The sequence below is a fragment of the Tachyglossus aculeatus genome, chromosome 22 (genome assembly GCF_015852505.1).
Source record: "Tachyglossus aculeatus isolate mTacAcu1 chromosome 22, mTacAcu1.pri, whole genome shotgun sequence".
NCBI classification, from domain to species: Eukaryota; Metazoa; Chordata; class Mammalia; order Monotremata; family Tachyglossidae; genus Tachyglossus; species Tachyglossus aculeatus.
In genome coordinates, this window is record NC_052087.1 from 51,734,457 (window position 1) to 51,804,565 (window position 70,109).

At 52.1% G+C, this 70,109-nt stretch overlaps 3 protein-coding genes and 1 pseudogene across 6 annotated transcripts; 1 reads left to right on the forward strand and 3 right to left on the reverse strand.

Annotated features, from left to right (window-relative positions):
- Positions 1–6,299: 6,299 nt before the first annotated feature.
- On the reverse strand, positions 6,300–33,621 carry FRMD8 (FERM domain containing 8). 2 transcript variants are annotated; one of them, XM_038765080.1, is made up of 10 exons: positions 33,537–33,621; positions 24,707–24,874; positions 19,147–19,248; positions 18,016–18,074; positions 17,706–17,872; positions 15,434–15,652; positions 15,217–15,343; positions 11,132–11,275; positions 7,213–7,423; positions 6,300–6,727 (listed from the first exon to the last, which is right to left on the reverse strand). In XM_038765080.1, the coding sequence occupies exons 1-10, from the start codon at positions 33,619–33,621 to the stop codon at positions 6,609–6,611; spliced, it is 1,401 nt and encodes a 466-aa protein (XP_038621008.1). In that variant the 3' UTR covers positions 6,300–6,608. The 2 variants fall into 2 exon arrangements, with proteins under 2 accessions (XP_038621008.1, XP_038621009.1); XM_038765081.1 differs by lacking the exon at positions 15,434–15,652.
- Positions 33,622–38,707: 5,086 nt separating this feature from the next.
- Positions 38,708–40,218, reverse strand: TIGD3 (tigger transposable element derived 3). Its single transcript, XM_038765368.1, is given in 5 exon segments — positions 38,708–38,719; positions 38,830–38,853; positions 39,502–39,660; positions 39,923–40,110; positions 40,113–40,218. Coding segments are annotated over 5 exon segments (489 nt in total).
- Positions 40,219–48,219: 8,001 nt separating this feature from the next.
- On the forward strand, positions 48,220–48,367 carry LOC119944195 (annotated as a pseudogene).
- Positions 48,368–50,359: 1,992 nt separating this feature from the next.
- Positions 50,360–70,080, reverse strand: DPF2 (double PHD fingers 2). Of its 3 annotated transcripts, none has more exons than XM_038765010.1 (12): positions 70,012–70,080; positions 58,162–58,322; positions 57,962–58,069; positions 57,446–57,612; positions 57,086–57,178; positions 55,794–55,872; positions 55,265–55,306; positions 54,162–54,299; positions 53,404–53,532; positions 53,166–53,278; positions 52,068–52,143; positions 50,360–51,449 (listed from the first exon to the last, which is right to left on the reverse strand). In XM_038765010.1, the coding sequence occupies exons 1-12, from the start codon at positions 70,041–70,043 to the stop codon at positions 51,373–51,375; spliced, it is 1,215 nt and encodes a 404-aa protein (XP_038620938.1). In that variant the 5' UTR covers positions 70,044–70,080; the 3' UTR covers positions 50,360–51,372. The 3 variants fall into 3 exon arrangements, with proteins under 3 accessions (XP_038620938.1, XP_038620937.1, XP_038620939.1); XM_038765009.1 differs by having other exon boundaries at positions 52,068–52,149; XM_038765011.1 differs by lacking the exon at positions 55,265–55,306 and having other exon boundaries at positions 52,068–52,149.
- Between the last annotated feature and the right edge of the window lie 29 nt (positions 70,081–70,109).

The following is a 70,109-nucleotide window of genomic DNA, read 5'->3' on the forward strand; positions in this document are numbered from 1 at the left end:
TGGAAAGATGCATCGCTTTTACTGAACAGGTGATGTTGCCTTGTTGGGAGGGAAAACCCAACCTCACAGTGCAGCGTGGCTCGGTGGAAAGAGCACGGGCTTTGGAGTCCGAGGTCATGGGTTCAAATTCCAGCTCCCCCAAGTGTCAGCTGGGTGACTTTGGGCCAGCCACTTAACTTCTCTGTGCCTCAGTTACCTCATTTGTAAAATGGGGATTAAGACTATGAGCCCCCCGTGGGACAACCTGATCACCTTGTAACCTCCCCAGTGCTTAGAACAGTGCTTTGCACATAGTAAGCGCTTAGTAAATGCCAAAATCATCAATGTGAAGTTTCTGAGAATTGGAAAAAAAACACATTTTAGTCCCAGCTCTGCCTGCTGGGACTGGGCCAAACAGTGTGAAGGTTTCAATCTGATTGTCATTGGTACTCTCCCAAACGCTTAGTGCAGTGCCCTGCACACTGTAAGCACTCAATAAATAAAACTGACAGATTGAAAAAACACAAAACACCTTGAGTGGACAAGTACAGCAGGAATCCTGAAAAAAAAGCAGACTATCACCATCGGTAAAAACCACAGCGGCTACCAAGGAACCGCTTGTTGGGTCAGGGTCCTGTGGCAGGGTGTTGTCCCAAAATGGGTCTTGCATGCCAAAAAACCTTCCATGCACCCTTTTGCTGCACCCCTGCTGACCTACTCACATGCTGCACTCCCCGGTCCCAGCAGGACTATGCCTGGCAGGAAAAACATCGCAAATGGCCCTGCAAAGACCACCAGAATTATAACACACGTATTTCAGGACCGAGGCTCTCTGGGAGGCCTAAACACTGGATAAATTGGGAGTGTGTGTCATGTTTCGTGTCTGACGCCGTTTTATTTCTATACCCTATCTAAGGCTGATATCATACCCTAAAAAAACCCTCAAAAAACAAGAATAAAATTGTCTCCAGAGCCCGCTTCCTGTTTGAACATTTAAGACAGATTGAACTGATTTAGAGTCTGGAGCTTGGCACTGAAAATTAGGTTTAAGATAAAAGTTTTGCTCACCAGAGGCAAGGCGAGGTTTTTTGTAGGCTATTGTATAAGGCCAAACCTCTTTCACATGGGTCACCTGTAGTTTGTGGTCTCCCAAAGGCAGTTTCTGTCCTACCTCTTCATTTCAAGAGGGAAGGTAAAAGAACAATAGGGTATTAATTGGAGAATTTTAACATTCATCATCAGGCATCACTGTATGTTTTTGGAGTGGGGTGACTGTATCACCTGGTAGGAGCAGGCCTAGAGGGCTTCTGGATCTGTAAAGGACTTGATTTGTCCAATTTAGGCAAAAAAAAAAAATAATGGCATTTGTTAAGCATTTACTATGTGTCAAGCACTGTCCTAAGCCTTGGGGTAGATAACAGTTAATTACGGATGGACACAGTCCCTGTCCCATATGAAGCTCACAGTCTAAGTAGGAGGAAGGACAGATATTGAATCCTCATTTTACACACATAGAGAAATTAAATGACTTGTCCAAGGTCACATAGCAGGAAGGAGGCAGAGCTGGGATTAGAACCAAGGCCTGGGCTCTTCCCACTAGGCCATGCTGCTTCTCTGCCAGTGATGTGACTTTAAAAAACACAGAAGGGAAGCAAAATAGTAGAGGAAAAGAGTGGTAGTAGTAGTAGTGTTTATGGGGCACCCACAAGGTCCGATACATTGTATTAAGTGATTGGGAAATCAAACCTCTACTTGTCCTCTGAGACAGGGATCTAGATTGCCCCAGTTTGACAGTTTCTGTTCTTCCCTTTTGCTTCCCCCACGTTTTGCTGAAATCTTCTGATTTGTCCCGTCTTCTTCCATTTTGGGCCCCTGCTTGGAGACAGGTTGTCTCCCTCTTTGATCCCCCTGAAAAGCCAGCAGCTAAATCAGTCCATCAGTGGCATTCACTGAGACTTTACTTGTGGGCTGAGCACTCTGTCAGGCTTGGGAGGGACAGTAGAGTTGAGAGATACGGTCCCTGCCCATAAAGATATTACTGTCTAGAGGGGCAGACATTAATATGAATTATTGATAGGGAAAAGGAGAGAGTATAAGGATATGGGCAAAAGTGCTTGGGGGCTGAGGGTGGGGTGAGTATCACGGCCTTAAGGAATAAGATGAGGTGAAAAGGTGATGCAGAAGGGAAGGTGACAGCAAAGTAGGCAACAGGAATGGCAGTGCTCATGGAGGCTGGGCTGGCCTGGCGGCCTTCCCGGTGGCTAGGAGGGATGGCATCAGGCCTGGCAGTGCTCACGGCAGCAGGGAGAGGTGGCAGCGGGGCCTGGTGGCGTTCACATTGGCCGGAAGGGACGGCGTTGATTCTGGTCACGCTAACGGTGGCCGGGAGGGATGGTGGTGGGCCCGTGGCGGTGCTCACAGTAGCCAGGAGGGTCGGCAGAGGGACCGGCGGCTATCAAAGCACTCGGGAGGGATGGCGACAAAGCCATCTAAGCTCCCAGCGGACGAGAACGGGTGAAACTGTTTGAGCTTACAGCAGCTGAGAGAGGGCAGCGGCACTGTCTGGTCCTCATAGCGTTAGGAAGGAATGGCAGCGGGGCTGGCTGCGTGCAGCGGCCGGGAGGGACGACGGTGAGGCTGCCTGTGCTCAGAGTCTGTGAGGGATGGCAGCCCAGACGCTGAGGCCTGGCTGGGCTCAGCAGCCACAAGATACGGTAGTGGGGTTAGCTGTGCTCAGCGGCCGGGAGATACGGCAGCGGGGCTGGCGGCGGTCAGAGTCGGTGAAGGACGGTGGTGGAGTTTTTTGGGTTCAGCAGTTGTGGTGGGATTGGCTGAGTTCAGAGTTCAGAGACTGCGAGGGATGGCGGTGGAACTTTCTGGGCTCAGTGGATGGGGAGATTTGGTGGTGGGACTGGCTGAGCTGAATTCTCGAGTGATGGCGGCGGAGCCGCCCATGCTTAGCAACCGAAAGATAGAGTGGCAGGGTTAACTATCCTCAGCGGGTGGGAGAAGTGGAGTGGCTGGCTGTGCTCAGTGTCCGTGAGAGGTGGTGGTGGAGATTTCTGCGCTCAATGGCCGAGATATGGAGGTAGGGCTGGCTGAGCTCAGAGTATGTTGCCAACTTGTACTTCCCAAGCGCTTAGTACAGTGCTCTGCACACAGTAAGCGCTCAATAGATATGATTGATTGAGCCTGAGGAATGGCGGTGGAACTTTTTGGGCTCAGCGGCCAGGAAACAGGGTGATGGGAATGGTTGAGCTCAGAGACCTTGAGTGATGGCGGCAGAGCTTGCTGTACTCAGCAGCCGGGAGAGAAGGTGGTGGGACTGGCTGATCTCGGAGTCTGTGAAGAAGGGTGGTGGAACTTCCCGGGCTCAAAAGGATGGGAGATGGGGTGGTGGGATTGGCTGAGCGGAGTCTTGGAGGGATGGCGACGGAGCTGTCCGCTCAGCAGCCGGAAGATACGGTGGTAGCACTGAACTTGAGTTTGGAGACCATGACAGATGGCAACAGTCGCCTATGCTCAGTGGCCGGGAGATATGGTGGAGGGATTTTCTGAACTCCAAGTCTGTGAGGGACGGTGGCGGGGCTTTCTGCGCTCAGTGGCCAGGAGATAGGGTGGTGGGACTGGCTGAGGTCAGAGATGTTGAGAGATTGCGGCAGAGCTGCCTGTGCTCAGTGACCCGAGGATACGGTGGCCAGGCTGGGTCTGCTCAGAGTTGGGGAGGGATGGCGGCGGAGCCGTCTGGGAGATAGGGTGGTAGGACCGGCTGAGTTCGGAGATGGTGAGATAGGGCAGCAGACCTGCCCGTGCTCAGTGACCGGCAGATATCACGGCCGGGTTAGCTGTGCTCAATGGCTGGGGCTGGCAGCGCTCAGAGTCTGTGAGGGATGAAGGTGGAGGTGTCTGTGCTCGTGGGAATCGCGAGATATGACGGTGGAACCAGCTGTGCCCACAGATTCAGAGAGGAATGGCAGCCGAGCTGGCTGTGCTCAAGGGTCCGTGAGGGATGGTAGCGGGGCTGCCTGTAGGGACAGCTGAAGCATTCCTACTCTTGCTAAACGGTTTGAAAACCGGCCAAAAAGAAACCGAATTTTGCTTCTCCAGTCAAGGATATAATTTTTGTATTACCAAGTGCCCCTAAGGGATGCCAAAGCTGGGTAGGGATATTACATAATCTGTCATAAATTCTTTTGCTGCAGTTATGGCTCCCTCATTTTCCCTCCTCATAAACCACACGGCCATTTTCCGAAAACAGTGTTTATTATTCTATCTCCATCATACAAAAGAATTAGTATATACACTTTTTAAAAGCAGCCCACAGCCATTAGTAAAAAAATGACACCATTCTGTTGCCCAGGTCTGGAAAAACAGCTAAGTCTTTCATACAGGAAAAACAAATGCTTTAAAAAAACATACAACACCCCAGGCTGATCCACCTCTTTGGATTAGGGGTGTGAAGAGAGACTCAGTACAGGTGGCAGAAGCCAAGACGAGGAACCACAAAGCACCTTTGGGCAGGTCGAGTTCCCATCAAAATCCCTTGATGAGGAACTGGAAAGTTGTTCTAGGTTTCTAAACTGAGCAGTTTATGAGAGTTTGTAACTATTTCCAAAGCCGACTACTAGTTTGTAACTATTTCCAAAGCCGGCTACTAGTTTGTAACTATTACCAAAGCCGGTGAACTCGGTGGAATTCCGCCCGCTGACATTAAGGGGACTGACCTCTTCCCAGAAATATTCCGTGAAGTCAAATTCCCCCACCTCCAAAGATTCCTTAAAACGAAAGACCTCGAAGAGAAGTCTTGAGACTTCAAAGCAACGGGACTTTTTTCCAAAGTGAATCCAGTGAACAGAATCTTTACGAGTTGATTTTTAGGTCATTTTTCTGGGTCACTTCAGTGAACAAGGAGAGACCCACGTCTTCAACGTCCACAGAGGCGCTACGAAACCAAACCCACAACCACGATACTTCCCCTTCTTTTGCTGGACAAAAATCGTTACCAGCAAGAGAAAACTGAGGCCCCCCCGCCACCAAGAAAACCAAGGATCTCATCGGATCAAATCCATCACCCTTTGCAAATAACCCTAGAACTTCCGCTTGGCTTAGGAGATCAATCTCGTGTCAAGATGGAACTTGTCCTACATGCAGGCTGCAAAAAGGCAGATTGTGGTAGGGCCGTTAAAGGACAACAAAACGGACACTCAGAAGCCGATCCAACACGTAACACTGTTCTCCCAAACCCAGCCAAAACCGCCAGCCGCTGCCTCCTTACTGAATTTCCCCACCGTTAAAACAGCCTCTTCTCGTGAGGTGTTTTCTCCAAAGGCACGAGTGCGATCCTGGAGCCTGAAACCTCGAGTGTACCAAGGTTCAAACTCGACCCGCCCATTTCCAACCAGCAATGAGGACCCCGAGGCCCAAGTTCCTCCTGGGAAATGCTTAAGGCTCTGATGTGTTCCCACACAAGGTTAAGATACTGAGGCAACTGGGACACTTCCCTACTGATTAAAAGGGGAAAACGAAACTTCCCTTCTCGTCTACCCCTTCCCCCCATCCTCCTGGTTTCAGGGCCCCAGGGATGGTGGGCATGGGGGAAACTGTTTTGAAATTAACTCACTGCATTCCTTCTTCCCCTTTCGGCCTTCGCCCAACTAAAAGCGACACGCCCTTCCCACCCAACCGGCTGGTGGGGATGAACGAGGTGGCAGAGGCTCGGAAACAGGTCTGTAGACTGCTTGCGAATTTACTTCCTGGACTCAGGACAAAGGAGACCCTCAGAGCCCTGCCTGCCCGTGGACTCCAATGTGATGGGAGCTACCAGGCTTTCAGGAAACCGTGATAATTGACACCCACACGCCCCCCCCACCCCCCCAAGCCTCCAGGAAATAAACCTCAGAGGAATAACAAGCTCTTCCAAGGGGCCATGAAAAGGCGGTCGTAAAACCTCAAACCCAATCCTAGCTTCCAAGGATGGTTGAATGAATACCGCCTCGGCATTCCTTGTGACTCCCGAGCTGGAGGCGGTTCACGGCCGCGATGTATCCACGCGGTGAGAGGCACTTGTGAGAAAGAGAGAAAAAGGATGGGCAGAAAGGCGTTGTTTGGCTAAGGCCTTGCCGAGAGCACTGGTGCAGCTGAGCAAGCGGCCCCTTACCGGAACCCAGGGTTGCAAGGACGTGGATGGAATCAAAAATGGACCCCAGCCCCAAAACATCCCCAGGATCCAGAGAAAGACCTCTCAGGGCCTGCCCCAAACAGATCTCTTCCCCGGCAGCAAGGAACTGCAAGAGAATGGAAAAAGCCACCTGCACTATCGACCCCCACCCCCCAGGAAGGTCGGGTCAGGGGTCACCACGAACAGTCAGCCGGAACCTCCCGGGGTTGGATCCGAAACCCAAACCGGGGGGGCCAGAGTAGGTCAGACTACAGACACACGAGAGGCGGAAGCCCATATATAAATTAGGAGAATAATTTAGCCTGGCGGGCAGACAGAAGGGGCCCGTTGGTGGGGGTGGTCGTCCTAGCCCCTTGGGAGGAGAGACTTTGTGCCCCGGGGATCAGTGTTTGCTTTGGTTCTTCGCCGGGCCCCCTTCCCGGAATCGAAGGGGAAACGGGGGTGGGGGAGGTCAGCCTTGCTCCAAGCCGTCTGTGGGCTGGACCACCGTGTAGCTCGTAGTGCCCAGGGACAGCTGGCGGCTGAAAAAGGAAGTCGTGCGCTTTGGTTTCACTCGCTTAATCTCTTTGCCTGCAAGAGAGAGAGACCCGTGGACGCGAAGAACAGTCAGTCGAAGCGCGGAGTGGGGACGGGGTTGGGGCCACCGGCTTCCGCCCGGTTGGAACTACGGGCTTCCGGTCCGGGCCTCCCAACTCCCTTGCTAGACTGCCGTACGAGTCGACGCGAACCCTTGGTGGCTCTGTTTCCCTTCTGGTCCCACCTAGGGCTGGGGAAGGGAAGAAGAGGGACCTCCTTTCCCACACACAGACGGAGGGGAGGGGGGGAATACAAGAGGGAGAGTTTGCGAACCAGGCCGAAAGCGGGAGGGGAATGTTAAGAAGTTTCCTCATCGCCATCCCGAGTCAGGACACAGCCAGACAGCCAATGGGATGGAAATGGAATGTGTCCCAATTAGGGCGGTCGGATCTTCCCTCAGACCTCAGAGGAAGGCAGGAACTCCAAAGAATTAGGGTCCGGACCCCCCCAAGGACCGGAAGGGTTGGGCCAGTCCTTACCGTCATCCACATAGTCTATGGTGGCGAGATGCTGGATTCGGCTACAGATGACGCTGCCCTGTCGCCTCAGCTTGTGGCGCTGGGGGATGGCGCTGGGAGGCGGGGGGTTGGAGACCCCGGTGGGCTCCACTGCGTTCTCCGGGGGTGGAGCAGGCTCGGTGGCCACATTCAGCTCAATACAGTACTCTATCAGGCCGCTCATCAGCTCGGCCTGCAAGGGCGGCGGGCCGGGGAGAGAAGAAGGGACGGGGCACGGTTGTCCGGTAGACTGCGGCGTCCCCTTCTGTCCCCGAACGGGGGCCAAAGGAGGCCTCGCTGGGCCCCTGGCCCAGGCAGGACAAGCCGGAGGGATCGGTCAAGCGGGCGGGGGGAACGAACATTCCTGTCTTGAAGCCTCCCCAGATGCATGGCACAGCCTAGGACCCTAATTTGACCCCTGGGACCTGGGCTGGCCATGTAATAACTCTGGTATTTGGGTAAGCGCTTACTACATGCAGGCACTGTACTGAGCACTGGGGTGGAAAAACGCAAACTGGGTTGGACAGTCCCTGTCCCACGTGGGGAGCACTGTCTCCTTCCCCATTTTATAGACTATAGATTTTTTAGACTGTGAGCCCACTGTTGGGTAGGGACTGTCTCTATATGTTGCCAATTTGTACATCCCAAGCGCTTAGTACAGTGCTCTGCACATAGTAAGCGCTCAATAAATACGATTGAGGATGATGATAGATAGGGGAACTGAGGAGGCACACAGAAGTGAAGTGACTTGCTCAAAGTCACGCAGCAGACAGGTGGCGGAGATGGATTAGAAACCATGACCTGAATCCTAGGCCTGGGATCTGTCAAGCTGCTTCTCGTAGCCGCTGGAAAAGGAAAAACTGCAAACCCCTCCCCTACTACCTCTTCCCCACAGACTGTACTCTTGCCTGAAGATTTGTACCCTTGATCAATCAATCAATTGTATTTATTGAGCGCTTACTATGTGCAGAGCACTGTACTAAGCACTTGGGAAGTACAATTTGGCAACACACAGAGACAGTCCCTACCCAACAGTGGGCTCACAGTCTAAAAGGGGGAGGCAGAGAACAAAGGCAAACATACCAAAAAAATAAAATAAATAGGATAGAAATGTACAAGTAAAATAAATAAATAAATAGAGTAATAAATATGTACAAACATATATACATATATACAGGTGCTGTGGGGAAGGGAAGGAGGTAAGATGGGGGGATGGGGAGGGGGACGAGGGGGAAAGGAAGGAAGGGGCTCAGTCTGGGAAGGCCTCCTGGAGGAGGTGAGCTCTCAGCAGGGCCTTGAGCTCTCAGCAGGGCCTTGATTTACCCCTCCCTCAGCCACAGGACTTATTGTGCATATCCCTCATTTATTTATATCAGTGTCTGCCCCTCTAGACTGTAAGCTCCTTGTGGGCAGGGTACCTACCAACTCTGTTGCACTGTACTATCCCAAGCGCTCTGCACACGGAAAGCACTCAATAATTGGTTGGGAGCAAGGACTGGGCCTACTAGCTACTATCTTTCCTCCTAGGCTGTAGGCTCCTTGTGGGCAGGGAATGTGACTACCAACTCTGTTATCTGGACTCTCCTGAGCGTTGAGTCCAGTCCAGTGCTCTGCACAGGGTAAGCACTCAAACACCGTGGATGATACTGAAATCTGAGCCAAATGCGCTTTCCGGAGTAAGTGCTCGGTAAATACCACGAACGACATTGTATTCACCCAAGCACTGAGTCCAGTGCTCTACACAGAGTAAGCCCTCAATACCATGGATGACACTGCATTCGCCCAAGCGCTGAGTTCAGTGCTCTGCACATTCTGTATGTGCCCAAGCCCTCAGTCCAGCGCTTTGCAGGATAACTGCTCTATAAATACCACGGATGATATTTTATCTGCCTACGCACTGAGTCCGGTGCGCTGCACATTTTGTATTCACCCCTGCATTGGAGTCCAATGCTTCACACATGCTGTAGTGGGCCAAGTGCCAAGTTCAGTGCTCCACACAGAAGGAGCACTCCACTAGTTCCACATTACCGGCAGGATGGGGACCAACGGAGGTGAGACCTGCATACAACCCCCCTGCTTTATTTTAGCCCAGATCCTCATCCAGCGCCGTGTGGGGGCTGGACGCGACCGCCTTCCCCGCCGGACACACCCCACCTCCTTCCGAGTTTTCAGAAGGGCTCGATTCCCTTCCCAGCCTCCCCTCTATTCTTGACTCTCCCAAGTCTTCCCCCGAGCCGGGATGAAGGTCAATGGAGCCGTAGGGCCTGACTGGAGTGCCATTGAGCAGTCAGAGGGCCGGGACACGGGAGAGAACCGAAGGACCCGGATAAAGGGCTCGGGAAACCTCTCCGCCTGAGGCTCACTGGACCAAGCTTGGCTTCCCGCTGCCAAGGAGCTGAATTCCGGGAGGTCCCGGATCCACGGGCTGACCAGCCTGCTTCCCGGGGAGGGAACGGGCCGCCTCCCAGACGGAGGGCAGGCTTTGAATTGAGAGCAAAGGAGTGATGTGAAACTAATCCAAGGTGGATAGTTTAAGTGAGCCGGACCGCCACAACCCAACATGGTCCGTTTTACCCCTCAGCTCCACTTCCACAAACCTCCCTCTTGGTTAATCAATGATATTTACGGAGCGCTTAATGGGCGCAGAGCACTGTACAGAGCACTTGTGATAACTGTGGAATTTGGGAAGTGCTAAGAGCCAAGAACTGCACTAAACACTGGGAGAGCTACACACACGATCAATTCGGGCACGGTCCCTTTCCCACATCTGAGAGAGAGAAGGGGAACTGGAATTTTATACGGAGGAGGAAACTGGGCCCCAGAGGAGTCATTTGCCTAAGATCACAGAGTAGGCAAGGAGCTGAATTGGGATTAGAACCCAGATGGCCCAACTCCCAGGCTCGGGCTGCTACTCTCAATCTACCTCCCTTGGCCTACGTGGCGGGGATTTCGGGGGAAACATGCCATGTGAGAGCTGGACACGATCCCCTGTCTTCCAAGATGTTTTCAGAGGGGTCTGGTTCTCTTTCCAGACTCCTCTCTCTTCTTGTACTCTCTCAAATGCTCTGAACACGCTAAGCGCTCAAATACCACTGGTTGAAGCAGCATGGCCTGGTGGAAAGGGCCTGGGCGCCAAAGGACCTGGGTTCTAATCCCCACTCTACCACCTGTCTGCTGTGTGACCTTGGACAAGTCACTTCACTTTTCTGTCCCTAAGTTCCCTCATCTGCAAAATGGGGATTTAATCAAGCAGTCGTATTTAGGGAACGCTTACTGTGTGAAGAGCACTATCCTAAGCACTTGGGAGAGTACAACAGAGTTGGTACACATGTTCCCTGGTCGACAACCGAGCTTAGAGTCTAGCTTACAGTCAATCTCTGTTTTCCCTCCTACTTAGACTCTGAGCCCCACACGGGACCTGATGATCTTGTATCCACCCCAGTGCTTAGTACATTGCTTGGCACATAGTAAGCACTTAAATACTATCTTTTTAATGGTATTTGTTAAGCAGTTACTACGTGCCAGACACCGTGCTAAGCGCTGGGGGAAGATACGAGCTCACCAGGTTAAAAACAGTCCACGCCCCACATGGGGCTCATGGTCTTCATCCTGATTTCCCAGATGAGGTCACCAAGGCAGAGAGAAGTGAAGTGACTTGGCCAAGGTCACGCGGCAGACAGGTGCCGGAGCCGGGATTAGAACCTAGGTCCTTCTGACTCCCAAGCCTGGGTTCTACCCACTAGGCCAAGCTGCTTTTCTATTACTATTGACTGATGATGAGTTCCCTCCTATCGTGTCTCCGGAAGGCCCACTAGGCCACGCTGCTTCTCTATATTATTGATCTATAATTAGTTGATTGGTTCCCCATTCTCATTTCCCTGGGGTCCCTGGGGTGAGGTACCTGCTTGGAGTAGATCTTGAGCAGTTTATTGACCGGCGTGCCCTCGCTCTCCCCGTCGAACTCCAGCCAGAGGATGTGGTCCTCCTCATTGGGGTACGTGTGGTCCCACGACAGCTCCTCGAAGCGCAGGCCCAACAGGACGTGCTGGCAGGGGGAAAGAGAACGGGCGAGGGACGTGAGCACTGGACTCCCCCCCCCAACCCCGAAACCGGGGTCCCTTCCTCCCGCTCCGCCAACAGATGAGGAAACTTGGCGGGGGGCTTCCCAAGAGATGCTTGGTCTCTCCCCCATCTCTACTGAGGGCAAGAGGAAACGGGCCTCTTGGCCCGCCCGCCAACTCTGTTGTAGTGGATTCTCCCAAGCGCCTCTGCACACAAGAAGCACTTAATAAATACCTCTGATTGAGTAGTAATAATAATTGTTGTATCTGTGAAGTGTTTACTAGGGACCAGTCGCTATACTAAGCAGTGGGGTAGAGACAATCCCATCAGGTCGGATGCAACCCCCATTTCGTGGGGCTCCCGTTCTAAGGGAGAGGGAGAACAGGGATTGAATGCCTGTTTTACAGATGAGGAAACTGAGGCCTAGAGAAGCTCAGGGACTTGCCTGAGGCCACACAGCAGACAAGGGGCAGGGCCGGGATGAGAACCTCGGTCCTCAGATGCCCAGGGCCGGGCTCTTTCCACGAGGCCACAGCAGGAGAATCTTGATTGACAACAGTCTCAAAGTGGGGTCAGATCCTGGACTGAATCTCTGAGGGGAGTGGTGGGACACAGGCCCCAACTCCTCCAATCGGGGGTATTTATTGGGCTCTTGTGTCCCAAGCACTGTACTAAGCTCCTGGGAGAGGTGATGAGGATTTTTTTTTAATGGCATTTGTTAAGCGCTTAGCCAGTGCCAGGAAGTGGGGAAGATTATTCATTCATTCATTCAATCGTATTTATTGAGCGCTTACTGTGTGCAGAACACTGTATTAAGCGCTTGGGAAGTACAAGTTGGCAACATATAAAGACGGTCCCTACCCAACAGTGGGCTCACAGTCTAGAAGGGGGAGACAGAGAACAAAACAAAACATATTAACAAACTAAAATAAATAGAATACGTACAAATAAAATAGAGTAATAAATATGTACAAGCATATATACATATATACAAGTGCTGTGGGGAGGGGAAGGAGGGGGAAGATAATCAGGATGGACACAGTCCCTGTCCCACCTGGGGCTCCCAGTCTTAATCTCAATTTTACAGATGAGGTAACTGTGCCCAAGAGCAGTGAGGTGACTTGCCCAAGGTCACACCGCAGACGAGTGGCAGAGCTGTGATTAGAACCCAGTTCCTTCTGACTCCCGGGCCAGAGCTCTGTCCATTAGGCAATGCTGCTCTCGCCCCCGAGCATCTTGCAGTCACGATGGGGAGACAGTCATTAAAATGAATAATATGGGGAGGGGAATATCCATTCCCCTTTTAAACACTTGATATTCTCCCCAGCCACATTCCCAGCCCCACAGCACTTAGGACATCTTTACACTCTGCTGTCTCCCCTATCTGCAATTTATTTCAATGTCAGTCTTCCCCCTCTAAACTATAAGCTCCCTGTGAGCAAGGATTGTGTCAATCAATCGACGGTATTTATTTACCGTGTGCCGAGCACGCTACTAAACACTTGGGAGAGTACGCTACAACAGAGCTAGACGTGAAGCCCGTCCCTAGACTATCAGCTCATGGTGGGCAGGGAACATGTCTTGTTATATTGTGCTCTCCCAAGCACTTACTACAATGCTCTGGACACAGCAGGTGCTCAATAAATATGACTGACTGACATTAGAGAAGCAGCGTGGCTCAGTGGAAAGAGCCCGGGCTTTGGAGTCAGAGGTCATGGGTTCGAGTCCCGGCTCTGCCAACTGTCAGCTGTGTGACTTTGGGCAAGTCACTTCACTTCTCTGGGCCTCAGTTACCTCATCTGTAAAATGGGGATTAAGACTGTGAGCCCCATGTGGGACAACCTGATCACCTTGTCACCTCCCCAGCGCTTAGAACAGTGCTTTGCACATAGTAAGCGCTTAATAAATGCCATCATTATTATTATTATTAGTGGGTGCCACCCAACTGGAAGCCCCAGCGGCATCTCCTCCAAGAAGCCTTCCCGGATTAAGCCCCTACTTCCCTGCCAATAAGGAATTTACAGTCTAGAGGGGGAGACAGACGTTAATAGAAATAAATAATTTACGGATATGTACGTGAATGCTGTAGGATTCCCTCCGGGGTGAATACCAGCTCTTCGAAGGGTATGGATCAAAGTGCATTCATGACACAGAACGGGCAGGGAGTGGGGAAAAAGAAGGCTTAATCAGGGAAGGCCTCTTGGAAGCAATGTGCCCTTAATAAAACTTTGAAAGTGGAGAGAGTGGTGGGGTAGGGTACAGGGAGGGAGTTTTAGACCAGAACTACCACCTCTGTTGTATTACACACCCTCCCAAGCGCTTAGTACAGTGGTCCATCCGCAGTAAGTGCTCAGTAAATATCACTGATGGATTGATTGATTTACCCTCCCTTCTTCTTCACCTGTGCTGATGAGGTGATCTTTAAATTATATATTATAAATTATTCATATTAATATCTGTCTTCCCCTCTAGACTGTAAGCTTCTTATGGGGCGGGAGCATGTCTGCTGATTGTTGTACTCTCCCAAGTGATTATGGCAGGACTCTGCACTCAGTAATTGTTCAATAAATAAGCCACTAAGTGTGGCTTAGTGGAAAGAGCCCGGACTTGGGAGTCAGAGGACCTGGGTTCTAATCCCGGCTCCGCCACTTGTCTTCTTTGTCACCTCGGGCAAGCCACTTAATTTCTCTGTGCCTCCGTTACCTCATCTGTAAAATGGGGATTAAAAGTGTGAGCCCCACGTGGGACAACCTGATGACCTTGTATCTAGCCCAGTGCTTATAACAGTGCTTGGCACGTACTAAGTGCTTAACAAATACCATATTAATAAATAAATTAATTAAATACCACTGCTTGATTGGCTGATTGGTAACTCTGTTGTATTGTACTCTCCCAAGCGATTAGTGCAGGATTCTGCACTCAGTAAGTGTTCAATAAATAAGCCACTAAGTGTGGCTTAGTGGAAAGAGCCCGGACTTGGGAGTCAGAGGACCTGGGTTCTAATCCCGGCTCTACCACTTGTCTTCTGTGTCACCTCGGGCAAGCCACTTAACTTCTCTGTGCCTCCGTTACCTCATCTGTAAAATGGGGATTAAAAGTGTGAGCCCCATGTGGGACAACCTGATGACCTTGTATCTAGCCCAGGGCTTATAACAGTGCTTGGCACGTACTAAGCGCTTAACAAAGCAGTTAAGTTACCTCATCAGTTACCTCATCTGTAAAATGGGGATTGAGACTGTGAGCCCAACGTGGGACAACCTGATCACCGTGTAACATCCCCAGCGCTTGGAACAGTGCTTTCCACATTGTAAGCGCTTAAAAAATGCCATATTAAAAAAAACAAATACCATATTAATAAATAAATTAAATACCACTGCTTGATTGGCTGATTGGTAACTCTGCTGTATTGTACTCTCCCAAGCGCTTAGTAGAGTGCCTGGTGCATAGTAAGTGCTCAATAAATAACACTGATTGATTGACAGATGGGAGGTCAGAGCCCAACAGTAGAGCAGAAGGGACCGTCCCTCCAGTTGCTGTCCCGGGGCCTTCAAGCCACCGAAAACACTTCTCTAAGTATGGGGTCCCCCCCGGGGACAGGCTGAAGCCAGGGTGTGACCTTGGGCAAGTCACTTAGCTTCTCTGTGCCTCAGTTACCCCAACTGTAAAATGGGGATTAAGACTGTGAGCCCCACGTGGGACAATCTGATTACCTTGTAACCTCCCCAGCGCTTAGAACAGTGCTTTGCACATAGTAAGCGCTTACCAAATGCCATCATTATTAGTAAGCGATTCCATCACTAGGCGTGTCGCGGGGCTTTAGGTCGTCGGTGGGGACGTCCCAGTGACTTTCCAGGCGGGACCCCCGACGAGGCGGCCCGGCTGGCCTTCCTCCCCACGGCTCCCCAGCCCCCGCGCCCAACCCACCTTCTCTTTGCTGTCGATGACGTGGACGCCATCCAGGTTGATGGCCACGGTCACCGGCTTGCGGCCCGCCCGGTGGAGGAAGAAGCCCTGGGCTGGCTTGTCGATCTCGCCGTAGAAGAAAGCGCAGCTGAGGCAAGAGGGGGAGAGGGGGGTCAGCCGCCCTCCCCGCCGCTCGCCTGAGAAGCCCCCCGGCCCCCCCTCCTCCCCCCCAACCCACCCATAGTATGGCAGCTCGTGACACTTGTGCAGGTAGGCCCGGTAATGGCGGGCCAGGGTCTCCGCCTCCTCGCCCTCCGCCTCCTCCTTCACCTCCTGGTAGGCGCTCAGCAAGCCCTGCTCGCCCGGGGCCGCTTTGGCCCCCCGGCCCCGCCAGCCTGTGAAGAGGCCATGACCCTTCTTGCACAGGTGAGCAGGCAGGAAGGAATCCAGCTTCTCTCTGCAGGAGACAGAGGATGGAAATGCCAACTGAGGAGGGGCCGACGTCGTCGTCATCATCATCAATCGTATTTATCGAGCGCTTACTATGTGCAGAGCACTGTACTAAGCGCTTGGGAAGGACAAGTTGGCAACATATAGAGACAGTCCCTACCCAACAGTGGGCTCACAGTCTAAAAGGGGGAGACAGAGAACAAAATCAAACATACTAACAAAATAAAATAAATAGGATAGATATGTACAAGTAAAATAAATAAAGAGTAATAAATATGTCCCCGGAGGGCGTGCAGAATGACCCTGGACAAAGACTCCCACCCCCATCAGATTAGATTTATCAGATTAGATAAAAGTCTAATCTTTTAGACTGTGAGCCCACTGTTGGGTAGGGACTGTCTCTATGTGATGCCAATTTGTACTTCCCAAGCGCTTAGTACAGTGCTCTGCACATAGTAAGCGCTCAATAAATACGATTGATTGATTGATTGATCACCCCCGAGTCTCTCAGGAGCCGAACAGCCTGCCCTTCTCTAGCACCCCTGGCAGCCGCCAGCACCCCTCCCTCTTCTAGGGTTTTGGTGGCCATCAATCAATCGTATTTATTGAGCGCTCACTGTGTGCAGAGCATCGTCCAACTGCCCCACGGGAGTCGGCGCCACGGCTGCCCGACTCCAACGCCCGCTGGGATCGCCGCCTCGTCCTCTGGGAAGTGGGTTTGGGGCTGCGGGACCGGGTTACCCCCAAACCCAACCGGGTTCGGTCCATCTCCCCCGACCCCCCCGTATCACGGGTGTCTGGCCGGAGCATTACTGGGCACTCCCTAGTGGAGGTCCTAAAGCTGACCACGCTATTTACTGAGCGCCAATTTATCAGGCCTGGCGAGCCGAGCTCTCTTGTCTTTGGAAGGAAGCAGCGTGGCTCAATGGAAAGAGCACGGGCTTTGGAGTCAGAGGTCATGGGTTTAAATCCCAGCTCCGCCACGTGTCAGCTGTGTGACTTTGGGCACGTCACTTCACTTCTCTAGGCCTCAGTTCCCTCATCTGTAAAATGGGGATGAAGACTGTGAGCCCCACGTGGGACAACCTCATGACCTTGTAACCCCCCAGCGCTTAGAACAGTGCTTTGCACGTAATAAGTGCCTAATAAATGTCATTATTATTATTATCCAGGCTCTGCCACATGTCTGCTGTGTGACCTTGGGCAGGTCCCTTAACTTCTCTAGTCTCCATTTTACAGATTAGGTAACTAAGGCCCAGGGAAGCGACTTGCCCAAGGTCACACAGCAGACAAGTGGCGGAGCCGGGATTAGAACCCAGCTTCATCCAACTCCCAGGCCCGTCCGCTACCCACTAAGCCACGAAGCAGCGTTGAGAAGAAGCGTGGCTCAGTGGAAAAGAGCCCGGGCTTTGGAGGCAGAGGTCATGGGTTCAAACCCCGGCTCCGCCAATTGTCAGCTGTGTGACTTTGGGCAAGTCACTTCACTTCTCTGGGCCTCAGTTACCTCATCTGTAAAATGGGGACTAAGACTGTGAGCCCCCCGTGGGACAACCTGATCACCTTGTGACCTCCCAGCGCTTAGAACAGCGCTTTGCACATAGTAAGTGCTTAATAAATGCCATTTTTATGGGCAAGTCACTTAACTTCTCTGTGCCTCAAGTACCTCATCTGTAAAATGGGGACTAAGACTGTGAGCCCCCCGTGGGACAACCTGATCACCTTGTGACCTCCCAGCGCTTAGAACAGCGCTTTGCACATAGTAAGTGCTTAATAAATGCCATTTTTATGGGCAAGTCACTTAACTTCTCTGTGCCTCAAGTACCTCATCTGTAAAATGGGGACTAAGACTGTGAGCCCCCCGTGGGACAAACTGATCACCTTGTGACCTCCCAGCGCTCAGAACAGCGCTTTGCACATAGTAAGTGCTTAATAAATGCCATTATTACTATTATTATTATTATTATGAAGAGTTGATTGGGCCCTGTTTCTAAGCTTCCCTTCTCTACCCTGGCTGCGCCCCTCCCTTCCCCGCAGCCACGCCGGTGGGCTTCTCTCCTCACTTGAGGGTGCCGGCAGTCTGCTGGCCGGGGCGGTAGGGGCCCAGCTTCACCCGGCAGACCAGGCCGCCCAGCTTCTCGCAGTCCTCCGCGTCGCACGGGTACCGTCCCTCCAGCACGTTGAACTTGGCCTCCTCAAACAACAGCCTCAAGAGATCCTCGTGGTTGATCTGCGAGGGGGAAGAAGAGGGGCAGACGCTGGAGGCCGCAGGGCCCTCACCGTTGGCGGCGGGGCTGGCGGAGGAGGGAGCTCACATAGCAGGAGTGGCTGGGATTCTCCCTCCCCAGCTCCATAAATCCCCCCCCTCCTCACCTGGAGTTCCCGCCTCTTGGGGAAAAAAACATTCCTCCTGAACTGCAGGGATGGCTCATCTGGGGAGAGAAAGAGGGAAGTCGGGGCGAGGCGAGATGGAGGGGGCGAGGAGACGGGCGAGGTGAGGACACAGGCGAGGAGGCAGGTGGGGAGCCAGGTGAGGCAAGGAGGAAGATCTATCATCATCATCAATCGTATTTATTGAGCGCTTACTATGTGCAGAGCACTGTACTAAGCGCTTGGGAAGTACAAATTGGCAACATCTAGAGACAGTCCCTACCCAACAGTGGGCTCACAGTCTAAAAGGGGGAGACAGAGAACAAAACCAAACACACTAGCAAAATAAAATAGAACAGATATGTACAAGTAAAATAAATAAATAAATAAATAGAGTAAAAAATATGTACAAACATATATGCATATATACAGGTGCTGTGGGGAAGGGAAGGAGGTAAGATGGGGGGATGGAGAGGGGGACGAGGGCCATCACCCCTGGCCCACCGTGATCTCCTCCAACCACCCGGCTCCCTCCCCCTCCATTCAGCCATCTTCCTCCCCTCTCCGAAACCCCAAGAAACCCCTCACTGCTGGCATTTGGGTGACCCGTTTTGGAAGCGTGTCTCCACCTCAACTGGGCGGACGGGAGCAAGTCCGTGGCATGTGCTGGGTGGGGAGGAGAAGGGGTGAGAGCGGGGGCTCCCTGCCCTGCCCAGGGTCAACACCATTTGGCTTCCCAGACTCCGGGGCTGAACAGCGGCGGCGGAAATAGAGACCGCCAAGGAAAGGGAGGCCGGGAGGGAGGCAAGCGGGCAGGAAAGAGCGGGAAGCAGCGCGGGCCTACTGAAAAGAACCTGGGCCCGTGAGCCAGAGGACCAGGGTTCTAATCCTGGCTCTGCCACTTGCCTGCTGGGTGACCTCGAGCAAGACTCTTCACTTCTCTGGGCCTCGGTTCCCTCAACTGCAAAACGGGGATTCAATCCTTGTTCTCCCTCCTACTCAGGCTGGGATCCCCAAGTGGGATAGGGACCGTCTCCGGCCTGATTAAGATGGATCTACCCCGGGGTTTGGAATGATGCTTGGCACACAGTAGGCGCTTAACAAATAAAAGAGCTAAAAGGGAGCAGTACCCACCCATAGCAATGTCATCTTCCGGGGCATCGGTGAATCGGAAGAGGAGGTCCTGCCACTGACGGCATACTTTGTAGGGCTGGTGTTTGGGCTTCAGTTGAACTTCTGCAAAAGGGACAGGGATAAGGCAGCGGCAATCAATGGTCGCAATGGACAGTATAATATAACAACGTAACAGACATGATCCCTGCCTGCAACGAGCTCTGGATTAATAGCTTGGGAGAATATAATAATTAATAGAAACGATCCCTGAGTTTGCAATTCAGGGGGTAACAGAGACACTAAAATTCTGGTCGGAGAGGAAAACAACTTCAAGAGTGCTTAACTCTGTTGTACTGAGCCCACCCAAGTGCTTAGTACAGTGCATACCATTAGAAAAGAGAAGCATCAAGAAATACCATTAGAGAAGCAGCGTTACTTATTGGAAAAAGCCCGGGCTTGGGAGTCAGAGGTTGTGGGTTCTAATCCCGGCTCCGCCACTTGTCAGCTGGGTGACTTTAGGCAAGTCACTTCTCTGTGCCTCAGTTACCTCATCTATAAAATGGGGATTAAGACTGTGAGCCCCACCTCGGACAACCTGATAACCCTGTATCCCAGTGCTTAAAACAGTGCTTGGCACATAGTACATGCTTAATAATAATAATTATTATTACCACTGATTACAAGGAATGGACTTAAGTACACAGGTAATGCAGGAAGATGGAATGGAATGGGAAGATGAAAGGTTAGTCAGGGAAGGGCTCCTGGAGAAGATGGGATCTTCTCTAAACTTGCTGAGGGCAGGGAAGCAGTGTGGCCTAGTGGACAGAGCCCAGGCCCGCGAGTCACAAGGACCTGGGTTCTAATCCTGACCACCACTTTTCTGCTGCGTGACTTTGGCCAAGTTCCTTCCTTCCTCTGTACTTCAGCTACCCCATTTGTAAAATGGGAACTGGATTAACTTGTATCTCCCCCAGCACTTAGTACAGTGCCTGCCACATAGTAAACCCTTAACAAATACTATTGAAAAATAAACAATTCAGCTTGATTCAACTGTATTTACTGAGCACTTCTGTGGCACAGCACTGTACTAAAGCACAATGCAGCACTAAAGAGAGACAATCCTCCACAATGGGCTCACAGTCTGGGGGGCGGGGGAGACAGACATCAAATACAAATTCATTCATTCAATCGTATTTATTGAGCGCTTGCTGTGTGCCCAGCACTGTACTAAGCGCTTGGGAAGCGCACATTGGCAACATATAGAGACGGCCCCTACCCAACAGCGGGCTCACAGTCTAGAAGGAGACAGACAACAAAACTAAACATATTAACAAAATAAAATAAATAGAATAAATATGTACAAGTAAAATAAATAGAGTAATAAATACGTACAAACATATATACAGGTGCTGTGGGGAGGGGAAGGAGGTAAGGTGGGGGGGAGGGGGAGTAGGGGGAGAGGAAGGAGGGGGCTCAGTACAAATAAAAGTATAGATGTACACATATTTATATATATTAGATGTACACATATTTATATATATTAGATGTACACATATTTATATATACTGTGGGGACTGGAGTGGGGGGAAGAGCAAAGAGAGCAGGTCAGGGTGATGCAGAAGGGAGGGGGAGCTGAGGAAAAGCGATAGGGCTTAGTCTGGGAAACAAATACCACTGAATGATGAGTAGGGTTTAGAAGAGGGGGAAAGAGCGGTGGTCTGTCGGATGTCAAGGGGGAGGGAGGGCACGAGTGAGAGGCAATCAATCCATCAGTTAATCGTATTTATGGAGCACTTACTGTGTGCAGAGCACTGTACTAAGTGCTTGGGAAGCACAAGTTGGCAACATCTAGAGACGGTCCCTACCCAACAGTGGGCTCACAGTCTAGAAGGGGAGACAGAGAACAAAACAAAACATATTACCAAAATAAAATAAATCATCATCAATCGTATTTATTGAGCGCTTACTGTGTGCAGAGCACTGTACTAAGCGCTTGGGAAGTCCACGTTGCCAACATATAGAGACGGTCCCTACCCAACAGTGGGCTCAGAGTCTAGAAGGGGGAGACAGAGAACAAAACAAATTACCAAAATAAAATAAAAAGGATATGTACAAGTAAAATAAATAGAGTAATAGGATAGTAATAGAGTAATTGGATGTGGCAGGCAAGCAGCGAGAGATGAGAGTGAGCCACGGTGAGTAGGCTGACATCGGTGGAGCGAAGTCTATAAACTCTCTTGTCCTCTCCCAAGCCTAGTTGAGCACTCTGTACCCAGTAAGGGCTCAATAAACACGGCTGACTGATCTGAATTTTGGGGGGTGGGCGGGGGGAGGCAGCCCAGCCCTGTCCTCCCTCAGCCCAGCTGTCGCGGTTGAACAAGGGGTTGCTTCACCCGGGCCGGGAGCAGGGATGGCGTGGGAGGAGGAGGAGGAAACAGACCCTGAGGGCCAGCGGGAGGAGAAGCCTGTGGGGGGTCCTTAGGGGTGGGGGTCTCTGCACCCACAAGTCGGCCTGCACGAGGAAGGCGGGCTGGGCCGAAGCGGGGGGTCGACCGGGGTGGGGGGATGATGGTGGGCGAGAGATGGAGTGAAGGGAACAGGGCACCCACCACGTCAGCTAATGAGGCTGGCCATGGTTCCAGGTCATTCACTACCTCAGCAGAGCCCCTCCTCTCCCAGCAAGGTTGTTCACCACGGCCCCCCAGGGCTCGGGGCATCTTGGATGGGGAAAAACAAGACCGCCCCTGTCTGCCCGCCCCAGACTGGGCCCGCCTCAGGGGCAGCTCAGCCTCCCCACCACCCACCACTTGGCTGGTGGCCAGTTCTCTCGACCCAGGAGGCACAGGCAGACTGGACTGGAGTTGTGGAGGCCTTCCCAAACTGAGCCCCCTCCTTCCCCTCTCCATCCCCCGCGCCTTACCTCCTTTCCTTCCCCACAGCACCTGTATATATGTATATATGTTTGTACGTATTTATTACTCTATTTGTTTTACCTGTACATATCTATTCTATTAATTTTATTGTGTTAATATGTTTGGTTCTGTTCTCTGTCTTCCCCTTCTAGACTGTGAGCCCACTGCTGGGTAGGGACCGTCTCTAGATGTTGCCAACTTGGACTTCCCAAGCGCTTAGTACAGTGCTCTGCACACAGTAAGCGCTCAATAATCCTCACCCTGGGCTACAAGGCTGTCCATCCATCCCCTCGTCCCCTCCTACCTCACCTCCCTTCTGTCCTTCTCCAGCCCAGCCCGTACCCTCCGCTCCTCTGCTGCTAATCTCCTCACCGTACCTCGTTCTCGCCTGTCCCACCATCGACCCGCGGCCCACGTCATCCCCCGGGCCTGGAATGCCCCCAATCCCTCTGCCCATCCGCCAAGCTAGCTCTCTTCCTCCCTTCAAGGCCCTACTGAGAGCTCACCTCCTCCAGGAGGCCTTCCCACACTGAGCCCCTTCCTTCCTCTCCCCCTCGTCCCCCTCTTCATCCCACCATCTTACCTCCTTCCCTTCCCCACAGCACCTGTATATATGTATGTACATATTTATTACTCTATTTATTTATTTATTTTACTTGTACATATCTATTCTATTTATTTTATTTTGTAAGTATGTTTGGTTTTGTTCTCTGTCTCCCCCTTTTAGACTGTGAGCCCACTGTTGGGTAGGGACTGTCTCTGTATGTTGCCAACTTGTACTTCCCAAGCGCTTAGTACAGTGCTCTGCACACAGTAAGCGCTCAATAAATACGATTGTTGAATAAATACGATTGATTGATTAATTGATTGTGGCAGGAAAGCCAGAGACCCTTTAGCCCCCATTTTTGGCAGGGGGTACTAGGCGACTGCCACTCACACAGGGTGGGGGAGGAGGGGATCTGCCCCCCGAGACCCCAGGGGAGGGAAGAGGGGGTGGCTCGTGGCCAGGGCCAGTTGGGATCGGGGCTGGGATGACTCTGAAACCTGAGTGTACCAGGACTGACTCCTGCCCTCATTACCCCAGAGAAGCAGCGTGGCTCAGTGGAAAGAGCCCGGGCTTTGGAGTCAAGAGGTCACGGGTTCAAATTCCGGCTCTGCCAACTGTGTGACTTTGGGCAAGTCACTTCACCTCTCTGGGCCTCAGTTGCCCTACCTGTAAAATGGGGATTAAGACTGTGAGCCCCCTGTGGGACAACCTGATCACCCTGTAACCTCCCCAGCGCTTAGAACAGTGTTTAGCACGTAGTAAGCGCTTAATAAATGCCATTATTATTATTATTACCTCATGCCCGGCCATCATCATCATCATCATCATCAATCGTTTATTGAGCGCTTACTGTGTGCAGAGCACTGTACTAATCAATCAATCAATCGTATTTATTGAGCGCTTACTATGTGCACAGCACTGTACTAAGCGCTTGGGAAGTACAAATTGGCAACACATAGAGACAGTCCCTACCCAACAGTGGGCTCACAGTCTAAAAGGGGGAGACAGAGAACAGAACCAAACATACCAACAAAATAAAATAAATAGGATAGAAATGTACAAGTAAAATAAATAAATAAATAAATAAATATGTACAGCCATATATACATATATACAGGTGTTGTGGGGAAGGGAAGGAGGTAAGATGGGGGGAAGGAGAGGGGGACGAGGGGGAGAGGAAGGAAGGGGCTCAGTCTGGGAAGGCCTCCTGGAAGAGGTGAGCTCTCAGTAGGGCCTTGAAGGGAGGAAGAGAGCTAGCTTGGCGGAGGGGCAGAGGGAGGGCATTCCAGGCCCGGGGGATGACGTGGGCCGGGGGTCGACGGCGGGACAGGCGAGAACGAGGTACGGTGAGGAGATTAGCGGTGGAGGAGCGGAGGGTGCGGGCTGGGCTGGAGAAGGACAGAAGGGAGGTGAGGTAGGAGGGGGCGAGGGGATGGATGGACAGCCTTGAAGCCCAGGGTGAGGAGTTTCTGCCTGATGCGCAGATTGATTGGTAGCCACTGGAGATTTTTGAGGAGGGGAGTAATATGCCCAGAGTGTTTCTGGACAAAGATAATCCAGGCAGCAGCATGAAGTATGGATTGAAGTGGAGAGAGACACGAGGATGGGAGATCAGAGAGAAGGCTGGTGCAGTAGTCCAGACGGGATAGGATGAGAGCTTGAATGAGCAGGGTAGAGGTTTGGATGGAGAGGAAAGGGCGGATCTTGGCAATGTTAGACTGTGAGCCCAATGTTGGGTGGGGACTGTCTCTATGTGTTGCCAATTTGTACTTCCCAAGCGCTTAGTACAGTGCTCTGCACAGAGTAAGCGCTCAATAAATAAGATTGGTTGATTGATTGATTGGGGGAGATACGAGCTAACTGGAGTGGACACAGTCCACTGTCCAGGGGCTCACAATCTTAATGCTCTTTTCCTGCTGCTTCTTGGCCCTTTTTCCTCATGCTACGGAAGAGCGGGAGCCTGGAGTCGGAGGGTTGGCAGGGAACGGGGAGACGGGGGGCTCCCAGGGCGTGACGGCCTATCGAAAGGGACACGCACGTAGCCGAAGTGCTGGTTCCTCCGTGTCCGATCGTCCTCAAGAGCCCTCCCGCCGCGCTGAATCCGGTCAAGCCCCGTCCTTACCAAGCAAGGGGGAAATGAGCCAGAGGGAGAAAGCGTCCAGGGCGGTGTCAGGGAGCTGCAGGGCGTCGCGGATGACCCGGTGCAGGTCGTGGGCCGTCACCGACGGCAGGTTCTCCACTGACAGGGGCACCACCGTGTCGTCCACCAGGTACACCAGCACGTCCGCCGCTGCAACACACGACACCTCGGTGTGGCCGGAGAATAATAACAATAATAATAATAATAACGACATTTATTAAGCGCTTACTAGGTGCAAGGCACTGTTCTAAGCGCTGGCGGGATACAAGGTGATCAGGCTGATCTCTATTTATTTATTTTGCTTGTACTTATCTATTCTACTTATTTTATTTTGTTAGTGTGTTTGGTTTTGTTCTCCGTCTCCCCTTTCCAGACCGTGAGCCCACCGTTGGGTAGGGACTGTCTCTATATGTTGCCGGCTTGTGCGTCCCAAGCGCTTAGTACAGTGCTCTGCACACAGTAAACGCTCAATAAATACGATTGATGATGATGATCAGGATGTCCCACAGGGGGCTCACAGTCTTCACCCCCATTTTACAGATGAGGGAACTGAGGCCCGGGTCATGGGTTCCAATCCCGGCTCCGCCACATGTCTGCTGTGTGACCTTGGGCAAGTCACTTAACTTCTCTGAGCCTCAGTTCCCTCATCTGTAAAATGGGGACTAAGACTGTGAGCCCCACGTGGGACAACTTGATCCCCTTGTATCCCCCCCTCAGCGCTTAGAACAGTGCTCTGCACATAGTAAGCGCTTAAAAAAATGCCATTATTATTATTAAGTGACTCGCCCGAAGTCACACAGCTGACAAGTGGCAGAGGCAGGATTCGAACCCATGACCTCGGACTCCAAAGTCCGTGCTCTTTCCACTGAGCCACGCTGCTTCTCGGAAGGTGTCCGCTGTTATACTGCTCTACTGGACTCTCCCAAGCGCTCAGCAAATACCACCGATTGACAGCCGACCGAACCCTGCCCGAGAGCCTCTCCGGACTGTAAGCTCGTTGCGGGCAGGGAACGTAGCTGCTGACTGTTGGATTGGACTCCCTGGAGCCCTTAGTACGTGCTCTGCATGCAGTAAGTCGTCACATCATCAATCGTATTTATTGAGCGCTTACTGTGTGCAGAGCACTGTACTGAGCGCTTGGGAAGTACAAATTGGCAACATACACAGTCCCTACCCAACAGTGGGCTCACAGTCTAAAAGGACTCAATAAGGAGCAGCAGAAAGAGCCTGGGCTTTGGAGTCAGAGGTCCAAATCCCGGTTCCGCCAATTGTCAGCTGTGTGACTTTGGGCAAGTCACTTCTCTGGGCCTCAGTTACCTCATCTGTAAAATGGGGATGAAGACTGTGAGCCCCCCCCATGGGACAACCTGATCATCTTGTAACCTTCCTGGCGCTTAGAACAGTGCTTTGCACATAGTAAGCACTTTATAAATGCCATCATTATTATTATTATTAATAAATATGATTGATTGATAGAGCGTCCTGAGGCAGGGCTCTGGTTGGAGATTCTGTCCCTGCCTCTGCCCCTAACACGCCCATTGCAAATTCCTTCTCCCTCACTGCTTCTCTCTCAAGACAGCTGGCTAATCAATCAATCAATCAATCAATCATATTTATTGAGCACTTACTATGTGCAGAGCACTGTACTAAGCGCTTGGGAAGTACAAATTGGCAACATATAGAGACAGTCCCTACCCAACATTGGGCTCACAGTCTAAAACTGACTGACTGCCCTCCCACTCCCACCTGTAAGCTCCCTGAGGGCAGGGATCATCTTTAGCGACTCTACTGTTCGCTCCCCCACAATCAGTACAGTAGGAGCTCAATAAATCAATCAATCCTATTTATTGAGCGCTTACTGTGTGCAGAGCACTGGACTAAGCGCTTGGGAAGTCCAAGTTGGCAACATATAGAGACAGTCCCTACCCAACAGCGGGCTCACAGTCTAAAAGGGGGAGACAGAGAACAAAACCAAACATATTAACAAAATAAAATAAAGAGAATAGATATGTACAAGTAAATAAATAGAATAATAAATATGTACAATATACAGGTGCTGTGGGGAAGGGAAGGAGGTAAGATGGGGGGATGGAGAGGGGGATGAGGGGAAATAAGCGCTTAGTACAGTGCTCTGCACTCAGTAAGCGCTCAATAAATATGATTGATTGATTGAAATAGCACTGATTCACATCAGGGGTGGTAACAACACTACATTCTGGGCACCTTCTGAGGGCAGGGCCCTCTGCACATGCTTGGGGACGCTCAGAGAAAGCCAAGCAAGGGATCCCTGCCCTCGTGGAGCTTGCCATCTAACGGAGACGATTCCACCTCAGGGAGGAAAGAGAGGATTGGCAATAAATAATCAATCAATCAATCAATCGTATTTATTGAGCGCTTACTATGTGCAGAGCACTGTACTAAGCGCTTGGGAAGTACAAATTGGCAACACACAGAGACAGTCCCTACCCAACAGTGGGCTCACAGTCTAAATAATAAACCGAAGCGGATAAATCAATGAATACAGGTGTGGCGTGCTCCTGGGCAGGGCTTGCTCCGGAGAGCTGGGGGGCCCGCACTCTGCCCTTGGTTCCCTGGCATCTGCCCGACACCCCAAGAAACCCAGAGTTGTAGAGTGACCCCCCCGCCATCACCCAATATTGTGAGAAACATTAACACTTGCTCTTCCTACCACCGAAAAACATGAGCCCCAAGCCTTTTTAAGAGCCGGGCCAAACCTGCCAAGCCACTGAGCCCTTTTTGGATGAAGCCCCTCAAGTGGGGTGGGGGTGAGAGGAAGAGGCAGGTCCTTTGGTGGTACCCCCTCAATCCCACACCCTTAACCTGCTGCCCTCAGTTTCTGGAGCTTTTTAGACGACTGTGAGCCCACTTTTTAGACTGTGAGCCCACTGTCGGGTAGGGACTGTCTCTATTTGTTGCCAATTTGTACTTCCCAAGCGCTTAGTACAGTGCTCTGCACATAGTAAGCGCTTAATAAATACGATTGATGATGATGATGGAGCTTGGTCCTGGGAGTCATCATCATCATCATCAATCGCATTTATTGAGCGCTTACTGTGTGCAGAGCACTGTACCAAGCGCTTGGGAAGTACAAATTGGTAACATACAGAGACAGTCCCTACCCAACAGTGGGCTCACAGTCTAAAAGGGGGAGATGGAGAACAAAACCAAACATACTAACAAAATAAAATAAATAGAATAGATATGTACAAATAAAATAGAGTAATAAATATGTACAAACATATATACATATATACAGGTGCTGTGGGGAAGGGAAGGAGGTAAGATGGGGGGGATGGAGAGGGGGACGAGGGGGAGAGGAAGGAAGGGGCTCAGTCTGGGAAGGCCTCCTGGAGGAGGTGAGCTCTCAGCAGGGCCTTGAAGGGAGGAAGAGAGCGAGTCAGAAGGACCTGGGTTCTTATCCCGGCTCCGCCACTTTGCTGCCGTGTCGCCTTGGGCCAGTCACTTCTAGACTGTGAGCCCGCTGTTGGGTGGGGACCGGCCCTATATGTTGCCAACTTGTAATAATAATAATAATGATGATGATGGCATTTGTTAGGCGCTCGCTTTGTGCAAAGCGCTGTACTTCCCAAGCGCTTAGTACAGTGCTCTGCACATAGTAAGCGCTCAATAAATACGATTGATGATGATGATGATGATGATGATGATATGTGCGCCTGGCGGTTCCAAAAGGCCGCGGATCCAAATCACCGTTAACAGCACCATCTCTACGTTTGTCTCTCCTCATTTCCCTCATCTGTAAAATGGGGTTTAAGACTGTGAGCCCCCCGTGGGACAACTTGATCACCTTGTATTCCCCCAGTGCTTAGAACAGTGCTGCGGTGAGAAGCAGCTTGGCTCCGTGGAAAGAGCCCGGGCTTTGGAGTCAGAGGTCAGGGGTTCAAATCCCAGCTCTGCCACATGGGGACAGTGGGAGTTTCGCTATGAAATATGGCCGAAGCCCCTTTTGGACTGTGAGCCCACTGCTGGGTAGGGACTGTCTCTAAATGTTGCCAATTTGTACTTCCCAAGCGCTTAGTACAGTGCTCTGCACATAGTAAGCGCTCAATAAATACGATTGATGATGTCTGCTGTGAGACCTTGGGCAAGTCACTTCACTTCTCTGAGCCTCAGTGATCTCATCTGTAAAATGGGGATTGCCTGTGAGCCCCACGTGGGACGACTTAATCACCTTGGATCCTCCCCAGCGCTTAGAACAGTGCTTTGCACACAGTAAGCGCTTAACAAATGCCATCATCATCATCACATAGTAAGCGCTTAACGAATGCCATCGTTATTATTATTATTATTGTTCCCGGAGGAGCCTGAACGGGAAGCAGGAAGGGTTTTCCTGGACTGCCTCCCGGGCTGAGTTCTGGGGGCTGGGAGAGCTATGCTCCGGATGAAAAGCAGGAGGGGGTGGTAACTATTTGCAGGGGTGGGGACAGTGGGAGTTTCGCTATGAAATATGGCCGAGGCCCCATGATGTAGCCTGGTCCTCTTTCGGCTTGCGGGCTTACTGAATACAACCCGGGCCTGGGAGTTGGAAGGACCCGGGTTCTAATCCTGACTCTGCCACTTGTCTGCTGCAGTGGGACCTTGGGCACTTCACTTCTCTGGGCCTCAGTTCCCTCATCTGCAAAATGGGGATGAGTGGGAGCCCCATGTGTGGGACAGGGACTGGGTCCAAAGTGATGGGTAGGGACCGTCTCTATATGATGCCAACGTGTACTTCCCAAGCCCTTAGCACAGTGCTCTGCACACAGTAAGCCCTTAATAAATACGACTGAAAGTAGTACGTGTTGCCGACTTGTACTTCCCAAGCGCTTAATAAAGTGCTCTGCACACAGTAAGCGCTTAACAAATGCCATCATCATCATCACATAGTAAGCGCTTAACGAATGCCATCGTTATTATTATTATTATTCCCGGAGGAGCCCGAACGGGAAGCAGGAAGGGTTTTCCTGGACTGCCTCCCGGGCTGAGTTCTGGGGGCTGCCTGGTCCTCTTTCGGCTTGCGGGCTTACTGAATAGAGCCCGGGCCTGGGAGTTGGAAGGACCTGGGTTCTAATCCTGACTCTGCCACTTGTCTGCTGCAGTGGGACCTTGGGCACTTCACTTCTCTGGGCCTCAGTTACCTCATCTGCAAAATGGGGATAATAATAATAATAATAATAATGATGATGGCATTTGTTAAGCGCTTACTATGTGCAAAGCACTGTTCTAAGCGCTGGGGGGGATACAGTGTGATCAAGTTGTCCCCCGTGGGGCTCACAGTCTTAATCCCCATTTTTACAGATAGGTAACTGAGGCTCAGAGAAGTTAAGTGACTTACCCAAGGTCACACAGCAGACTTGTGGCGGAGCCGCGATTCGAACCCATGACCTCTGACTCCAAAGCCCGGGCTCTTTCCACTGAGCCGCGCTGCTTCTCTAAGTGGGATGAGTGGGAGCCCCACGTGTGGGACAGGGACTGGGTCCAACGTGATGGGTAGGGACCGTCTCTATATGATGCCAACGTGTACTTCCCAAGCCCTTAGCACAGTGCTCTGCACACAGTAAGCGCTCAATAAATGCGATTGAATGAAGTACATGTGTTGCCGACTTGTACTTCCCAAGTGATTAGTACAGTGCTCTGCACACAGTAAGCGCTCAATAAATACGATTGACTGACTGACTGAATGAATGTATCTACCCCAGCGCTAAGAACAGTGCTTGGCACATCATAATGGCCTAACGAGTAACATAATTACTCTTACTAATAAACTCTTAATAAATGCCATTATTATTATTACTATTATTATTATTAATTTCTTCTCTGGGCCCTGGTTCCCTCATCTGTAAAATAGGGATAAGGGTGTGAGCCCGCTGGGGGACAGGGACCGTGTCCAACCTGATAAACTTGTATTCATTCATTCAGCCGTATTTATTGGGCGCTTACTGTGTGCAGAGCACTGTACTAAGCACTTAGAATAGTGCTCGGCACATCGTAACAGCTTAACAAGTCGGCAACATATTCATTCAATCGTATTTATTGAGCGCTTACTGTGTGCAGAGCACTGTACTAAGCACTTGGGAAGTACAGGTTGGCAACATATAGAGACGGTCCCTACCCAACTACAGGCTCACAGCCTACAAGGGGGAGACAGACAACAAAACAAAACATGTAGACAGGGGTCAAAGTCATCAGAAAAAATAGAATTAAAGCTAGATGCACATCATTAACAAAATAAATAAAACAGCACATATGTTCAAGTAAAATAAATAGAATAATAAATCTGTACAAATATATACAAGTGATTTGGGGAAGGGAACAGAGGAAAAAGGGGGTAATAATAATAATAACAGCATTTATTAAGCGCTTACTATGTGCAAAGCACTGTTCTAAGCACTGGGGAGGTTACAAGGTGATCAGGTTACCCACGGGGGGCTCACAGTCTTAATCCCCATTTTACAGATGAGGGAACTGAGGCACAGAGAAGTGAAGTGACTTGCCCGAAGTCACACAGCTGACAATTGGCAGAGCCAGCATTTGAACCCATGACCTCTGACTCCAAAACCCATGCTCTTTCCACTGAGCCACGCTGCTTCTCCTAATAATAATAATAATAATCATGGCATTTATTAAGCGCTTACTATGTGCAAAGCATTGTTCTAAGCGCTGGGGAGGCTACAGAGTGATCAGGTTGTCCCACGGAGGGCTCACAGTCAATCCCCATTTTACAGATGAGGTAACTGAGGCCCAGAGAAGTGAAGTGACTTGCCCAAAGTCACACAGCTGACAATTGGTAGAGCCGGGATTTGAACCCTTGACCACTGACTCCAAAGCCCAGGCTCTTTCCACTGAGCCACGCTGCTTCTCTCCTAAGCGCCTGGGTACTTCCCAAGCGCTTAGTACAGTGCTCTGCACACAGTAAGCGCTCAATAAACCGTGGTTGGGTAGGGACCCTCTCTATATGCTGCCGACTTGTACTTCCCAAGCGCTTAGTACAGTGCTCTGCACATAGTAAGCGCTCAATAAATATGATTGAATACAACTGAATCAATCAAATTTACTGAGCGCTTACTGTGTGCAGAGCACTGTACTAAGCGCTTGGGAAGTCCAAGTTGGCAACATCTAGAGACAGTCCCTACCCAACAGTGGGCTCACAGTCTAGAAGGGGGAGACAGACAACAAAACCAAACATATTAACAAAATAAAATAAATGGAATAGATATGTACAAGTAAAATAAATAAGTAAATACAGTAATAAATATGTACAAACATATATACATATATACAGGTGCTGTGGGGAAGGGAAGGAGGTAAGACGGGGAATGGAGAGGGGGATGAGGGGAAGAGAAAGGAGGGGGCTCAGTCTGGGAAGGCCTGAGCAAGTACCATAATTGTCGTTATTATTATCTTCCTTTCTGTGAAATGGGCAGATTCCTCGCCTCTTGCCTTCCCCGGGGTGTGGGTGTGGGGGGGAACCCCGCAGCTTGCCCACGGAGGGGGCCCGAGGATGGTATGATCCCGGGATCCCGAGGGGAAACTGAGGCACCGGACGGCGCCCCCTCTGGCGGAAAAGGCGGGGTTGGAGCGAGAAGCAGCGTGGCTCAGTGGGAAGAGCCCGGGCTTGGGAGCCAGTGGTCGTGGGTTCAAATCCCGGCTCCGCCGCTTGTCAGCTGTGTGACTTTGGGCAAGTCACTTCACTTCTCTAGGCCTCAGTGACCTCATCTGGAAAGTGGCAAGTCACTTCACTTCTCTGGGCCTCACCTCCCTCATCTGTAAAATGGGGATTAAGACTGTGGACCCCCCGTGGGACAACCTGATCACCTTGTATCCGCCCCATTCATTCAGTTGTATTGATTGCGCGCTTACTGTGTGCAGAGCACTGTACTAAGCGCTTGGGAAGGACAAGTTGACAACATCTAGAGACGGTCCCTACCCAACAGCGGGCTCACAGTCTAGAAGGGGGAGACAGACAACAAAACCAAACGTGTGTTTCAAGCGCTTAGTCCAGTGCTCTGCACACAGTAAGCGCTCAATAAATACGACTGATTGATTGATTGGAGCGCAGGCAGTCCGGGCGGGAGGGGGAACGGAAGGGAATCAATCAGTCAATCGTATTTATTGAGCGCTTACTGTGTGCAGAGCACTGGACTAAGTGCTTGGGAAGTACAAGCTGGCAACATCTAGAGACAGTCCCTACCCAACAGTGGGCTCACAGTCTAAAAGGGGGAGACAGAGAACAAAACCAAACATACTAACAAAATAAAATAAATAGAATAGATAGGTACAAGTAAAATAAATAAATAAATAGAGTAATAAATCTGTACACGTCCTCACCCGGGCCTGGAACGCCCTCCCTCTGCCCATCCGCCAAGCTCGCTCTCTTCCTCCCTTCAAGGCCCTACTGAGAGCTCACCTCCTCCAGGAGGCCTTCCCACACTCAGCCCCCTCCTTCCTCTCCCCCTCGTCCCCCCTCCATCCCCCCCGTCTTACCTCCTTCCCTTCCCCACAGCACCTGTATACATGTTTGTGCATATTTATTACTCCATTTATTTTACTTGTACCTATCTAGTCTATTTATTTTATTTTGTGAGTATGTTTGGTTTTGTTCTCTGTCTCCCCCTTCTAGACTGCGAGCCCACTGTTGGGTAGGGACCGTCTCTAGATGTTGCCAATTTGAACTTCCCTAAGCGCTTAGTCCAGTGCTCTGCACACAGTAAGCGCTCAATAAATACGATTGATGATGATGATGATATACATATACACAGGTGCTGTGGGGGAGGGGAGGGGAGGGGAGACTCACCTCGGGGCCCCACGGACGAGAGGCTGGCGCGGTGCTGGCGGTCCGCCGGACCCGGGGGCCCCGCTGCCCCTTCGCCGCCGTCCATCGGCCGGGACGCGGAAGCGGCGGGAGAAAGTAGCGCTCAACCCTCGGGGACCAATCAGAAGCCGGAGATCCTGCGCACGCGCCCAGCCTCCGGGGCGGGCGGAGGATGCTCCCGCGCCCCGCCCCCCGCCTCCCGCACAGCCCGCGGGGACCAATCAGAAGCTGGAGATCCTGCGCACGCGCCTAGCCTCCGGGGTGCGGCGGGAAGGCCCCGCGCCCCCCCGCCGCTCTGCCCTTGGGAACCAATCAGAAGCCGGAGATCCTGCGCACGCGCCCCGCCTCCGGGGCGGGCGGAGGATGCTCCCGCGCCCCGCCCTCCGCCTCCCGCTCAGCCCGCGGGGACCAATCAGAAGCCGGAGATCCTGCGCACGCGCCTAGCCTCTGGGGTGGGGCAGGAAGGCCCCCGCGCCCCGCCCCCCCTCCGTTCGCTCAGCCCGCGGGGACCAATCAGAAGCCGGAGATACTGCGCACGCGCCCCGCCTCCGGTGCAGAAGGAGTTTGCTCCCGCACCCCGCCCTCCGCCTCCCCTCAGCCCGCGGGGACCAATCAGAAGCCGGAGATCCTGCGCACGCGCCTAGCCTCCGGAGCAGGTGGAGGAGGCCCCCGCGCCCCGCCCTCCGCCTCCCGCTCAGCCCGCGGGGACCAATCAGAAGCCGGAGATCCTGCGCACGCGCCCCGCCTCCGGGGTGAGGCGGGAAGGCCCCCGCGCCCCGCCTCCGCTCAGCCCTTGGGAACCAATCAGAAGCCGGAGATCCTGCGCACGCGCCTAGCCTCCGAGGTGGGGCAGGAAGGCCCCGCGCCCCGCTCCCCCTCCGCTCGCTCAGCCCGCGGAGACCAATCAGAAGCCGGAGATCCTGCGCACGCGCCCAGCCTCCGGAGCAGGTGGAGGAAGCCCTCGCGCCCCACCCCCGCTCAGCCCTCAGGGACCAATCAGAAGCCGGAGATCCTGCGCACGCGTCCAGCCTCCGGGGCCGAAGGAGAATGCTCCCGCGCCCCGCCCTCCGCCTCCCGCTCAGCCCGCGGCGACCAATCAGAAGCCGGAGATCATGCGCACGCGCCTAGCCTCCGGGGAAGGCGGAGGAAGCCCCCGCGCCCCGCCTCCCGCAGCCCTCGGGGACCAATCAGAAGCCGGAGATCCTGCGCAAGCGCGTAGCCTCCGGGGTGAAGCGGGAATGCCCCTGTTGGCTTGCCTCATTCATTCATTCATTCATTCATTCATTCATTCATTCATTCATATTTATTGAGCGCTTACTGTGTGCAGAGCACTGTACTAAGCGCTTGGGAAGTCCCAGTTGGCAAAGTCTAGAGACGGTCCCTACCCAACCGCGGGCTCACAGTCTAGAAGGGGGAGACAGAGAACAAAACAAAACATATTAATAAAATAAATAGAATAAATATGTACAAGTAAAATAGAGTAATATGTACAAGCATATATTCATTCATTCAATCAATCGTATTTATTGAGCGCTTACTGTGTGCAGAGCACTGCACTAAACGCTTGGGAAGTCCAAGTTGGCAACACACAGGGACGGTCCCCACCCAACAGTGGGCTCACAGTTTAGAAGGGGGAAACAGACAACAAAACAAAACAAATTAACAAAATAAAATAAATAGAATAAATATGTATAAGAGTAATAAATCACTCAATTGTATTATTGAGCGCTTACTGTGTGCAGAGCACTGTACTAAGCGCTTGGGAAGTCCAAGTTGGCAACATCTAGAGACGGTCCCTACCCAACAGCGGGCTCACAGTCCAGATGGGGGAAGACAGACAACAAAAGTGCCTTGCCCAAAGTCACACAGCAGACAAGTGGCAGAGTAGGGATTAGAACCCATGACCTCCGACTCCCAAGGCCAAACTCTTTCCACTGAGCCACGCTGCTTCGGGTGGGAACGAAGAGCAAAGCGGGGAAAAGCCCACCGGGAGGGTCAGTTTATTTATCTGAAAAATGGGGATTCAATCCCTGTTGGATTTGAGGCGTTTTTTAATGGTATTTGTTAAGCACTTACTATGTGTCTGGCGCTGTACTAAGCGCCGGGGGGAGGGGGAGAGATAACTCATCAGGTTGAACATGGTCCCTGCCCCCCATGGGGCACACAGCTTTAGCCCCCAGATGAGGGGACTGAGGCACGGAGAAGTGAAGTGACTTGCCCAAGGTCACACATCAGACCAGTGGTTTAGCCAGAATTAGAACCCAAGTCCTCTGACTCCTAGGCTCGTGCTCTGTCCATTTGGCCACACGGTTTCTTAGCTGGTGTGCCCCATGTGGGACAGGGACTGTTGTCTCACCTGATTATCTTGGATCTAGTACAGAGCTTGGCATGTAGTAAGCACTTAACAAATCCCACAGTTAATATAATAATAATAATAATAATAATAAATAATAATAATAATAATAATAATGGCATTTGTTAAGCACTTACTATGGGGAAGCAGCGTGGCTCAGTGGAAAGAGAACGGGCTTTGGAGTCAGAGGTCAGGGGTTCAAATCCCGGCTCTGCCCATTGCCAGCTGTGTGACTTTGGGCAAGTCACTTAACTTCTCCGTGCCTCAGTTACCTCATCTGTAAAATGGGGATTAAGACTGTGAACCCTCCGTGGGACAACGTGATCACCTTGTAGCCTCCCCAGCGCTTAGAACAGTGCTTTGCACATAGTAAGCGCTTAATAAATGCCATCATTATTATTATGTGCAAAACACTGTTCTAAGCGTTGGGGAGGATACAAGGTAAGCAGGTTGTCCCACGACGGGCTCACAGTCTTCATCCCCATTTTACAGATGAGGTCACTGAGGCACGAGAATAATAACAATGTTGGTATTTGTTAAGCGCTTACTATGTGCAAAGCACTGTTCTAAGCACTGGTGACTTGCCAGAGAAGTGAAGTGACTTGCCCAAGGTCACACAGCTAAATGGAGGAGCTGGGATTAGAACCCATGACCTCTGACTCCCAAGCCCGTGATCTTTCCACTGAGCCACACTGCTTCTCTTGCCATTATTATTACTGTGGTGTTTGTTAAATGCCACGTGCCAGGCACTGTACTAAGTGCCAGGGTGGATACAAGCAAATCCGGTTGGTCACAGTCCCTGTCCCTTGTGGGACTCACAGTCTCAATCCCCATTTTCCACGAGGTAACTGAGGCACAGAGAAGGAAGTGACTTGCCCGGGGTCACACAGCAGTCAAGTGGCGGATACCAATGACCTTCCAGGCCTGTGCTCTTGCCACGCTGCTTCTCGGGGAACAGGTGGTCAGGAAGATTGAGCGGAGCAATCAATCAATCAATCGTATTTATTGAGCGCTTACTGTGTGCAGAGCACTGTACTAAGCGCTTGGGAAGTCCAAGTTGGCAACATATAGAGCCGGTCCCTACCCAACAGTGGGCTTACAGTCTAAAAGGGGGAGGCAGAGAAAAAAAACAAACATACTAACAAAATAAAATAAATAGAGCAGCTTCCCAAGGAGGATGGATCAGGACAGGGCAGGAGCAGAGAGGTTCACCCACTTGGCACCAGGCCCGGGGTCACTCATTCATTCATTCCTTCAATCGTATTTATTGAGCGCTTACTGTGTGCAGAGCACTGGACTAAGCGCTGGGGAAGTCCAAGTCGGCAACAGACGGAGACGGTCCCTACCCAACAGCGAGCTCACGGTCTAGAAGCAGGAGACAGACAACAAAACAAAACATATGAACAAAATAAAATAAATAGAATAAATATGTACAGGTAAAATAAATGGAGTGATAAATCCGTACAAACATATATACATATATACAGGTGCTGTGGGGAGGGGAAGGAGGTGAGGCGGGGGAGATGGGGAGGGGGAGAGGAAGGAGGGGGCTCCGCCACTTATCAGCTGTGTGACTTTGGGCAAGTCACTTCACTTCTCTGGGCCTCAGTTCCCTCATCTGTAAGATGGGGATGAAGACTGTGAGCCCCCTGTGGGACAACCTGATCAACCTGTAACTTTCCCAGCGCTTAGAACAGTGCTTTACACATAGTGAGCGCTTAATAAATGCCATTATAATTATTATTATTATCACCCCCGATCACCACACTCATGGCTGGAGCTACCAACTCCGGCGCCCCCGTAGCGAACCAGACTGATGCTGAGGCCAGATTCATTCATTTATTCACTCAATCAATCAATCGTATTTATTGAGCGCTTACTGTGTGCAGAGCACTGGACTAAGCGCTTGGGAAGTCCAAGTCGGCAACACATAGAGACAGTCCCTACCCAACAGCGGGCTCACAGTCTAGAAGGGGGAGACAGAGAACAAAACCAAACATACTAACAAAATCATCATCATCAATCTTATTAATTGAGCGCTTACTGTGTGCAGAGCACTGTACTAAGCGCTTGGGAAGTCCAAGTCGGCAAGACATAGAGACGGTCCCTACCCAACAGCGGGCTCACAGTCTAGAAGGGGGAGACAGAGAACGAAACCAAACATACTAACAAAATCATCATCATCAATCTTATTAATTGAGCGCTTACTGTGTGCAGAGCACTGGACTAAGCGCTTGGGAAGTCCAAGTCGGCAACACATAGAGACGGTCCCTACCCAACAGCGGGCTCACAGTCTAGAAGGGGGAGACACAGAACAAAACCAAACATACTAACAAAATCATCATCATCAATCGTATTTATCGAGCGCTTACTGTGTGCAGAGCACTGTACTAAGCGCTTATAAAATATATTATAAAATATTATCATATCTAAATACATCAATCGTATTTATTGAGCGCTTACTGTGTGCAGAGCACTGTACTAAGCGCTTGTAAAATATATTATAAAATATAAAATATTATCATATCTAAATATATAAAATATGTATTTAAAATATATCTAAATATATAAAATGTATTTATATTTCAGCTATATAAAATATTTATATATCTAAAGGTAATACGTTTTATTTTTATAAAATATATTTTATAAAAATAAAATAGAATAGATATGTACAAGTAAGATAAATTAATTTATTATTATATTATTTATTATTATGAATAAATGACTATTATTTATTCATTAATTCAATCGTATTTATTGAGCACCTGCTGTGTGCAGAGCACTGTACAATGACAACTCATACCACCCACTACCCCCCCCGACATGGGGGCTGTGTACCCGATGACCGGGGAGACGACCGCTCCCCCAAATTTTCCTCCCAGCCCCCCTGCCCGCTCTCCCTCCCACCCCCCGGCCCACTAACATCTGGAGCTTGGTGGTTGCCTACAGCGGAATCGGGGTGCAGGAGCGAAGGGGTCAGATCCCTATCCCACCCCCCAGACCCTGGCCGAGCCCTCATCTCGGAGTCGGTCTCTCCACCGCTTCCCAACCCGTTGGTTCTGGGGGAAAACTAGCCTTTCCCCAGCTGCTCTTTTTGTTTTTTTTTTAATTGGGATTTGTCAAGTGCTTCCGATGTGCCAGGCACTGTTCTAAACACTGGGGAAGATCCAAGCTAATCAGGTTGGACACAGTCCCTTTCCCACGTGGGGCTCACAGCCAATTTACAGATGAGGTTACGGAAGCCCAGAGAAGTGAAGGGACTTCCCCAGGGGCATGCAGCAGACAAATCAATCAATCAATCGTATTTATTGAGCGCTTACTATGTGCAGAGCACTGTACTAAGCGCTTGGGAAGTACAAATTGGCAACACATGGAGACAGTCCCTACCCACCAGTGGGCTCACGGTCTAGAAGGGGGAGACAGAGAACAGAACCAAACATACCAACAAAATAAAATAAATAGGATAGAAATGTACAAGTAAAATAAATAAATAGAGTAATAAATATGTATAACCATAATGGTAGGGCTGGATTAGAACCCAGGTCCTTCTGAATCCCAGGCCCCGGAGAGGCAGAGGGGGCGATCCCTGACCACCAGCGCCCGCCGTTTCTCCGTGCCCCGGCCACTGGCGCAGGGCAGCACCCGCACCCGGTCTCGGGGGCCGGTGCCGCCGGGCACGGCCCGGTACAGCAGGGGCACCTCGGCGCAGCCGAAGACGTCGTCGGGGAGGGCGGCAGGCGGGCACGGGGCCTCGAGTGGGCACGTGCTTCTATTTATTTATTTATTTAATTTATTTCTACATATCTATTCTATTTTATTTTGTTAGTATGTTTGGTTTTGTTCTCCGTCTCCCCCTTTCAGACTGTGAGCCCACTGTTGGGTAGGGACTGTCTCTATACGTTGCCAATTTGGACTTCCCAAGCGCTTAGTACAGTGCTCTGCACATAGTAAGCGCTCAATAAATACGATTGATGATGATGATGATGATGATGATGATGATGATGCTTCGGGCCCCGCAGGCCACGTTGTTGCGGTGCTTCCAGCGGCCCAGCCAGCCAACACTGGGCGCTTAGTCCTGGCCCAGGGCTTGGGCGAGCTCCTTGGCTTGGCACGGCAGGCCGGGGCCGGTGACGTGCCAGCCCTTGGTGCAGGCCCTGCGGTGCCAACGGAGCAGCACCTCATCCAGCCCGCGGTACTTGGGCTGGTGCCGCCACGCCAGTTCGCCCGCAGCCGCTCCCGGTTCTTGCAAATGCGGGAGATCCGTGGTTGCGACACCCGGAATCGCCGGGCCACCTCCGACTGCGACATAATAATAATAATAATGGCATTGGTTAAGCGCTTACTATGGGCAAAGCACTGTTCTAAGCACTGGGGGGGGGGATACAAGGTGATCACATTGTCCCACGTGGGGCTCACAGTCTTAATCCCCATTTTTCAGATGACGTAACGGAGGCTCAGAGAAGTGAAGTGACTTAATTAATTAATGATGGTATTTGTTAAGCGCTTACTATGTGCAAAGCACTGTTCTAAGCGCTGGGGAAATTAAAAGGTGATTGGGTTGTCATTCATTCATTCATTCAATCCTCATCATCATCAATCGTATTTATTGAGCGCTTACTGTGTGCAGAGCACTGTACTAAGCGCTTGGGAAGTACAAGCTGGCAACATATAGAGACAGTCCCTATATATATATATGGCATCTATTAAGCGCATACTATGTGCAAAGCACTGTTCTAAGCCCTGGGGAGATTACAAGGTAATCAGGTTGTCCCACAGGGGGCTTACAGTCTTAATCCCCATTTTACAGATGAGGTAACTGAGGCCTAGAGAAGTTAAGTGACTTGCCCAAAGTCACACAGCTGACAAGTGGTGGAGCGGGGATTTGAACCCGTGCCCAGACCCATGACACGGACTCCAAAGCCCTTGCTCTTTCCATTGAGCCACGCTGCTTCCCTTCCCGACAGCGGGCTCACAGTCTAGAAGGGCTCAGTCTTCACCCCCATTTTCCAGATGAGGGAACTGAGGCCCAGAGAAGTGAAGTGACTTGCCCAAAGTCACACAGCTGACAATAGGTGTGGGCAGGATTTGCCCAAGGACTTGCCCAGGGTCACCCAGCAGCCATGTGGGGGAGGTAAGATTAGAACCCATGACCTCTGACTCCCAAACCTGGGCTGTCTCCACTGTGCCTTGCTGCCATCTTCTCGTCGCCCAGTTCCATGGCTCCCCGCATGGGGGCGCCCCCGCCGCCCCGGTTCAGCGCAGCGCGCTCCCCCTGGCGGCCGGCGTAGGAGGAGCCGCGGCCCAGCGGGAGCGTGCGCGCGCAGCCCGCGGCGCCGCCAGGAGGAGTAGCCGCCCCCGCCCCCCGCTCTTCCCCTTCCGATTGGCTGCCGGGGAAGTCCGGCCCCGCCCCCGAGCGAATCCCATTGGGCGCCGAGGAAAGGGAGGGGAAATCCAAGGCCCGCCCCCTAAATGGAGGATGACGTCAGTGGGCGGGGCTAAATGGAGAGGGAAGCGCGAGCCGTGACGCCAGGAGGGGGCGTAGTGGATGATGATGATGATAATAATAATAATAATAATAATAATAATAAAAAATAATAATAATGGCATTTGTTAAAAGCTTACTATGTGCAAGGCACTGTTCTAAGCGCTGGGGGGGATACAAGGTCATCAGGTTGTCCCACGTGGGAACCACAGTCAATCCCCATTTTCCAGATGAGGGAACTGAGGCTCAGAGAAGTTAAGTGACTTGCCCAAGGTCACACAGCAGACGTGTCACGGAGCCGGGATTCAAACTCATGACCTCTGACTCCAAAGCCCGGGCTCTTTCCACTGAGCCACGCTGCTTCTCAGAGAAGCAGCGTGGCTCAGTGGGAAGAGCCCGGGCTTTGGAGTCATTTATTCATTCATTCAATCGTATTTATTGAGCGCTTACTGTGTGCGGAGCACCGTACTAAGCGCTTGGGAAGTACAAATTGGCAACATATAGAGACGGTCCCTACCATCAGGTTGTCCCATGGCAGGCTCACAGTCTTAATGCCCCTCTTAATCCTCCCCTTCCCTCTCTCCCTCCTCCCCCGTCTTACCTCCTTCCCTTCCCCACAGCACCTGTATATATGTTTGTACGGATTTATTACTCTATTTATTTTACTTGTACATATCTATTCTATTTATTTTATTTTGCTAATATGTTTGGTTTTGTTCTCTGTATCCCCCTTCTAGACTGTGAGCCCACTGTTGGGTAGGGACCATCTCTATATGTTGCCAACTTGTACTTCCCAAGCGCTTAGTACGGTGCTCTGCACACAGTAAGCGCTCAATAAATACGATTGATTGATTAATCCTCATTTTACTCATTCATTCAATGGTATTTTTTGAGCGCTTACTGTGTGCAGAGCACCGTACTAAGCGCTTGGGAAGTGTGAGCCCACTGTTGGGTAGGGACCATCTCTATGTGTTGCCAACTTGTACTTCCCAAGCGCTTAGTACAGTGCTCTGCACACAGTAAGCACTCAATAAATATGATAGAATATAGAGACTGTAATAATAATGATGGTATTTGTTAAGTGCTTACTAAGTGCAAAGCACTGTTCTAAGCACTGGGGAGGATACAAGGTGATCAGATTGTCCCACGTGGGGCTCACAATTTTAATCCCCATTTTACAGATGAGGTAACTGAGGCAAAGAGAAGTTAAGTGGCTTGTTCAAGGTCACACAGCTGACAAGTGGTGGAGTCAGGATTCGAACCTATTACCTCTGACTCCCAAGCCCGCACTCTTTCCACTGAGCCACGCTGCTTCTGCTTCCCCACTAAGCTGTACTAAGCGCTTGGGAAGTACAAGTTGGCAACAGACAGACGGTCCCTACCCAACAACGGGCTCACAGTCTAGGCCCAGAAAAGTGAAGTGACTTGCCCAAAGTCACACAGCTGACAACTGGCGGGGGCAGGATTTGAACCCACCACCTCTGACTCCAAAACCTGGGCCCTTTCCGCTGAGCCACAATGCTTCTCACTTCTCGTTAAGCGCTTGGGAGAATACAATGCCTGACGCATAGTAAGCGCTTAATAAGCAGGATTGACCAAAATCTCCTGGGCCCTCTCCTGAACTGCTTTGGAGTCAGAGGTCACGGGTTCAAATCCCGGCTCTGCCACTTGTCAGCTGTGTGACTTCTCTGGGCCTCAGTTCCCTCGTCTGTAAAATGGGGATGAAGACTGTGAGCCCCCCCCCCGTGGGACAACCTCATTACCTTGTAACCTCCCCAGCGCTTAGAACCGTGCTTGGCACATAGTAAGCGCTTAATAAATGCTATTATTATTATTATTATTATTTGTTAAGCACTTACTACGTGCCAAGCACTGTTCTAAGCACTGGGGTAGATACAAGGTGATCAGGTTGTCCCACGTGGGGCTCAATTTTTGCAGACCCCGAAGTGGTGGAGCCTTCCTTCCTTTTCCCGTCCGAAAAGCAGGACTGTGTTTCTCCAGGGCTGGGTCTGGGATGAAGACTGTGAGCCCCCCGTGGGACAACCTGATCACCTTGTATCCCCCCAGCGCTTAGAACAGTGCTTTGCACATAGTAAGTGCTTAACATGCCATTATTATTATTATTAATCCCCATTTTACAGTTGGGTAACTGAGGCCCAGAGAAGTTGTGACTTGCCCAAAGTCACACAGCTGACAATCGGTGGAGCGGGGATTAGAACCCATGACCTCTGACTCCCAAGTCCGGGCTCTTTCCATTGAACCATGCTGATGGTATTTGTTAAGTGCTTACTATGTGCGAAGCACTGTGAGCCCACTGTTGGGTAGGGACTGTATATGTTGCCAATTTGTACTTCCCAAGCGCTTAGTACAGTGCTCTGCACACAGTAAGCGCTCAATAAATACGATTGATGATGATGATGATGGGGGGGATGCACGGGGATCACGTTGTCCCCCCTGGGGCTCACAGTCTTCGTTCCCCTTTTCCAGATGAGGGAACTGAGGCCCAGAGAAGTGACTTGCCCCAAATCACATAGCTGACAAGAGGAGGAGGCGGAATTAGAACCCATGACCTCGGACTCTCAAGCCTGGGCTCTTGCCACTGAGCCACGCGGCTCCTCAGGGTCGCAGGGTTAGGGAGGTTGTTGGATAGGGCCAAAAGGGGAGGGGTGGACTGGTTAGGACATGGGGCAGGGCCCTAAATTTGGGGGGGGGGGGGGCCTCAGGAGGTGGGGTAGATGTTTTAGACTGTGAGCCCACTGTTGGGTAGGGACTGTCTCTATATGTTGCCAATTTGTACTTCCCAAGCGCTTAGTACAGTGCTCTGCACACAGTAAGCGCTCAATAAACACGATTGATGATGGGTGTAGCCAAGGGTTAGGGGGAAGGGGAAAAGCCTGGGCCTTAGACTCAAAGGACCTGGGTTCTAATCCAGCCGGGCCGCATGCCTATCCCGAGTGTTTAGTCCAGTGCTCTGCACACAGTAAGCGCTCAATAAATACGACTGCTTGACTGACTGCCAGCACCAACGCCCAAGTCTTCCCAAAACGGGTTTGGGGAGGGATCATGTCAAAGGCCCCACGGGGCAGGGGCTGACCGTCCTGGTCCACGAGTTGGATTTTTGGCAACTTGCATGCTGTTCAGCTTTGGACAAGTCACTTAACTTTTGTGCCTCAGTTTCCTCAGCTGTACAATGGGGTTTGAATAGCTATTCTCTTTCACACTTAGGAGGCTTGTCGGAGATGGACCCAGTTCTATGCATCTTGTATCACCCAGTGCTTAGCATGGGGCTTGGCCCATAGTAAGAACTACCACGATTAGTAAGAATAACAGTCGAATCAAGCTAGCTCTCTTCCTCCCTTCAAGGCCCTACTGAGAGCTCACCTCCTCCAGGAGGCCTTCCCACACTGAGCCCCTTCCTTCCTCTCCTCCTCGTCCCCCTCTCCATCCCCCTCATCTTACCTCCTTCCCTTCCCCACAGCACCTGTATATATGTATGTACATATTTATTACTCTATTAATTTATTTTACTTGTACATATCTATTCTATTTATTTTATTTTGTTAGTATGTTTGGTTTTGTTCTCTGTCTCCCCCTTTTAGACTGTGAGCCCACTGGTGGGTAGGGATTGTCTCTATATGTTGCCAACTTGGACTTCCCAAGCGCTTAGTACAGTGCTCTGCACACAGTGAGCGCTCACTAAATACGATTGATTGATTGATTGAATCAGTGTGGCCTAGTAGATAGACACTGGGCCTGCGAATCAGAAGGACCTGGGTTCTAATCCCAGCTCCACCACTTGTCTGCTGTGGTCCCCATCTTACCATCTTGTCCCCATCTTACCTCCTTCCCTTCCCCACAGCACCTGTATATATGTATATATGGTTGTACATATTTATTACTCTATTTATTTATTTATTTATTTATTTATTTTACTTGTACATTTCTATCCTATTTATTTTATTTTGTTGGTATGTTTGGTTCTGTTCTCTGTCTCCCCCTTTTAGACTGTGAGCCCACTGTTGGGTAGGGACTGTCTCTATGTGTTGCCAATTTGTACTTCCCAAGTGCTTAGTACAGTGCTCTCACATAGTAAGCGCTCAATAAATACGATTGATTGATTGATTGCTGTGTGGTCTTGGGCAAGTCACTTAATTTCTCTGTGCCCCCCATCATCCCCCCTGCTTTACCTCCTTCACCTCCCCACAGCACCTGTATATATATATACATATAAATATTTGTACATATTTATTACTCTATTTATTTTACTTGTACATATTTACTATTATATTTATTTTGTTAATATGTTTCATTTTGTTGTCTGTCTCCCCCTTCTAGGCTGTGAGCCTGCTGTGGGTAGGGACCATCTCTATATGTTGCCAACTTGTACTTCCCAAGCGCTTAGTACAGTGCTCTGCACACAGTAAGCGCTCAATAAATACGATTGATTGATTGATTGATTGTCTCCCCCTTCTAGACTGTGAGCCTGCTGTGGGTAGGGACCGTCTCTATATGTTGCCAACTTGTACTTCCCAAGCGCTTAGTACAGTGCTCTGCACACAGTAAGTGCTCACTAAATACGATTGATTGATTGTCTCCCCCTTCTAGACTGTGAGCCTGCTGTTGGGCAGGGACCGTCTCTAATATGTTGCCAACTTGTACTTCCCAAGCGCTTAGTACAGTGCTCTGCGCACAGTAAGCGCTCAATAAATACAACTGACTGAATGAATAAGGTGGGGATGAAGATTGTGAGCCACATATGGGACATCGATTATGCTTAGTTTGTATCTACCCCGTGCTTCATACAGTAGCTGGCACATAGGAAGTGCTTAACAAATACCATAAAAAATAAGATTACTATTTTACGTTGGGTCCTAGAGCTGGAAGGGCAGAGTGATCGGGGCCAGCCCCTGCCCCAAACCCCAAAACGATCCAAAGATCAAAACCTCCCAGGGCTGGAGGTAACGCTTCACACATGGGGGTCTGCATCAATCAATCAATCAATCGTATTTAGTGAGCGCTTACTGTGTGCAGAGCACTGGACTAAGCGCTTGGGAAGTACAAATGCTGAAGCCACCGTCTTACTTAGGACACACTTTAGATCCGTTTCCTCTTCTTCAAGTTCGGGCTTGGGTCAGCCGGTGTAGTGAAGTGGGCAGAGCCCAGGCCTGGAAATCTACTACAACCCAGCCCACGCGCTTTGCTCCCCTAACACTAACCTTCTCACTGCACAGCGTGGCTCAGCGGAAAGAGCCCGGGCTTGGGAGTCAGAGGTCGTGGGTTCAAATCCCGGCTCCGCCACTTGTCAGCTGTGTGACTCTGGCCAAGTCACTTCACTTCTCCGGGCTTCAGTGACCTCATCTGTAAAATGGGGATTAAGACTGCGAGCCCCTGTGGGACAACCTGATCACCTTGTAATCTCCCCAGCGCTTAGAACAGTGCTTTGCTCATTGTAAGCGCTTAATAAATGCCATTATTATCTAAGACCCTACTGAGAGCTCACCTCCTCCAGGAGGCCTTCCCAGACTGAGTCCCCTCCTTCCTCTCCCCCTCTCCATCCCCTCCACCTTACCTCCTTCCCTTCCCCACAGCACCTGTATACGTGTATGTATTTATTACTATTTATGTATTTATTTTACTTGTACATATCTATTCTATTTTATTTTGTTAATGTTTTGTTCTCTGTCTCCCCCTTCTAGACTGTGAGCCCACTGTTGGATAGGGACCATCTCCATATGTTGCCAACTTGTACTTCCCAAGTGCTTAGTCCAGTGCTCTGTACACAGTAAGCGCTCAATAAATCCAATTGAATGAATGAATGTTTTGCCACCAATTTCTCACCCATAGCCTGCCTCCGGCCTGGACTACCCTCCCTCCTCATATCTGACAATGACTCTCCCCCTTCAAAGCCTTACTGAAGGCACATCTCCAAGAGGCCTTCCCTGATACACCCTCTTTTCCTCTTCTCCCGCTCCTTCCTGCATCGCCCTGACTTGATCCCGTTATTCGTCCCCTCTCCCAGCCCCAGGGCACTTACATCCATATCTGTCATTTCTTTATTTGTGTCAATGTCCATCTCCCCCTCTGGACTGTAAATTAATTGTGGGCAGGAAAGGTGTCTATTATATTGCTTTATACTCTCCCAAGCGCTTAGTACAGTGCTCTGCACACAGTAAGCACTCAATAAATATGATTCTAATCCTGGCTCTGCTAGCTGTCCTGCTGTGTGACCCTGGGCAAGTCACTTCACTCAGTTTCCTCATCTGTGAAGTGGGGATTCAGTGCGTGTTCTCCCGCCCCCTTGGAGTGAGAGCCCCATCGGGGCAGGGACTGTCCGTCCTGATGCACATAGTAAATGCTTAGTCAATCAATCAATCAATCAATCAATCAATCGTATTTATTGAGCGCTTACTATGTGCAGAGCACTGTACTAAGCGCTTGGGAAGTACAAATTGGCATCACATAGAGACAGTCCCTACCCAACAGTGGGCTCACAGTCTAAAAGTGCTCTGCACATAGTAAGCGCTCAATAAATACGATTGATTGATTAAAAGGGGGAGACAGAGAACAGAACCAAACATACCAACAAAATAAAATAAGTAGGATAGAAATGTACAAGTAAAATAAATAAATAAATAAATAAATAGAGTAATAAATATGTACAACCATATATACATATATACAGGTGCTGTGGGGAAGGGAAGGAGGTAAGACAGGGGGATGGAGAGGGGGACGAGGGGGAGAGGAAAAAAGGGGCTCAGTCCGGGAAGGCCTCCTTAATCAATACCATAATTATTATTCGGATGATTAGGGTGGAGCCAAACCTTAGCAAACCAACCGGCTAGTGGCCTAGTGGAAAGAACTCACGCCTGGGAGTCAGAGGATCAGGGTTCTAATTCCGGCTCTGATTTCCCCAAACGCGGGAAACTCGACTGCGTAATTTGCGGTAGTGGGGGACTGCGTTCGCGCTCTCCCCTGGTGTGCTGGTTCGGAAGACAGAATAAAACTGGGGAAAAGGTGGGAGTTAAACCACCTTTAACCTCGCGGTTGATGTAAAACAAAAAGGTGTAATTCTGTTGTGTGGTGACATTTTCGTGGTTTCCCCGGGACCTTAGGCAAGTCGCTGCATTTCTCTGGGCCTCGGTTTCCTCATCTGTAAAAGGGGGATTAAAACCGTGAGCCCAGGTGGGAATTGGGACTTTGTCCAAGCTTGTACGACCCCAGTGCTTAGTGGCCCAGTGCCTGACATGTAGTAAGTGCTTAACAACTGCCATCACCCCTGAAACCGGCAGTTTGGGAGGCTGGTCCCGTGACTGGATGCAATTTCACCAGCACCTGCTTGTGCTGCTCTGTCATAATAATAATAATGGCATTTATTAAGTGCTTACTATGTGCAAAACACTGTTTTAAGCACTGGGGAGGTGATCAGGTTGTCCCGCAGGGGGCTAACAGTCAATCCCCATTTTACAGATGAGGGAACAGGCCCAGAGAAGTTAACTGACTTGCCCAAAGTCACACAGCTGACAAATGGCAGAGCTGGGATTTGAACCCATGACCTCTGACTCCAAAGCCCGTGCTCTTTCCGCTGAGCCACGCTGCTTCTCATCCCAAGCAGCCTTAGTGGGCAAACCTGCCCCTTCCCCGCCATTCCTAGGAAAATGCTTAAAAAAAAAAAAAAAAAAAAAAAGGAGAAATGGTAACTGTTAAGCCCTTACTGTGTGTCAGGCACTGTACTGAGCACTGGGGTAGATACAAGACAATCAGGTTGGACCCAATCCATGTCCCCCATGGGGCTCAGAATCCTAACCCCCATTTTACAGCTGAAGGAACTGAGGCACAGGGAAATGTGCCTCTTCAATCCATATATATATGGATTGGAATGGAATGGGTTGGAATGCCCTCCCTCTGCCCATCCGCCAAGCTCGCTCTCTTCCTTCCCTCAAGGCCCTGCTGAGAGCTCACCTCCTCCAGGAGGCCTTCCCAGACTGAGCCCCTTCCTTCCTCTCCCCCTCGTCCCCGTCTCCATCCCCCCATCTTACCTCCCTCCCTTCCCCACAGCACCTGTATATATGTATATATGTTTGTACATATTTTTTTTACTCTATTTATTTGTACATATCTATTCTATATATTTTATTTTGTTAGTATGTTTGGTTTTGTTCTCTGTCTCCCCCTTTTAGACTGTGAGCCCACTGTTGGGTAGGGACTGTCCCTATATGTTGCCAATTTGTACTTCCCAAGCGCTTAGTACAGTGCTCTGCACATAGTAAGCGCTCAATAAATACGACTGATGATGATGATGATGAAATGAAGTGTCTCGCCCAAGATCACATGGCAGACAAGTAGCAGAGCTGGAATTAGAACCCAGGTCTGGTTCTCAGGCCCATGCTCTTTCCACTGCTTCTCACCTAGGCCCATCCTTCTTGCAGGATGGGGTGGGTGGGAGGGGGACGCAATCAGAGTCTTTAGAGAATAATAATTTTGGTATTTGTTAAGCGCTTACTATGTGCAAAGCACTGCTCTAAGCGCCGGGGAGGACGCAAGGTGACCAGGTTGTCCTATGTGGGGCTCACAATCTTAATCCCCACTTTACAGGTGAGGTCACTGAGGCACGGAGAGGTGAAGGGACTTGCCCGAAGTTACACAGCTGACAAGCGGCGGAGCCGGGATTAGGAGCCATGACCTGTGACCCCCAAGCCGGGGCTCTTTCCACTGAGCCACGTTGCTTCCCCTGACCCCTGGGGTCTAAGAAAGCCTCGGCCTTGCTGCCAGGAGAGATTTCCGGCGGATCAGAAAGGTTGGGCTTGTGTGGCGGGAGAGTGTGGGCTGATAAATTGTACCCGTTTCTGCTCTTGGGCCTGACACCCCCCAGGTTGGTGGGGGCAGCCCGGCAGGGTGGTCCCGGGTCCTCGGTGGAGGAGCCCAGGGGCGAGGTAGCCACAGATGGAGCTGACGCAGCCGGGCCAGGCCGCCTCTGTGTAAAAATGTTTATTGTACTAATGTCTGGGATACAGGAAACAACAAAAAAACGAAAAAAAAACAAAACACAAAACCTCGACTCCAAAGCGACGGTGAGAAGCGGCACATCCCGGGGCGGGGGTGAGACGGGAGGGGCGCCGCCAGGGGCCGGGCGGAGGGGGCCGGGGCGTCGAGGCCTTACCAGCTGCTAGCGAGCGTGCGCGGGGGGAGAGGGGGCCGGGGGCCGGGGCCACCCCCGGGGCCGGGTGAGGGGATTCTGGATTCTGGAGGTAGGCTCGAAGTAGTTATAAAACAGGCACATTATCCCAGGTCACCCCGGGGCTGCGGCTCCAGCCGGGACCGCCCCCCACCCCCTGCCAGAGAGGGGGGGAAGGGAGGAGGACGGGCTGGGGGGGCAGAGAGCGGGGACTTGGCCGGGGGAACCAGGCGGGAGGGGACGGGCAGCGGCGGGCGCCGCGCTCCCTCGTGCTGGGCACAGTGGGCGGGGCCGGGGGGGGGACGGGACGACGGCTGCCCCCGGCCGCTTGGGTACCGGGTCCGGACGGGGAGGGTGAGGTGCGGGGTGGAGTGGGGGCCGGGGGGACCCCAGGGGCCCGGGGCCATTCCCACAACGGGCAGTGGGGGCTGGGAACGCGGAGGTTCCCCGGCTCCGGAGGCCGTTCTGGGCGTCCCAGTGGGCAGCGCTGGGTGACAGCCGGCAACCCCTCCCCGGGGCCCGGCAGGGACACGGGGGAGCCGGGCTGGACCCAAGGCAGGCAGAGTGAATGCACTTTGGAGGAAGCGGGGAGGAGCGGAGGGGGGCTTGGCTCCCTCCCCCAGGGGACGGGCACGGACTCCGCCCGCCCTCCGACCCGGGGAGGGGCCGCTCCCCTCCCGAGGCTCCCTGGGGCCTGGGAAAGGGGCGGTTAGGGGGTGAGGAGAGGGTTGGGGGTGGGAAGGAGAGGAGGAAGAGGAGGAGGGGGTGGGGGGAGACAGAGCCTGTTTGTGTGGGGGCTGCGGGCCCATCAGGAGGAGTTCTGGTTCTGGTAGATGGAGGCCTTCTCCTTCAGCAAGTCCAGACACAGGTGGCAGCTCCAGCTCCCTGTGGGCGGGCGCCATCAGGGTGGAGCCGTGCCCCTGCCCCTTCCCCCCCCCACCCCATCGCCAAACTTTGGTCTGACAGGACCCCCGGAGGCCCCTCCCCACAGAGGACACCCCTGCCCTGCTGGCTTTCCTTGGGCAGGAGGGAAGGAACCCGATCCCCAGAGCACACTGGGAACCATCAGAGTTGCAACCCGGGGCGGCCACAGGTCGGCTGGGCTCCCTCCCTCCCTCCCTCCCAACGCCGTTTCCGCTGTCCATCTTGGGGGCCGGGGAAGGAAGCGACTCGGGCGGCCACCCCTCCCTTCGGGGCACCAAACGGGACCCTCTCCGGGGACGAGGGGAGGGCGCGGAGGACGACGACGCCGACTGCAAACCCGGCTCTGCCTACCCTTGCTTTCCATCCAGGGGCCCCACCCAGTTGGAGGGGAGAGATGGGTGAGGAGACGTAGTGCCCGGAAAGGACTCTCCCACCCACGACCCTCTCATCCCGACGCCCGGAGCGCCGAGACCCCTCCTCGGGCCCGGTGGGCGCGGTGCGGCTCGGCTGGCCCGTCCACGCCTCCGGAGTCGGACTCCCCCGGCCCTCCTCCCGTTCCACCCCGCCGACCCCACTCACCCTCGGGCGGCTCGGACATGGGCGGGGTGAGGCAATACATGTGATAGCCACGATCACAATCGTCACAGAAGAGCAGCTGGTCCTAGGCAGAGGGGGGTGGGAGAGCGGGGCGGGGGGGGATTTTGGATGATTAACGTGCCTTGGTTGGGCTCCTACCCCCTCCTCTCCTCAGAAGCCAACGGGGAGCGGTGAACGGCCCCCTTCCCCTTCTCCCACTCTGGACCAGCCACGTCTCCGATCCTGCTGGCCCGTTTCCCCCGCCCCCCACCCAAGCCTTCCTACAGACCTACCTCCTCCAGGCAACCATCCCAGATCACATCCCCCAGTCCAGCCAGCTCCCTGGGCATCCCCACCCAATCCATCTGCCCCCTGCCCTGGGCGCCTTGGCCTTTTCCTTCCCACCCTCCATCTAGCTACGTGCCCACTGCCGCCCCGGCCCCCGAAACCCCCCGAGGGCAGGCTTGCGCCTCTCTCTTCTCCCACTCCCTTCTGTGTCACCCTGACTCGCTCCCTTTATTCATCCTCTCTCCTAGCCCCACACCACTTATACCCGTTATCTGTCATTGACTGGTTTCTGGTCATGCCTATCACCCCATCTAAACCATCAGCCCATTGTGGGCAGGGAATGTGTCTGTTTATTGCTCCATTGTTCTCTCCCAAGCGCTTAATACAGTGTTCTGCACACAGTAAGAACCAATACAACTGACTCTCTCTCTTGTGGCTCAGTGGAAAGAGCACGGGCTTTGGAATCAGTGGTCATGGGTTCAAATTCTGGCTCTGCCGAATGTCAGCTGTGTGACTCTGGGCAAAGTCACTTAACTTCTCTGTGCCTCAGTTCCCTCATCTGTAAAATGGGGATTGAGTGTTAGCCCCCTGCGGGACAACCTGATCACCTTGTAGCCTCCCCAGTGCTTAGAACAGTGCTTTGCACATAGTAAGTGCTTAATAAATGCCAACGTCATTATTATTATTTTACAAAGCCCCTGGACGGGCAGACTAGGGGCAGACCAGGGTCCCACCCGCTGCGGGCACAGAGGAACCCCCTCCCCCTGCCCTCCCGGGTGGGCACAGAACGAGTGGGGGTGGAAGGGTTCTCACGTCGTTCTCGGAGGTGCCACAGATGTTGCAGCACTTGCACTCGATACACTGCCAGCGGTAGGTCTTCACGGCCGCCATCATCACCGGGGTGAACTGCAGGCAGGAGGGGTGTCCTGCGGCCGCGGCGGGGGACACAAGGGGAAGCCGCTCACCCACCGGGCCCCGGAGGGGGAGGAGGCCGGGCAGACGGGCAGGCACCCCGGGCCCCCGGGGGCACCCACCCGGGCACGGCACCCACCCGAGCGGCCGCAGTCAGAGCAGGACACCAGCTCCTCGGGCTGCCCCGTCTTCTTGTTGATCTTGGAGTCCCCCAGGCAGAAGTCGCAGTAGTTGTTGGGCAGGGCCAGTCCGTCGGGACCCTTCTTGGCTGCGGGAGGGGGAGGAGGAGGAAGGCAGGGGGTCCCGCGTCGCAGGGACCCCCGCGCCATCCTGGAGCCGGCCGGCCCGTCAGCCCACCCGCACGCTCCGCTCCTCCGGTGCCGGCCTGCTCGCCGCGATCCCGTCTCGTCTAGCTCCCCGCCGACCCCTTTTCCACATCCTCCCCGTTCCATAGCCGACAGACCACAGCTCTTCCCGCCTTCAGAGCCTTACTGAGGGCACAACTTCTCCAAGAGGCCTTCCCCAATCAAACCCTCTTTTTCCCGACTCCTCCTCCCTTCTGTATCGCCCAGGCAGTCGAACCTGTCTCCTTGAGGCACTTGATATCCACCCCGTCCTCAGCCCCCAGGCCCTTAGTTCCAGACCCGTCACTGATTTAATGTTCGTCTCCCATCTACCGACTCCGTTATATCGGACTCTAGCAAGAGCTCAGTCCAAGGCTCTGCACACACTAAATGCTCAATAAGTTCCATTAATTGACTGATAGGCAGAAGAAGCCCGTGATTGTGAAAGAAGAACTCTAAGTGGGGAAGGAGGGGAAAGGAAGAAGGAGGGAGGAAGGGAGAGGAAGGAGGGAGAATTGTCTAAGGCCGTGGGGGGTGGGGGGTGTTTTCTTACACTTCTGCTCCTCAGACCGCTGGGAGACGGGGGTGGGCGGCTGCGAGTCCTCCTTGTCCTCGCCCTCCTCCTCCGCCAAATGGGAGTGGGCATAGTGGTAGCTGAGCCCAGGACGGTTCTTGTAGCGCTTCCCGCAGACTGCACGGGGCAGGGGACAGGGAGGGGGGCACGGAGAGGGGCGTCAGAGCCCGGTGCCCACTCCCGTACCCCCCAACCCCTGGGGCTTAGCCAGGGGGCACTCCCGCCCGTGGGCGCCGAGTCTCAAGGCTGCCCACAGAATGGGCACCGCTGCGGGCCTCTTTCCACCCCGGGGGACCCCACGGCCCCTCCCGGGTGGGCTTCTGCGCAGCCTGGGCCCCGGCCCACCTCAGCAGGGGTTGGGGGACATCGAAGCTGGAAGAGGACTGGGGGGAGGAGGAAGGGGAATGGTGCCTGGTGAGCGCGGCCTAGCAGGTGGGAAGGAAGCACCTTGGGGTGGTACGGGGGCGGCCGCAACCCCCAGAGCTGAAGGGTGGGGGTGAGGCTGGCAGGAGAGGGTGGCCGTGCGGCGGGGGCCCTCGGGGAGCAGGTGGCTGATGGAAGGTGGGCAGGAGGGCCGGAAAGGGCGCCTGCCCGCCGTGTGCCCGGGAGCCAGGAGGACGGGGAGGGCAATCCCGGCGGTGGGCACAGCGACGGGCACCACATCGTCCCCAACTGGGATTCTCGGTCGCCCCTCGACCACTGCAGGGGGGGCCATGCCAGCTGGGCCACAAGCCAACATCTTCACCTACTTTCTCCTGGGCTCCCCCACCCCCAGAGCAGACCTCCCCTTTGCCCCAAAGTATCCAGTGACCCTGAGCAGCAGCAGGAGGAAGGAGAGAGAGGGGAGAGGAGTGAGGGGAAAGGCAGAGGAGGAGGAGGAGGAGACTGGGGTGGGGAAGAGCGGCGCCCCACTGTCTCCCCAGCTCGGGGCCGGCGGCCAGATGCAAGCAGAGCCTCGGGACAAAGGAGGCCACGGGGCCATCTGGAGAAGGGACAGCGGAGAGGTGGAGGTGCCACGCCACGGGGAAGGGGACGGGGGCGAGGGGAACACAAAGGGCTCAGAGCCGAGAGAGGGCGGCTACCTCTCGGGGGTGCTTTCGAGGTTTGCTTTTGTTTGAAACTATCTGAAAGACAGAAAGAAGAGTCGTGAGAGAGAGGCCCGGACGGCCGCAGGGAGCGACGGACAGGGTGGGAGAGAGCAGCCCCCCACCCCCGGGGCGGGGGGAGGTGGAGGAGGAAGAAGAGGAGGAACAGCAGAGAGAGGGGGAGGAGGAGAAGGACAGACAGACGGAGAGGAAGTGAGGCAGAGGCGCTAAGGCCACACCTTCACCGCCAGGCCCGGTGCAGGTGCTCAGCAGGGCTGCTGTGGGAGGGCTCCTGGGTCAAAAGCCCCCCACCCCCTTTGCCCCCCGCCTCAAGCCCTCCCCCCCCCCCCCCCCCCCCCCCCCCCCCCAGGCGGACGCCGTCGGCGGGGGCACCGTGGACCGGGCAGGGTGTGCTGGATGCAGATTAAGGGGAGACGGACCTCTCTCCCTCCCCGCCCCCCGGGGAAGGAGCTGGGGCCGGGCTGGGGGCCCCCCACTCCCCACCACCCTCTACCCCCCGACTCACTGTCACAGGCGTAGGGCTTATCCCGGTCCTCCAGGATGGAAGCGTCCAGCTTCTTGCGGGCGCTGCCCACGCCTTTGCCCTGGGGCCGGTACAGAGAGGCAACCCTCACCCCCGGGCACTGGTGAGGTGCTTAGTACAGTGCTCTGCACACAGTAAGCGCTCTGCACACAGTAAGCGCTCAATAAATATGACTGATTGATTGATGGGTGGTCCCACCCCAGAGTCGCCCTTGCTCCGAGGGCCAAGGGTGACGCGGGGGAGTCGGGGCTGAGGGGGCTGTAGCGTTTGTGGGCCCATGGCGTAGCGGCGTCCCCCTCTTCCTCCCAGGAATTCGGGGCTGAGGGGCAAGGGAAGGGCAGCCGGGCCCCCGAGGAGCCTGGGAAGCCAGAAGCCCTGGCCGGAGGCAGCACGGCCCAACGGATAGTCTGGGCCCGGGAGTCGGAGGACCTGGGTTCTAATTCCAGCTCCTCAACTTGCCTGCTGGGTGACCTGGGGCAAGTCACTTAACTTCTCCGTGCCTCAGTTTCCTCATCTGGAAAGTGGGGGTTCGATACCTTGTCCTCCCCTCCTACTTAAATTTGGGAGCCTCCGGTGGGTCAGGGAACGTGTCCAACTTGGCAGGGAGTGCGTCTATTACACTGTTCTATTTTCCTCTCCCAAGTGCTCAGTACAGTGCTCTTCAATCAATCGTATTTATTAAGCGCTTACTGTGTGCAGAGCACTGTACTAAGCGCTTGGGAAGTACAAGTTGGCAACGTAACTAAGGCCACTTAGTAAGGCTTACTCTTCACAGAGTAAGCGCTCAATAAATACAACCGGCTGACTGGTGATCTTGTATCTATCAGGAGAAGCAGCATGGCTCAGTGGAAAGAGCATGGGCTTTGGAGTCAGAGGTCGTGGGTTCAAATCCTGGCTCCGCCAATTGTCAGCTGTGTGACTTACGCGCTTAGTACAGTGCTCTGCACACAGTAAGCGCTCAATAAATACAACTGAATGACTGATTGACTTTGGGCAAGTCACTTCACTGGGCCTCAGTTCCCTTATCTGTAAAACGGGGATGAAGACGGTGAGCCCCCCGTGGGACAAGCTGATCACCTTGTAACCTCCCCAGTGCTTGGCACATAGTAAGCCCTTAATAAATGCCATCATCATCATTATTATTATCGCAGTACTTTGTACAGTGCTCAGCACGGAGCAGCATTTAACAAATGCCATAATGACTACGGTTATTATGACCTGCCCGGCTGCTACCCACTATCGCCCGGCCTTGGGACACCTCACCCCGCCCCCACCTTGGCTTTGCCCTTGCCCCGGCGTTTGGGGGTGTCCTCCTCGTAGTCCTCATCATCCAGATCGTCCAGGAAGTCATCGGGCTCCAGGATCCTCTGGTGGGGAGGGGGAGAAGCAGGTAAGGGAGGGGGGCAGGGCGAGGCTGGGGTCATCGCCCCACCAGGGCCAGCCCCGACCTCATCCCACACTCCTGCGGCTGCAGGGGTCCCGGCCCCCTGTCGCGGGCTGGACCTCGGGGGTCCATGAGGCCTCTCCCAGTCTCCCAGAGGGAGGAGTCGGGGTCCGCGTGGCGGCAGCGGGAGGGTTCGCCTAAGACCACCCGCGCTGAGGGGGAGGATGGAGGGAGGGGCCCCGGGCCCCACCTTGCGTGCGCGGCTGTTGGTGACGGGGAACTCGCCGAGGCTGTCGTCGTCCGCCCCCCGGGGATCGGGGACCCCCCGCTTCTCCAGGGGGTCGGTGCGCAACAAGGCCTCCAGGCTGCTGCCGTCCTGAGAGATCAGCCCCTCCTTCTTCAGGGTCTGGTCCGTGTCTGGGAGAGGAGGGGAGGGGAGGTCAGGGGGTCCGCCCGGTCCAGCCGCCCCAAGCCTGCCCCGTGCTTGGTGGAGCGGGGGGAGGTGCGGCAACGGTGGGAACCCCCCTGCCCACACCTGCCGGCGCCCCCAAGGCTCCCAGACCCCGACGGCCCCGGCAGCCTCATGGTCCCTGTTCTATTTATTTTATTCTGTTAATATGATTTGTTTTGTTCTCTGTCTCCCCCTTCTAGACTGTGAGCCCACTGTTGGGTAGGGACCGTCTTTAGATGTTGCCAACTTGTACTTCCCAAGCGCTTAGTACAGCGCTCTGCGCTCAATAAGTACGATTGAATGAATGAATCTTACCGGGTTTGATGGCTGGGAAGGAGAGCCGGGGGTCCTCTGGGGGGTGGGCCCGCCGCTTTTTCCTCCAGCGCCGCGCCGGGTAGGAGTAGAGCTGCCCAGAAGCCAGGCCTGTAGAAGGAGAAACTGAGGGCTAGAACCCGGGCTTCCCCGCCAGCTCACCCCCACCCGTCGGTCCGTCCGCCCGCCCACCGGGAGCTCACCGGGGCCACGGTGCCTCTTCTCCATCCAGATGTAGCAGTTGCTCTGGGCGACGCCAGTCTGCGAGTCCAGAAAGGGCAGGCGGACACTCCGCTCGGCGCACAGGCGGGCGTTGTAGTTGTGGCATTGCTCCATGGCGTCCTTATAGTACTGCTCGCCGAGCCTGGGGGTCCACAGGGGGCACGGGAGCTCAGGGGCGGCACCACCCCGGCCCCCAACGGACCCGGCTTGGCCCAGATCCCTGCCGGCTACTGGCCGGGCCCACGGGGGGTCCTGGTCGTGAACAGATGCAGTGGGGATCCGCCTGGTCCCCGCGTGGCTTCCACCTCGGAGCCCGCCCCTCACCCCTTGCCACCTGTGCCCGCGCCCCAGCGAGGACGTGGGCCTGGTGATGCTGAGGCTAATTGGATGAGCGGTTATCACAGTCATCCAAGGCGAGATTGGGCCGGGGGCGGGCGCCGAGAGGAAGCGGACCCCGTCCCTGACCCCAGAGGGGAACGCTGGCCACCGGGCCGCAAGTGGACGACGAGTGCGGGCGACGGGATCCGTAGTCCGAGGGCAGGAAGGTGGGGGGCGGCTGTGGGTGAGGGCAAGGAAAGTGGCATCGTGGCAAAGAGGAGGGCCACAGGGCGGGGCCCTGAGTAGCCCACAAAGAGACACTCACTAATCCTCCAGAACATGGTTCTCCATGGGCGGGTGTGTTTAAAACTGGCCACTCCACCCAAACCCCAGCACCCCGTCCTCTAACCCAGGTCCCCAGCTGCCTGGATGTGGAGAGGAGAAAACTCCGCCTCCCGGGGTCCTCAGGATCCTTCTGTCGAAGGGGCAGGGCCCACACACCCTCGCAGGAAGAAGGAGGGCCAAGGGCAGAAGCCAGGAGTCCTGCCTCCCAGCCGTCAAAGGAAACATTCTCTCCCCAGGGCCAAAGGAAAGCAGGGCAGGAGCTGAACCGACTTCACTCTCCCCACCTCCAAAGCCTTATTAAAAGCACCCCTCCTCCAAGAGGCCTTCCCCCAAGCAAGCGCTCATTTCCTCTTATCCTACTCCCTTCTGCACTGCCCTTGCACTTAGATTTGCATCCTTTATTCACCCCTCCCTGACCCCACACCACATAACAGGAATAATAATAATGGCATTTATTAAGCACTTACTATGTGCAAAGCACTGTTCTAAGCGCTGGGGAGGTTACAAGGTGATCAGGTTGTCCCACGGGGGGGACTCACGGTCTTAATCCCCATTTTACAGATGAGGTCACTGAGGCACAGAGAAGTTAAGTGCTTTGCCCAAAGTCACACAGCTGACAATTGGCGGAGCCGGGATTTGAACCCAAGACCTCTCCATCTCCCCCATCTTACCTCCTTCCCTTCCCCACAGCACCTGTATATATGTATATATGTTTGTACATATTTTTTACTCTATTTATTTTACTTGTACATATCTATTCTATTTTATTTTGTTGGTATGTTTGGTTTTGTTCTCTGTCTCCCCCTTTCAGACTGTGAGCCCACTGTTGGGTAGGGACTGTCTCTATATGTTGCCAATTTGTACTTCCCAAGCGCTTAGTACAGTGCTCTGCACATAGTAAGTGCTCAATAAATACGATTGATGATGATGATGATGACCTCTGCCTCCGAAGCCCGTGCTCTTTCCATCGAGCCACGCTGCTTCTCTAATAACAATCATGGAATTTGTTAAGCTCTTTATATGTGTCAAGCACTGTTCTAAGCACTGGAGAAGACACAAAATAATCAGATCAGACACGGTCCCTGTCCCGCATAGGGCTGACAATCTAAATAATGATTATGACATTCGTTAAGCGCCTACTATGTGCCAGGCATTGTACTAAGTGCTGGGGTGGATACAAGCAAATTAGGTTGGAAAGTTCCCATCCCAAGTGGGGCTCACAGTCTCAAACTGAGGCCCAGAGAAGTGAAGTGACTTCCCCAAGGTCACACAGCAGACAGGTGGCAGAGCCGGGATTAGAGCTAATGACCTTGTGATTCCCAGGTCTGTGCTCTACCCACTATGCCAGGGGAACAGGTATTGAATCCCCATTTTACTTATGCCCCTACCCATCATTTACCTTAATATCCGTCTCCCCTTCTAATAATAATAATGATGGCATTTGTTAAGCGCTTACGATGTGCAAAGCACTGTTCTAAGCGCTGGGGGGGATACAAAGTGATCAGGTTGTCCCACGGTGGCGGGGGAGGTTCACAGCTTTAATCCCCATTTTACAGATGAGGTCACTGAGGCACAGAGAAGTGAAGTGACGTGCCCAAAGTCACACAGCTGACAGCTGGCGGAGCCGGGATTTGAACCCTTGACCTCTGACTCCAAAGCCCGTGCTCTTTCCACTGAGCCACGCTGCTTCTCTAGACTACATGCTCCTTGTGGGCAGGGAACACATCTCCCAACTGTTAAACTGTACTCTCCTAAGCGCTTAGTACAGTGCTCTGCACACAGTAGGCGCTCAATAAATGCCACTGATTGATTGACTTCCCTCAGTGAGCTCTGGCCCGTCAAACGGCACTGCCTTTCTCCGCATCGGCCGGGCTGGGTCTCGATCATCATCATCATCAATCGTATTTATTGAGCTCTTACTATGTGCAGAGCACTGTACTAAGCGCTTGGGAAGTACAAATTGGCAACATATAGAGACAGTCCCTACCCAACAGTGGGCTCACAGTCTAAAAGGGGGAGACAGAGAACAAAACCAAACATACTAACAAAATAAAATAAAATAAAATAAAGTAAAAAAAATAAAATTTATTGAGCTCTTACTGTGTGCAGAGCACTGTACTAATCAATCAATTGTATTTATTGAGCACTTACTATGTGCAGAGCACTGTACTAAGTGCTTGGGAAGTACAAATTGGCAACATATAGAGACAGTCCCTACCCAACAGTGGGCTCACAGTCTAAAAGGGGAACACAGAGGACAAAACCAAACATACCAACAAAATAAAATAAAATAAAATAAAATAAAATAAAATAAAATAAATAAAATAAAATAAAATTTATTGAGCACTTACTGTGTGCAGAGCACTGTACTAAGCGCTTGGGAAGTACAAACTGGCAATATATAGAGACAGTCCCTACCCAATAGTGGGCTCACAGTCTAAAAGGGGGAGACAAAACCAAACATACTAACAAAATAAAATAAATAGAATAGATATGTACAAGCAAAATAAATAAATAAATAGAGTAATAAATATGTACAAACATATATACATATATACAGGTGTATACATACATATATACAGGTCTCCAGGCCCCCTCACAGTCCCAGGGCCTTGGGGGCGGGGGTGTCCTGGGGAACCCCCCCACCCTGGGGCCATCTCAGCCTGGTCACAGAAAATCCCCAGGAAGCCTCCTCCCCGGGGCTGGTAATAATAATAATGGCATTTATTAAGCGCTTACTATGTGCAAAGCACTGTTCTAAGCGCTGGTAGGTGATCAGCACCCCGCCATGGGGTGCCCTGGGCAGGAGAGTGAATGTTCACGTCAGGAGGATGGGTACGGCGGCAGCAACAATGCCAACTCCGAGCCAAGGAGGGTGGCTTCTACAGGGGGCACAGAAGAGGTGGGCAGTTCGGGGAGACCAGAGATGGGGTACAGTGAAAGAGGGTCTGCAAGAAGGGGAGCGGGGGGACGACACAAAAAAAGACCAGCTCGTTGTGGGCAGGAAACATGTCCACCTGCTGTTGTACCCGTCCTCTTGCAGGCATTTAGTATAGTGCTCTGCACATTCATTCAATCGTATTTATTGAGCGCTTACTGTGCGCACAGCACTGGACTAAGCGCTTGGGAAGTCCAAGTTGGCAACATATAGGGACGGTCCCTACCCAACAGTGGGCTCACAGTCTAGAGGGGGGAGACAGACAACAAAACAAAGTAACAAAATAAATAGAATAAACGTGTACAAATAAAATAAATAAATGGAGAAATAAATCCGTACAAACATATATGCAGGTGCTGTGGGGAGGGGAAGGAGGTACGGCGGGGGGGATGGGGAGGAGGGGGAGTCATTCACTCAATCGTATTTATTGAGCGCTTGGTAAGAGCTCAATAAATACCGCTGTTTGAAAGGAGCCCCAACGGTCAGTGCGATGGAGACCTTTTTCAGAGTCCTCCGGGTCTTCGACCGGAATTCTCAAATCGGGCTGCCTTTCCCACACTGGGGAAAACCGCTAAATGGCCAGGGGCAACAAAGCCCCTTTTGCCTTTGGCCCCCAGCCCAGCCTGCCCATTTACTGTGCCCTCCAACCCCCAGGCCCAAGACAGTGACTACAAGCCCACCCCCTTCCTGATGGGCCACACTAGCCAACCGGGTGAATGTTAAGCCCACCCAAGACCACTGGCATTTGGATTTGCAACCTTTATTCACCCCTCCCTCTGCCCTACGGCACTTATGTCCATAATGGTAATTTATTCATTTATATTAATGCCTATTTTGCCCTTGAGACAGTCAGCTCTGTTTTACTTTTTCCCCCCATCTTACCTCCTTCCCTTCCCCACAGCACCTGTATATATGTTCGTACACATTTTTTACTCTATTTATTTATTTATTTTATTTGTACATATCTATTCTATTTATTTGATTTTGTTAGTATGTTTGGTTTTGTTCTCTGTCTCCCCCTTTTAGACTGTGAGCCCACTGTCGGGTAGGGACTGTCTCTATTTGTTGCCAATTTGTATTTCCCAAGCGCTTGGTACAGTGCTCTGCACATAGTAAGCGCTCAATAAATACGACTGATGATGATGATGATAAGGTATTTGTTATGGGCTTGCTCTGTGCCAGGCACTGTACTATGTGCTGGGGTAGATAATGCTTATATGTTTGTACATATTTATTACTCTATTTATTTATTTATTTTACTTGTACATATCTGTTCTATTTATTTTATTTTGTTAATGTGTTTTGTTTTGTTCTCTGTCTCCCCGTTTTAGACTGTGAGCCCACTGTTGGGTAGGGACTGTCTCCATATGTTGCCAACTTGGACTTCCCAAGCGCTTAGTACAGTGCTCTGCACACAGTAAGCGCTCAATAAATACGATTGATTGATTGATAAAAGCTAATCAGGTTGGGCACAGTCCCTGTCCCACAAGGGACTCACAGTCTTAATCCCCATTTAACAGTTGAGGGACCTGAGTGAGGCCCACAGAAGTGGAGTGACTTGCCCCCGGTCACACAGCAGACAAGTGGCAAGAGGCAGGATCAGAACCCAGGTCCTCTGACTCCTCGTGGGCAGGGAAAGTGCCTACCAGCTCTGTCTCATCGGACTCGCCCGAGTGCTCCAAACAGTGCTCTGCACCCAATAAGCGCTCAATTCAGTCATATTTATTGAGCACTTACTGTGTGCAGAGCACTGTACTTTTTCTTTTTGGAAAAAGTAGCTTGGAAAGTAGCAACAGAGACAATCCCTGCCCTCAATGGGCTCACAGTCCAGAAGACAAATAAACATGATTGCTTGATTGCTAACCCACCTTTGAGGCCTGAGGAGGCCCAGGGGATTCCCCGGGCCTCCGGGTCAGTTTAATTTGATCTGCTCTGCCCAGAATGAAAGTCCTCTTCCCTTTATGTTCAAGGCCAAGGGGCGGCTAGCGCCCCGAAACCTCCCCACCTCTGACCACCCCTCTTTCTTCCAGTTCATCCATCCAAGGCTCAACCCTGGGGGTGGTCCTGTGGCCAATGCCAGGGTCTTGCGGAACGACAGGGCGTCGTAAGCGCTCAATAAATACGACTGATGATGATGACAGGGCGCAAAGCCAACGCTTCCCCATCTCCATCACTGCCCCTGGCCAAAGGAAATCCGATTTCTCGGTGTAACTGGGAGGGGTGGGGGCATCAGCTGTTCTCCCTCACTCTTGGTTCCCCGGGGGGCATCTTCTCTCCATCTTGCCCCTCCCTCCAGCGTCCACCTAATAGCCACCTGTTTGACCCCGGCCGGGCACGAGACATGTATTTCCCACTGAGGGTCCCTGCTGCTCTTTCTGCACCTCATTCGCAGCGTGGCCTAGTGGCAAGAGTCAGGCTTGGGAGTCAGAGGTCTTGGGTTCTAATCCTAGCTCCGCCAATTGTCAGCTGTGTGACCTTGGGCAAGTCACTTCACTTCTCTGTGCCTCGGTTACCTCATCTGTAAAATGGGGATGAAGACTGGGAGCCCCACGAGGGACAACCCGATCACCTTGTTACCGGAGCCCTCCATGGGACAACCTGATCACCTTGTTACCTCCCCAGTGCTTATAACAGTGCATTGCACATAGTAAGCACTTAAGTGCCATTATTATACCTGCTCTGCCACTTGTCTGCTGTGTGACCTTGGGCAAGTCACTTCCCTTCTCTGGGCCTCAGTTCCCTCATCTGTAAAATGAGGATTAGGACTGTGAACCCCACGTAGGACAACCTGATCACCTTGTTACCTCCCCAGCGCTTAGAACAGTGCACTGCACATAGTAAGCACTTAGTGCTATCATTATTATTATTATTATTATACCGGCTCTGCCACTTGTCTGCTGTGTGACCTTGGGCAAGTCACTTCCCTTCTCTGGGCCTCAGTTCCCTCATATGTAAAATGAAGATTAGGACTGTGAACCCCACGTGGGACATCCTGATCACCTTGTATCCTCCCCAGCGCTTAGAAAAATGCTTGGCACATAGTAAACACTTAATAAATGCCATCATTATTGTTATTATTAAAATGGGGATTAAGACTGTGAGCCCCCATGGGACAACCTGATTACCTTGTATCTACCCCAGTGCTTATAACAGTGCTTACCTTGTATCCTCCCCGGCGCTTAGAACAGTGCTTTGCGCATAGTAAGCGCTTAATGCCATCATTATTATTACGAAAATGGGGATTAAGACTGTGAGCCCCCCCCGAGACAACCTGTTCACCTTCTACCCTCCCCAGCGCTTAGAACTGTTCTTGACACATAGTAGGTGCTTAATAAATGCCATCATTATTATTACTGTTATTATTAAAATGGGGATTAAGACTCTGAGCCCCCTGCGGGACAACCTGATCACCTTGTATCTACCCCAGCGTTTAGACCAGTGCTTGGCACATAGTAAATGTTTAACAAATACCATAATAATAAGAATTCACAACCTCCCCAAGCTCCATCCCTCTGTACTAAGCCCCCCCGCTCCCCGAAGCCTGTCTCTCCCAGTAGACTGCAAGTTCGCTGTGGGCAGGGGACGCGTCGACCAACAGTTACACTGAGAACCTTCCCAGTGCTTAGAACAGTGCTCTGCGCACAGCAAGCTCTCAATAAATACGATTGACAGAATGAATAAACAGACAAGCAGCGAGGCTCAGTGGAAAGAGCCCGGGCTGGGGAGCCAGATGTCGTGGGTTCTAATCCTGGCTCCGCCACTTGTCAGCTGTGTGACCTTGGGCAAGTCACTTCACTTCTCTGGGCTTCAGCTGACTCATCTGTAAAATGGGGAGGAAGACTGTGAGCCCCACAAGGGACAATCTGATTACTGTGTATCTACCCCAGCACTTAGAACAGTGCTTGGCACAGAGTAAGCACTTATCAAATACCAACAATATTATTATTATTATTGTTATTATTGAGAAGCAGCGTGGCTCAGGGGAAAAAGCCCGGGCTTTAGAGTCAGAGGTCATGGATTTAAGTCCTGTCTCTGCCACTTGTCAGTTGTGTGACTCTGGGGAAGTCACTTCACTGGGCCTCAGTTCCCTCATCCGGAAAATGGGGATGAAGACTGTGAGCCCCACGTGGGACAACCTGATCACCTTGTAACCTCCCCAGAGCTTAGAACAGTGCTTTGCACATAGTAAGCGCTTAATAAATGCCATCATTATTATTATTATTATTACTACAAGGTGATCAGGTTGTCCCACGGGGGGGCGCTCACAGTCTTCATCCCCATTTTCCAGATGAGGGAACTGAGGCCCAGAGAAGTGCCTTGCCCAAAGTCACCCAGCTGACAATTGGCGGAGCCGGGATTTGAACCCTTAACCTCTGACTCCAAAGCCCGGGCTCTTTCCACTTAGCCACGCTGCTTCTATCTCCCCAGCGCTTAGAACAGTGCTTTGCACATAGTAAGCGCTTAATAAATGCCATCATTATTAAACACTACTGACGGATGCTTTGCATGCAGGCCCCCCCATTTCTCGCCCCTCATCACGCCAGGCCCCCTCCCCCATTTTAATGATGTGTATATAGCTATAATTCTATTTATTCTGACGGTTTTGACACCTGTCTCCATGTTTTGTTTTGTTGTCCGTCTCCCCCTTCTAGACTATGAGCCCATTGTCGGGTAGGGACCGTCTCTAGATGTTGCCGACTTTCATTCATTCAATCATATTTATTGAGCGCTTACTGTGTGCACAGCACTGTACTAAGCGCTTGGGAAGTACAAGTTTGCAACATATAGAGATGGTCTGTACCCAACAGCGGGCTCACAGTCTAGAAGGGGGGACAGACAACAAAACATATATACCAAATAAAATAAATAGAATAAATATGTACAAGTAAAATAGAGTAATAAACATGTACAAACATATAGACATATTTACAGGTGCTGTGGGGAGGGGAAGGAGGTAAGGCAGGGGGAATGGGGAGTCCCCCTTCTAGACTGTGAGTCCATTGTCGGGTAGGGACCGTCTCTATATGTTGCCGACTTGTACTTCCCAAGCGCTTAGTCCAGTGCTCTGCACACAGTAAGCGCTCAATAAATACGAGACTGTGAGCCACTTCTAGACTGTGAGCTCGTTGTTGGGTAGGGACCGGCTTTATATGTTGCCAACTTGTACTTTCCAAGCGCTTAGTGCAGAAACCCCTGTTCCATGGCTCAGTGGAAAGAGCATGGGCTTTGGAGTCAGAGGTCATGGGTTCGAATCCCGGTTCCACTACATGTCTGCTGTATGAGCTTGGGCAAGTCACAACTTCCCTGAGCATCAGTTCCCTCATCTGTAAAATGGGGATTAAGACTGTGAGCAGTGCTTTGCACATAGTAAGCGCTTAACATAGTAACATAGTAAGCGCTCACCTCCTCCAGGAGGCCTTCCCAGACTGAGCCCCTTCCTTCCTCTCCCCCTCGTCCCCCTCTCCATCCACCCATCTTACCTCCTTCCCTTCCCCACAGCACTTGCATATATGTATATATGGTTGTACATATTTATTACTCTATTTATTTATTTATGTTACTTGTACGTTTCTATCCTATTTATTTTATTTTGTTGGTATGTTTGGTTTTGTTCTCTGTCTCCCCCTTTTAGACTGTGAGCCCACTGTTGGGTAGGGACTGTCTCTATGTGTTGCCAATTTGTACTTCCCAAGCGCTTAGTACAGTGCTCTGCACATAGTAAGCACTCAATAAATACGATTGATTGATTGATTGATTAACAAATACCATTATTACCTTCTAGACTGTGAGCTTGCTGTTGGGTAGGGACCGTCCCTATATGTTGCAAACTTGTACTTCTCAAGCAGTTAGCACAGTGCTCTGCACACAGTAAGCGCTCAATAAATACGACTGAATGAATGAATACAGCTGACAGTTGGCAGTGCCGAGAATTGAACCCATGACCTCCGACTCCAAAGCCCGTGCTCTTTCCACTGAGCCACGCTGCTTCTCTAACGGTGCTTGGCACATAGTAAGCGCTTAACAAATACCATTATTATTATTATTACAGTGCTCTGCACACAGTAAGCAGTAAGCACACATGAGAAGCAGTGTGGCTTAGAGGGAAGAGCACGGGCTTGGGAGTCACAAGTCATTCATTCAATCATATTTATTGAGCGCTTACTGTGTGCAGAGCACTGTACTAAGCGCTTGGGAAGTACAAGTTGGCAACATAAGGTCATGGGTTCAAATCCCGGCTCCGCCACTTGTCAGCTGTGTGACTTCGGGCAAGTCACTTCACTTCTCTGAGCCTCAGTTCCCTCATCTGTAAAATGGGGATGAAGACTGTGAGCCCGCCATGGGACAACCTGATAATAATAATAATAATAATGGCATTTATTAAGCGCTTACTATGTGCAAAGCACTGTCCTAAGCGCTGGGGAGGTTACAAAGCGAGCTGGTTGTCCCACGGTGGGGCTCAGTCTTCATCCCCATTTTACAGATGAGGTAACTGAGGCCCAGAGAAGTGAAGTGACTTGCCCAAAGTCACACCGCTAATTGGCAGAGCCGGGATTCGAACCCATGACCTCTGACTCCAAAGCCCGGGCTCTTTTCCACTGAGCCACGCTGCTTCTCAAGAAGCACAGATTAAGACTGTGAGCCCCCACCATGGGACAACCTGATCACCTTGTATCCCGCTCCAGTGCTTAGAACACAGTAAGCGCTTAACAAATACCATCATTACCTTCTAGACCGTGAGCCCGCTGTAGGACAGGGACCCGCCTCTATATGTTGCCAACTTGGACTTCCCAAGCGCTTAGTCCAGTGCTCTGCACACAGTAAGCGCTCATTAAGCCTGGAATGCCCTCCCTCTGCCCATCTGCCAAGCTAGCTCTCTTCCTCCCTTCAAGGCCCTACTGAGAGCTCACCTCCTCCAGGAGGCCTTCCCACACTGAGCGCCTTCCTTCCTCTCCCCCTCGTCCCCCTCTCCATCCCATCTTACCTCCTTCCCTTCCCCACAGCACCTGTATATATGTATGTACAGATTTATTACTCTATTTTTTTATTTATTTTACTTGTACATAGCTATTCTATTTATTTTATTTTGTTAGTATGTTTGGTTTTGTTCTCTGTCTCCCCCTTTTAGACTGTGAGCCCACTGTTGGGTAGGGACTCTCTATAGGTTGCCAACTTGTACTTCCCAAGCGCTTAGTCCAGTGCTCTGCACACAGTAAGCGCTCAATAAATACGATTGATGATGATGACTACTCTATTTATTTATTTATACTTGTACATAGCTATTCTATTTATTTTATTCTGTTATGTTTGGTTTTGTTCTCTGTCTCCCCCTTTTAGGCTGTGAGCCCACTGTTGGGTAGGGACTGTTTCTAAATGTTGCCAACTTGTACTTCCCAAGCGCTTAGTCCAGTGCTCTGCACACAGTAAGCGCTCAATAAATACGATGGATTGACTGATTAAATACGACTGAATGAATGAATGCTCTGCCCACAGTAAGCGCTCATTAAATACGACTGAATGAATGAATGCTCTGCACACAGTAAGCGCTCAATAAATACGACTGAATGAATGATGGGGTGAATGAATCAATCAATCGTATTTATTGAGCGCTTACTGTGTGCAGAGCACTGGACTAAGCGCTTGGGAAGTACAAGTTGGCAACCTATAGAGACGGTCCCTACCCAACAGTGGGCCCACAGTCTAGAAGGGGGAGACAGGGAACAAAACCAAACATATTAACAAAATAAAATAAATAGAATAAATACGTACAAGTAAAATAGAGTAATAAACTCATTCATTCATTCATTCAATCGTATTTATTGAGCGCTTACTGTGTGCAGAGCACTGGACTAAGCGCTTGGGAAGTCCAAGTTGGCAACATCTAGAGACGGTCCCTACCCAACCAGCGGGCTCACAGTCTAGAAGGGGGAGACAGAGAACAAAACTAAACATACTAACAAAGTAAAATAAATAGAATAGATAGGTACAAGTAAAATAAATAAATAAATGAAGGAAGGAAGGAAGGAAAAGCCCGCCTAAACCCTCAGGAGGCCTCAGCTCCTCGTGTCCTCGACGCCCTGCAGGTCCCCTATAGGGGCTATAGGCCCCGCCCCGAATTCCGACCAGAAACCGGTATTTTCCGACAGGATATCGCTATGGGGACCCTCTTCCGGCCAACCCCGGGCGAGGGGAAGGGGCTGAGGGGGGAGAAATCGCCGAAATCGCCACTCACAGCTTCACCACATTCTCCACAACGGCCGCCATCTTGCCTCCTCCTCCTCCCCGTCTCTCCCCGGCCTTGCCCCCCTCCCGCTGGGCCCGCAGCGCGCA

Bases quoted from the DNA above. Each gene is read 5' to 3' on its own strand.
- FRMD8 (XM_038765080.1), bottom strand. From the start codon at position 33,621: ATGGACGGCGGCGAAGGGGCAGCGGGGCCCCCGGGTCCGGCGGACCGC. The intron at 18,075-19,146 runs GTGGGTACTGCT...TTCTCTCCCCAG, and splicing joins GGAAGATGACATTGCTATGG to ATGAGCCATCCCTGCAGTTC. The intron at 11,276-15,216 runs GTGGGTTGGGCG...TCCCCCTGCCAG, and splicing joins TCATCGACAGCAAAGAGAAG to CACGTCCTGTTGGGCCTGCG.
- DPF2 (XM_038765009.1), bottom strand. From the start codon at position 70,043: ATGGCGGCCGTTGTGGAGAATGTGGTGAAGCT. The intron at 58,323-70,011 runs GTGAGTGGCGAT...GTGGACCCCCAG, and splicing joins GTGGAGAATGTGGTGAAGCT to GCTCGGCGAGCAGTACTATA. The intron at 55,873-57,085 runs GTGGGGGCGGGG...TACCGGCCCCAG, and splicing joins GGGGCAAGGGCAAAGCCAAG to GGCAAAGGCGTGGGCAGCGC.